The sequence below is a fragment of the Mesocricetus auratus genome, unplaced genomic scaffold, assembly GCF_017639785.1.
Source record: "Mesocricetus auratus isolate SY011 unplaced genomic scaffold, BCM_Maur_2.0 Super-Scaffold_100014, whole genome shotgun sequence".
NCBI lineage: Eukaryota > Metazoa > Chordata > Mammalia > Rodentia > Cricetidae > Mesocricetus > Mesocricetus auratus.
The window spans coordinates 65,581,306-65,653,394 of NW_024429197.1; positions in this window are offsets into that span (position 1 = coordinate 65,581,306).

Consider the following 72,089-nt stretch of genomic DNA (forward strand, 5'->3'; position numbering starts at 1 on the left):
AGTGTGAACCTAAATACGTCCCCTTACCCCTTAATAATCAAAACAACAAGCATACAGAATAAGCAAAGAATATTAAGAGCAGCAAACAAAAGAGGCCAGGTAACATACAAAGACAAACATATCAGAATTACACTTGATTTCTCCATAGAAACTGTGAAAGCCAGAATGGTCCTGGGTAGATATTCTACCAACATTAAGAGACCACAGATGCCAGCCCAGGCTACTATACCCATCTTTCAATTACTTTGGATGGAGAAAACATGTTCCATGACAAAACCAGATTTTAACAATACATAACCAGTAATATAGCCCTACAGAAAGTTCTAGAAGGAAAACTCCAAACCTAGGAAGTTAACTACAACCAGAAAAACATAGGCAATAGATAATCCCATTTTATGAATAGCCAAAAGAAAAGGGGGATCCACACCCAATAGCACCACCAGCAACAAATACCAAACAAAGAAGAATTAATAACCAATGGTCATTAATATCCCCCAATATTAATGGTCTTAACTCACATATAAAAAATACACAGGCTAACAGAATGTATATGAAGACAGAATCGATCCTTCTGCTTCATAAAAGAAACACACGTCAACTTCAAAGGCAAGACCTCAGAGTTAAGGGTTTGCAAAATATTTCCCAGTCAAAGGGACCCAAGAAACAAGCAGGTGTGGCAATCCTAATTTGTAACTAATTAGACTTCAAACTAAATCAATCAAAAGAGATGAATAAGGTCATTTCATATTAATCAAAGGAAAAAAATCCATCAAGATGAAATCTAAACTTTGAACATCTATACCAAAAATACAAAGGCATCCACATTCCTAGAAGAAATATTGCTAAAACTCAAATCACACATAAAACTTCACACACTTATAGTATGAGATTTCAACAAACACCCCACTCTCACCACTAGATGGGAAAACTAGACAAAAACTTAACAAAGCAACAAAGGAACTAACAGAAATTCTGACTGAATTGGATTTAACGGATATCTATAGAACATTCCATTCAACACAAAAGAATATATTTTCTTCTCAATGCCTCATGGAACCTTCTGTAAAATTGACCAACTCGGAAATATAGCAAATCTCAACACATACAAAAATTGGAATAACACTGTGCCTTATCAGACCACCAAGGTTTAAAATTAGAGTTCAAAATCAACACAAACTCATGGAAACTGAACAATGTGCAATTGCATCTTTCCTGGGTCAAGAAAGAAATAAAGAAAGAGATTAAAGACTTCCAAGAATTCAATGAGAATGAAGATACAGCATACACAAATTATGGGAAACTTTGAAAGTAATGCTAATAGGAAAGTTCATTGAACTAAGTGTCCATAGGAAGAAACTGCAGAATAGACACTAGAGAATTAATAGCACAACTGAAAGCTCTAGAATATAAGGAAGCAAACTCACCCCAGAGGAGTAGATGCCAGGAAATAATCAAATTTAGGGCTGAAATCAATAAAGTAGAAATAAAGAAAACAATACAAAGAGTCAATGAGACTCAAACAAAGAGTTGGTTCTTTGAGAAAATCAATAAAAAAACCAAACATTTACCCAAATTAACAAACAGGCAGAGGGAGAACATGCAAATTATGTAAATCAGAAATGAAAAGGGGGCAAACAACAAGGAACACTGAGGTAACCCAGATTATCTTAAAGTCATACTTTGAACCTGTACTCCACAAAATTTGAAAATGTAAAAGAAATGGACAACTTTCTGGATAGATATCACTTACCAAGTTTAAATCTATAACAGGTAAGCAATTTAAACAGAACTATAACCCTTAATGAAATAGAAGCAATAATCAAAAGTCTCTCAACCAAAAAAAGCCCAAAGCCAGATCGTTTCAGTACAGATTTCTACCAGAAATTCAAAGAACAGCTATTACCAATACTCCGCAAAGTGTTCCACACAATAGAAATAGAAGGGTCATTGCCAAACTCATTTTGCAAAGCTACAATTACCTTGAAACCCAAGCCACACAAAGACACAACTAAGAAAGAAAACTGCAAACCAATATCCCTCATGAACAATGATGCAAAAATACTCAGTATAATACTGACAAATTTAATCCATGAACACATCAGAAAAATCATCAACCATGACCAAGTAGGCTTCATCCAAAATATGCAGGGCTTGCTCAACATACAAAAGTCCATCAATGTAATTCACCATATATACAAACTGCAAAAGAAAAATCACATGATCATCTCACCAGATACTGAAAAAGCCTTTGACAAAATCCAAAACCTGTTCATCATAAAGGTCATAGAGAGATCACGGATAAAGGAATGTACCTAAACATACTAAAAGCAATAGATAGTAAACCAACAGCCAACATCAAACTAAAAGGAGAGAAATTCAACTCAATTCCTCTAAAATCAGGAACAAGACAACACTGTTCATTCTCTGTGTATCTCTTCAATAGTGTACTTGAAGTTCCAGGTAGAGCAGTAAGACAACAAAAGGAGACCAAAGGGATACAAACTGGAAATGAAGAAGTTAAAGTTACACTATTAGCAGATGATATGATAGTTTATGTAAGTGACATGAAAAATTCTACCAAGGAACTCCTACATCTGATAAACATCTTCAGCAAAGCAGAAATACACAAGATTAACTAAAAATATCAGTACCCCTACTATATAGAGAAAATAAATGGGCTTAGGAAAAAAATCAGGGAAACATCACCATTTACAATAGCCTAAACAACATAAAGTATCATGGGGTAATGCTAACCAAACAAGTGAAAGACTTGTATCGCAAGAACTTTAAGTGTTTAAATAAAGAAATTATGGAAGATACCAGAAAATAGAAAGATCTCCCATGGTCTTAGATAAGTAGAATCAACATATTGAAAATGGCAATCTTGCCAGAAGCAATCTACAGATTCAATGTAATCCCCATCAAAATTCTTCACAGACCTTGAAAGAGTAATACTCAATTTTATATGGAAAAACAAAAGACCCAGGATAGCCAAGAGAACCCTGTACAGTAAAGGAACTTTCAGGGGTATCACCATTCCTGAGTTCAAGTTCTATTATAGAAAACAGCTTGGTATTGGCACAAAAATAGACAGGGAGACCAATGCAATAGAACTGAAAACCCTGATATCAACCCACACACCTACAAACACCTGGTTTATGACAAGCAAAAATTATACAATGCAAAAAAATATTTTCAAAAATGGTGCTGGCATAACTGGAAGATGGCATGTAGAAGACTGCAGATAGATCCTTGTCTATCACCATGCACAAAACTTAAATCCAAATGGATCAAAGACCTCAACACAAATCTAGCCACACTGAACCTGTTAGAAGAGAAATTGGGAGATACCGTTGAATGAATTGCTTCCTGAACATAACACTGGTAGTACAGACAATGAAATTGACACTTAATAAATAGAACCTCCTGTAACTAAGATGTTTCTTTAAGGGAAAGGATATAATCAACTAGACAAAATGACAGCCCACAGAATAGAAAAGATCTTTACCAATCCCACATCAGAGGGCTGATTTTCAAAATATACAAAGAAATCAAGAAGCTAGTCCTCAAAACACTAAATAATCCAAATAAAAAGTAAGGTACAGAACTAAATAGAGGATTCTCAATAGACAAATCTAAAATGGCTGAAAAACACTGAAGAAAGTGCTCAACATCCTTAACCATCAGGAAAATGCAAATCAAAACAACTCTGAGATAGCATCTTACTCCTGTCAGAATGACTAAAATCAAAAACACCAATGACAGTTTATGCTGGAAAGAATGAGAAAGGTGAACACTCCTCCACTTCTAGTGGTGGTGCAAACTCATACAAGCACTTTGGAAATCAGTATGTCAGTATCTCAGGAAAATGGGTATCAGTCTAACTCAAGATTCAGCAATTCCCCTCTTAGGTATATATCCAAAAGGCGCACATTCATACAATAAGGATATCTTTTCAACTATGTTCATAGCAGCATTACTTGTAATAGGCAAAACCTGGAAACAACCTAAGTGCCCCACAACTGAAGAATGGATAAAGAAAATGTGGTACATCTACATATTGGAGTACTGCTTATCAGAAAAAACAATGGAATCCTGAAATTCACATCAAATGGATGGAACTAGAAGAATTTATCCTGAGTGAGGTAACCCAATCACAAAAAGCAAACATGACATGTAGCCACTCATATATGGATATTAGATGTAGAACAAAGGACTATCAGCTTACAATCCACACTGCCAGAAAAACAAGGAAACAAGGAGGACCCTAAAACAGACATGCATTCTCCCCTGCAGAAGGGGAAAGGGACAAGATCTCCTGAGCAAATTAGGAGCATGGGTGAAAGCAAGAGAGAGTTAGGAAAAAGAGAAGAGAGACGAGGAGGGGAGAGCAGGACAAGACAGAGCCAGAGTGGGAAGATTGAGTTGGGGAGAGAGAGCCATTATAGGTTAAAGAGAAATCTGGCAGTACGGAAATGTTCTGAGATCTAAAAGGACGAACAGAACTAAGAATGTAAGAAATGATGGAGAAACTACTTTTAATGCTCTTCCCCTATGATGAGATTGATAACTACATTATATGCCATCCTAGAGCCTTCATTCAGTAGATGATGGGAGCAGAAGCAGACACCCACAGATAAACACTGAGCTGTATTTCTGGAATCCAATTGCAGAGAGGGAGTAATGAGCAAAGTGGTCAAGACCATGCTGGAGAAACCCACAGAAACAGGTGACCTGAACAAGTGGGAGCTCATGAACCCCAGACTGATAGCTGGAAAACCAGCTTAGGACTGACCCAGAGCCCTGAACATGGGTGTTTGTTAGGACTCTTAAGCAGTCTATGGGGCTTCTGGTAGTGGATCACTATTTTTCCCTAATATATGAGTGAACTTTAGGAGCCCATTCTACAAAAAGAGATATTCTATCAGCCTAGATACACAGGGTAGGGCCTAGGCACTGCTTCAAATGATGTGACATACTTTGAAGATCCCCCATGGAAGGCCTCACCCTCCATGGGGATCAGAAAGGGGATCAGATAGTTGGTCAGTGGGTGGCAGGGAAGGAGGGGAGGGAGAGAGTCCTGGGATTGGCATGTAAAACAAGATTGTTTCTAATTCAAATAAAAAAATGATGATGTGAAAATGCAAATATCCTATGTGGGAAGAGAATGGTGTTTCTATTTATTATAGATATCAAGCAAGGCCGTACAAGGCCAACTTTGACTAGTAAATAGCATTAGATCTCATGTGGCCTAAGACCAAAGACTCAGAGAGGATTCTGTTTACTTCTTCTGACTTTCTTAGTTTTGCACTCTTAAGATATCTTAAAGAAATATAAAAGTTATTTGGTGATTAGGGAATGGTCAACTTTTTAAGAAGAAGTCCCCTCATGTCAGATCATAACAGCTACAGAGAAAAAGTTGGGTAAAAGCAGGTTTAAAATATCATGCTAAGATCCTGAAGTGGTCATGTTTCTAGTTCACTCCACATCACTGAGTACATTGTTTCACACACAGTTCCTGAATGACCAGATCAGATCTCAGAGGCTTGGGCAGTTTTTAAAAATGTTATTGCAATATGAAATGGAAAATCACCTCATGCAAGGAGGCTGGATATATGCTAATAATAAAAAGAAAAGTGAATAACCAACAATATATTTGATGTTGTAATATCAGGGAGCCTTTGTCTAAAAAGAGTTGAGATATAGACTGTGATCAATCTTAAAGAAATTTAAAAATAATTTCATTTTTTGTCTTTTTTACTTTTAAATTTAAATTAGAAACAAGGTTGCTTCACATGCCAATCCCATCCTCTGTCCCTCTTCCCTCTTCCCATGCCCTCCCACCAACCCCTCATCCCCCTCTCCCAATCACCACTCCTTTCCCCAGGGAGGGTGAGGCCCTCCATGGGGGGTATCCATAGTCTGTAATTTCACCCAGGGCAGGGCCTAGGCCCTCCCCCAGGAGTTCAGGGTGAGAGAGCATCTCTCATTGTGGGATGAGCATCCAAAGTCCATTTGTATGCCAGGGATAAATACTGATCTACTACCCAAGGCCCCATATGTTGTCTAGGCCTCCTCACTGACACCCACATCCAAGGGGTCTGGATCAGTCTCATGCTGGATTCTCAGCCATCAGTCTGGTGTTCAAGTCAGGTCAGCTATTTCTGTGGGTTAAACAAGCCCAGTCTTGACCCCTATGCTCATCAGTCCTCCCTTTCTGTCACTGGGTTCCTTTAGTTCAGCTCAGTGTTTAGCTATGGGTGTTTGCCTTTGCTTCCATCAGTCATTGGTTGAAGGTTCTGTTTCCCAAACTCTCTGGCAGTGGGAATGTAGGCTGGCACTCCTCTGATCCATTTGATTTTATAAGCAAAAAAGAAAAGGTGCTCAAGACAGGAAATACAGGCTTTACATTAAAATTTCACTAGCAGAACACCACATTTAAAGTCCTGTCTTTGTTTCATGATTTATATTCATACACTATTCACAAGGGAATACAAAATGCAGACAGGAATTTCAGTTATTTGGTTCACAGTAATGTCATGCCAAAGTTGTATCCATCCTTACTTTGTAAGAAATCTTAGCAAATGGAAAAGGATCATGCAACCTGGAAAGAAGCCAGACACCTCCACTTTCAAGTAGAAAATTATAAGTTTAGGTTTTGCACCAAACTTCTGTATGTGAGGATGGATTCCTGAAGGGATGAATTCTGGCTGCCTTAGAAGGTGGAACAGCCGCCATATATCTCAGAGTGACTGGTAACACTCCATTCAGGTTTCCCTCTGAAAGAATTATAGAATTTGACTTGTACACATAAAGGTCATGGGACCTTAGTGAATCAATGGAGAAATTTATGTTAAAATTAAGTATAGTATCAGATTAGCACATAGCAAGATTATTATCCTCAAAAATAATATCAATAGGTAACAAGTCAAATTGCTTCCCCTGAAGTGGTATGCTAAACCTAACTGGCAGCACGTGTAAAGTCATTTGCAACATTTCATTAAACTATTATTGAGTTAATGTGTGGTCACTGTCATGGAACATAATACAATATGGCAGTTGTTCTTGTAAAAAGAGGAAGCTATAGTTTGTGGACAGACACACAAGACAACCACATGTACAATAGAGGCAAAGAACAACAGCTATGACTATAGACCAAGAAAAGCCTACAGGACCACAGCCATTGAGACACTCAGGTAGAGAGAGAGATTCTTCCCTGTGTATCTCAGAGGGAACATGCCCCTAACACATCACTTCATCCTTCTAGTCCCCAGAATAGGAGACAAAGATGCCAAGGAGATATATCTTAACCCCACAGTCCATCCCCAAAACCTACTGTTTCCTCCATCTATTCCACAATGGGAAAGAACTTGAACATACCCCAGGCCTGCTACCAAAGGGCAGGAACAAAAATCTCGGAGAACAAAGATGTTCTCAATCTAAAACTATCATATGTAACTAGCTTAAAGTAACATCTAACCAATGTGCTGGCAAAATTTATGCTCTCAGTTTTAGTTACTTAGAAACTCAAGAAAATCATTGCTTGTCTTAATAAAATGTAGAGCATTCCATCTCTTTAATGAGTGCAGCGAGAAAAGAAGCTCGGCTTCATGGCAGATGCATTAAAAGTCCTGAACAATGAGGCCTAGTTTAGAGTTCAGTAGTTGGAGCAAGGCCAGAGTAAGAGTTTGAAGAAAGTGACAGAGGCCAGGGCAGAGCTGCTTGTTAAGTGTCGACTGGAAGCAGGCACTGAACTGTCTGCACATCAAAGTCACAGCTCTTTCCTGGACCTTGGAGGCTTTGTGCTGGTCTTGCACATTTCTGTTTCCTAGGAGCATCCACTATGGGAGAAAGCTTTATTCTGTGTGTAGAATAGAAGTACAACACAGCTGCTAGTATGATTATCATCTTCACTGAACTCTGAGACCTCTCTTATTCACCATGATTCAAATATTCCCCTCCCTGGCTGCCAAGGGCTAGCTGTAATAGAGCATTCATTAATTGCTCATGGACAAGCTTGATAGAGTATCTCACAATTCACTTTGCTTTGATAGGTGACTACACATTTAGCTGCGGTTTCCTTTGGTTTAGAAGCAACACCAAACAACTGAATGTGATGAAACGGCTGGGAAACCTTACTGTGTTTTCTTGAAAACCATCCATCAAGTTCTTTATTATATATAAGAAATTATAAGGTAATGTGTGCTGTGCTCTGTGTGCTGTGTGTGCTGCATGTGCTGTGCGTGCTGTGTGTGTTGCACTGTGTGAGCTCTGGGTGCTGTGTTGTGTGTGCTGTGTGTGATGTGCTGTGAGTTGTGTATGCTGTATGTTCTGCATGTGCTGTGTTCTGCACTGTGTGAGCTGAGGGTGGTGTGTGAGTTGCACTGTGGGAGCTGTGAATTCTGTGTGTGCTGTACGGTGTGAGCTGTGGGTGCAGTATGAGCTGTGCTGTGTGAAATGTGTATACTGTGTGTGTGTTGTGTTTTCTGTGCTCTGTGAGCTGTGTGTGCTGTGCTGTGCTGTGCAGTAGGAGCTGTGCTATGGCTATGTAACAAATATTTCCTACTGCCTGCTAACTAATATTACTGAAAGAAATAATGTCACCATAATTTAGGAATATCCAGAGGAGATTTAAAAGAAAAAGAGGCTGGTTCATCCCACCCAGGCATCAAACGGCACTGCTACAGGCTTCAACGCTCTGTATCTTCATAAACACTGCCACAGGCTGCATCATCTCTCAAAGGGAATTCTTGTTTGCTTCTCCTAATGGAAAATCACCATTCTATGGTTGATCATATCACAAACACTAATTCAGCTACACCAAAATCCACATAAAATCAGGGCATCTCAATTGTACAACCACACAAACAAGGCAAAAGTGAGTATTAGTTAACTTGTCTAAAATCACATGTGTAAAATATGACTGATGTTGATCTAAAATTAAAGATTCTGACTCCTATCCCAGGGTCTTTCCTACTTTAGAGTACATGTGATGTATAGAATAAATTTCCCCAGTAATATCTATAGAACTGGGAATCTAAGGGAATGAAAATTTTACAATATACAATATGTCAGAAAGGATTGTCTTTTGATATCCAATACATGTGCCAAATGAGCAATGTTTTTTTTCAAAGCCACTTTCATCATTACCTGGCAAAAAGAACATTTAAAAGAAGAAAACTTTCTCTGAAAGATGTTCCAAGTAACATAAACAAATGTAGTCACTTCTCTCCTGGGAAAGAACTAATCAGACTCATGTTGCCTCCACGGAAATCCCCTAATCCTGAGGCTACAGATATTCTCACAATCCAGGCTCACATATTGATTTAAGTGCAAATACAAACTGATATTTTCAAATAGATTCATGAAATAGCAAAGTCTTTGCAATGTCTTTTTGTTTTGTTGTTTTTTTTTTTTGAGACAGGGTTTCTGTGCATTGTTTTGGAGGCTGTCCTGGAACTAGCTCTGTAGACTAGGCTGGCCTCGAACTCACAGAGATCCACCTGCCTCTGCCTCCCGAGTGCTGGGATTAAAGGCGTGCGCCACCAACGCCCGGCACTGCAATGTCTTTTTAATACTCAAGCGTTTTCATTCTTGAATATGGAATAAAAAATGTCATGTAACATACTATAGTATTCTACAATTTCAAGAAAGTGATAATAAGCTGTAAATATAACTAAATAAATTGTGCATAGTGCACCTTATTTTGATGAACATTGTATAAAATATTGTCATTACCATCACCACCCCCACTTCTGCATGTATATTTCATATTTTGTTCATCCCTTCAACTTTTAATGGATGGCTTCTACTTTCTGGCTATTATGAATCATGCTGATAATGCTGCTGTACAAATATTTACAGCACCTTTAGTTCTGTTGTTAAATGGGTAGAAGTAACATCACTGAATACTAAGCTCTTGTGAAACTCTCAGACTCCTTAACACAGTGGCTATGCTATTTCACATTTCCCACAAGCAGTGCCTGATCTTTCCAACTCCCCATGTCTTCATGTGTGCTGTGATGATTTTTGCTGATTGTCATTTTCACAGACTCTGGAACCATCTAGATGACTCACTGCAAGGTACAGTTGTGAGGGAAGATTTAATATAGATAAAGATAGCCCCTAGACAGGCCTATTAGTGTTTATCTTGATTAGTATAATTGAGGAAGGAAGAGCCACCAATGTCTTTACCCAGGTTTGGGTCCTGGGTAAATGGGATGAAAAAGGAAAAGCTAGATAAGTCTGAACACTCATCTCTCTCTGTTTTCTGCAGATGGAAAAGACCAGCTGCCACAAGCTCCTGCTGACATGCCTGCCCTGCCATGATGGACTTGACCTCAGTCTGTAACCAGAATAAACCCTTCTACTCTTAAGCTGCCTTTGCCAGAGTATTGCAGCGATAGGGAAGTAACTAATATGGTCTTCACAACGGCAGGAAGAGCTGAGCCATTATGGTCATTGATGATTTGGGGGTTTTGTTTCTGTTTTTGTTTGCTTTTGAGATGAGATGTTGGTGCAAATTGTAGGCCAACTTTAAACACTCTAAATATCTCAGGCTGGCCCTCTGTGGAGCCTCCTGAGTGTTATACAACAGGGCTACCATTGCATGCACATCACTGCTAACCTTTCATTAGGCTATTCAAATTTTAACATTAAATTGCAAATTCCCTTATATATTCCTTTGGATCAAACATGAGACTGATATTAGGTAGGTTCTCCTATCATTACTTCATTAATACATCAAGCAAAACTTGTGTGCTCAAACAGAATTGTCCATGTGAGACATGTGAGACATGTCCATGTGAGAGTCAGCCAATACACTGACTCTCTGACACTACTGGGGTAGTATTTGTGCTAGGTGTTATTAGAATGAGGGAGGCTACCACTCCTGCTTTGCCTTTTTTGCAGATTGTACATTCATATGCGTGTGAGTTTTAATTTTTTGAAATTTGTTTCTTTTAAAGCCATTCTCAAACCCCAGAATTGCTTGAAAATTCAAAATAATTTCTATTGGTGAGGTTAGAAGCCACTACTTGATGATTAATGAATGAAGGGCTCACAAGCCAGTTAAAGATGGTGGTGAGGGGGAGTCAGGAGGGTGAGACCTGAGATGTTGACAAAAAAGGGTGATTTGTTGCCAAGATTGAAAGAGATGAGGTCACTTCATGAATGGCTTCTGTTAACTAGGAAAAGCATAGGGCACCTAGGCACATGATAGGCTGAGTTTTAAAACCATTGGTTAACTGATTTGCTATTCTGCATTTTTTTTGTTTTAAAAGATGCTTGCAGAGGGGCAACAAATGAGTTACTGTTTGACTAAACTCCCCACTGCATTTTATTGTCTTTGGGAACCTGGGAGGTTGGGGAATGGGCACGCAGCACACTTATACTTCCTCGGACCCAGCTCAGCCTTCCCTGGTTGGGTAAGACACTGCAATGAAGATCTCTGAAAGGGCAATTTTAGAAAAACATAGGATAGTGGGAATGCTGCAGCAAAACCTCCAGGCACAGACTGGATAGGGGAGAGCACAAAGGGGCAGATGCTATAAGAGGATAAATAGTGCCCTTCCATTTCCTTATCACAGAGCATGACAAAGCAGCACTGGGTTCCTATTCAGGTCAAGCACCCTGGACTGCACAGATGACTGCTAACAGAGTCAGCAGGGGGTGGGGGAGTGGATTAGCAGCCTGTGCATTGGAGATTGATGTTGATCCTCTTTGCTGCCAAGTGAAATGCCAATAATGCTTGTGTAGCATTTTGGGAGGCAATGGGAATATTGATTCCTGAGTGATAATAAAGAATGGAGCCACACTCTTAGGTATAAAAATATTGGCAACTGTTACAAAGAATTGACTCAAGGGGCCTGAGTGCCGGCCTATCTTAATACAAATAATTCAACTTTCAGAACGATTTCAGGAGCAGTCAGGCATGGCTTTCAGGCAAGGATTGTGCTAACACTGCACCTGCAGCTTTGCTGTCCTCATGGTATATTGGGTTGTTGGACTAAGCAGTACTAGAGCTAGTGTATTCCTGAGATTTGCTGATAATGAAAAAATATTATTAAAATTTAAAAAATGGAAAGGGAAGGAACAAAGAAAGATTATAAAATATCCACTGATCCATTTTTAAAGTTCCAGATTCAGTCTGTATTTTTTGATATTGTTAAAGATGAAACCAGAGGAACGCTGTACCTTAGATGTGTGTCTTCTGAGGAGAACATTTTATGCTATAAGTGTGAGACAGACAAACTGAAATGGAATGCTTGGAAACATACATAGCTATTACATTTATCAAGTTCTTGATGATATGCTGATATAATGCTCAAGAGTCATTCAGAGAAGGGATACCATAGGAATACTCATATTCATTCATTCCTAAGTAGAATAGCTCTCAGAAGAAACAAAATAAGCCATCTTCATGGGGGCACCAATGTATCTTTACATTTACTAAGGTTAAAAATAATTTAGCCTCATATGAGCTCAGCCTAATCTAGGAACCATCAAACTACTTAAATTAATGTCATTATTAAAGTGCAGAAATAACTGTGGATTGATATAATCATATATATGTATGCATATATATGCGTGTATAGATGTATATGATTCACAGCTGTATGTACAAATTTTATATTAATTTATAGCAAAGGAAGAATACATATGGCTATCATTAGTAGAATAAGGAAGTTTTATGGTTCAGAACAGGCCTGGTGAGTAGTTTAAGAGTAGAACATTGCGAATCCAGGGAAGCAGCTATTCCGGCAGCAGCATCAGGTAAACAGGCCAGCTTCCCGGCCTCTGTTCCAGTGCCTGCAGATCACCTGGGAACTGCACAGAGCTTCCAATCCCAACGGGAGCCAAGCACACCAGACTCCAGGTCTTCTCTCCCACCAATGAGACCAGGAAACCAGAGGAGTCAGGGAGACCAGGGGAGCAGCTGTTCAGGTGGCAGTACCAGGTAAACAGGCCAGCTTCTGGACCTGTGCTCCAGTGCCTGGTGTTTGCCCGGGAACTGCACAGTGTTTCCAATCCCTGCGGGAGCCAAGCACCCCAGACTCCAGGTCTTCTCTCCCACCAATGAGACCAAGAAACCAGAGGAGCAAGGGAGACCAGGGGAGCAGCTGTTCTGGCAAAAGGATCAGGTACAACAGGATCCAGCATAGGGTCCAGGGGACCAGGTAGGAGGCTAAGCGCCCCAGATTCCTGTTCTTCTTCTCCATCCCATGGGACCAGAACGAGGACAAGGAATAGAAGAACCACCAGATTATTGGTGGGATCGTCTGGGAACTGCACAGAGCTCCCAATCCCGACGGGAGCCAAGCACCCCAGACTACAGATCTTCACTCCCACCAATGAGACCAGGAAACCAGAGGAGGCAGGGAGACCAGGGGAGTAGCTGTTCCAGATCAGGTACAACAGGACCGAGCATAGGGTCCAGGGGACCAGGTAGGAGGCTAAGCGCCCCAGATTCCTGTTCTTCTCCACCCATGGGACCAGCATTTGGACAAGGAATAGAAGAACCACCAGATTATTTGACTTGCTAGCACCCACCAAAAGGGAACTCTGGTCCCCAGACCAGTAAGGGGCTCTTTCTGCACCCACTAGAAGAAGAGATGCGAAAGAGACAATACAAAAAATACACTCAGCAACAGAAAAACAAATATGACACCACCAGATTCTAGAGACTCCTCACCCACCAGTGAGATTCCAACATTCCAATGCGAACAAAGCAGAAGAGAACGACCTTAAAAGCACTTTCATGAAAATGATAGAGGCCCTAAAAGAGGATATAGGAAAATCCCTCAAAGAAATGGAAGAAAAAACAAACCAAAAAAGGCAAGAATTGGAAGAAAAAACAAACAAAAAAGGCAGGAAATGGAAGAAGAAATGAAGCAAAAAATGCATGAAATGGAAGAAAAAACAAAGCAAACAATGCAAGAATTGGAAGAAGAAACATACCAAAAAAGGCAGCAGGAAATGGAAGAAGAAACAAAGCAAAAAATGCAAGATATGGTAGAAAAAACAAAGCAAAAAATGAAAAAAATGGAAGAAGAAACAAACCAAAAAGGCAGGAAATGGAAGAAGAAACAAAGCACAAAATGCGAGAAATGGAACAAAAAGCAAACCAAAAAAATGCAAGAAATGGAAGAAAGAACAAACCAAAAAATTCATAAAAGGCAACAAACAGACGAAAAGATAAACAGAAAATTGTAAGAAGCAATGCAAACACTGCAAGGGTTGAAAACTGAAATAGAGACATTAAAAAAACACAATCTGAAGAAAGGCAGAAAATAGAAAAGCTAGACAAACAGTAAGGCACTACCAATACAAGCATTACCAAGAGAATAGAAGAGATGGAAGAGAGAATCTCAAGTGTTGAAAATACACTAGGAGAAATGGATTTATCAACCAAAGAAAACCTTAAATCCAACAAATCCTTAACACAAAACATCCAGGAAATATGGGACACCATGAAAAGACCAAACCAAAGAATAATAGGTATAGAAGAAGGAGAAGAAATCCACCTCAAAGGGCAGAAGGCATATTCAACAAAATCATAGAAGAAAACTTTCCCAACTTTAAGAAAGACATGCCAATGAAGGTACAAGAAGCCTGCAGAACACCAAATAGAGTGGACCACAAAAAAAAAAATCCCCTCGCCACATAATATTCAAGACGACAAACATACAGAATAAAGAAAGAATATTAAGAGCAGCTAAGAAAAAAGGTCAAGTAACAAATAAAGGCAGACCTATCAGAATTACACCTGATTTCTCCATGGAAATTCTGAAAGCCAGAAGGTCCTGGATAGATATTCTACCTACACTAAGAGACCATGGATGCCAGCCCCGACTATTATACCCGGCAAAGCTCTCAATCAGTATAGACAGAGAAAACAAGATATTCCATGACAAAACAAGATTCAAGCAATATGTGTCCACTAACCCAGCCCTACAGAAAATTTTGGAAGAAAAACTCCAACCCAAGGAAGCTAACTATAACCAGAAAAGCATAAGCATTAGAGAATCCCTCTCTACCAACAGCCAAAAGAACAAAGGGGTGAAATTCCACACATAATTCCACCAACAACAACCATTGCAAATTGAAGAAGGATGAGCAATCAATGGTCATTAATATCCCTCAACATTAATGGCCTTAACTCACCCATAAAAAGACACAGGCTAGCAGAATGGATTCGAAGACAGAAGCCATCCTTCTACTGCATACAAGAAACACACCTCACCCTCAAAGACAGACATTACCTGAGAGTTAAAGGTTGGGAAAAAATTTTCAATCAAATGGACCCAAGAAACAAGCAGGGGTAACAATCCTAGTATCAAACAAACTAGACTTTAAAATAAAATCACTCAAAAGAGATGAAGGAGGTCATTACATACTCATCACAGGTGTAACCCACCCAGATGAAGTGTCTATCCTGAACATCTATGCCACAAATACAAAGGCATCCACATTCGTAAAAGGAACATTATTAGAAGTTAAATCACATATAAAGCCCCACACATTTATAGTGGGAGATTTCAACACACCACTCTCACCACTAGACAGGAATACCAGACAGAAACTCAACAAAGAATCAAAGTGTCTAATAGAAGTAATGAACCAACTGGGATTAAGAGACATCTATAGAACATTTCATCCACATAAAAAAGAATATACCTTCTTCTCACCACCACATGGAACCTTCTCAAAAATCGACCACATACTTGGCAACATATCAAACCTCAGCAACTACAAAAACATTGGAATAACTCCATGCATCTTATCAGACCACCATGCTTTAAAATTAGAATTCAACAACAACACAAATTGCAGAAAACCTACAAACTTATGGAAATTGAATAATGCTCAACTGCACCATCCCTGGGTCAAAGAAGAAGTAAAAAAAGAAATTAAAGACTTCCTTGAAATCAATGAGAATGAAGACACAACATACCCAAACCTATGGGACACTTTGAAAGCAGTGCTATGGGGGAAGTTCATAGCACTAAGCGCCCACATGAATTAACTGGAGAACGGTTATACTAGAGAATTAACAGCACAGCTGAAAGCTCTAGAACACAAAGAAGCAAACTCCCCCAGGAGGATTAGACGCCAGGAAATAATCAAGGTGAGGGCTGAAAACAATAAAGTAGAAACTAGGAAAACAATACAAAGAATCAATGCAACGAAGAGTTGGTTCTTTGAGAAAATCAACATGATAGACAAACCTTTGTCCAAACTTACCAAACAGCAGAGAGTGAACATGCAAATTAACAAAATCAGAAATGAAAAGGGGGACACAACAACAGACTCTGAGGAAATCCAGAGAATCATCAGGTCATACTTTGAAAACCTGTACTCCACAAAATTCAAAAATTAAAATGAAATGGACGATTTCCTGAATAGCTATCACTTGCCAAAACTAAATCAAGAACAGATAAGCTATTTAAAAAGACCTATAACCACTATGGAAATAGAAGCTGTCATTAAACGTCTCCCAACCAAAAAAAGTCCAGGTCCAGATGGCCTCAGTGCAGAATTCTACCAGAAATTCAAAGAACACCTTATACCAATTCTTCTCAAAGTATTCCACACAATAAAAGCAGAAGGGTCTTTGCCAAACTCTTTCTATGAGGCTTCAATAACCTTGATCCCCATGCCACACAAAGATACAACTAAGAAAGAGAACTTCAGACCAATATCCCTCATGAACATTGATGCAAAAATACTCAATAAAATACTGGCAAATTGGATCCAAGAACACATCAAAACAATCATTCACCACGATCAAGTAGGTTTCATCCCAGGGCTGCAGGGATGGTTCAACATACGAAAATCCATCAACGTAATCCACCATATAAACAAGCTGAAAAACAAAAATCACATGATCATCTCACTAGATGCTGAAAAAGCCTTTCACAGAATCCAACACCCCTTCATGATAAAGGTCTTGGAGAGATCTCGGATAACAGGGACATACTTAAACATAATAAAAGCTATATACAGTTAACCAACAGACAGCATCGAACTAAATGGACAGAAACTCAACGCAATTCCTCTAAAATCCTAAAATCAGGAACAAAACAAGGCTGTCCACTCTCTCCATACCTTTTCAACATGGTACTTGAAGTTCTAGCCATTGCTATATGACAACAAAGGGGTTCAAGGGGATACAAATTGGGAAGGAAGAGGTCAAACTTTCACTGTTTGCAGATGATATGATAGTTTACATGAATGACCCAAAGAACTCTACAAGGGAACTCTTATGGCTGATTAACACCTTCAGCAATGTGGCAGGCTACAAGATCAACTCAAGAAAATCAGTAGCCCTACTATATACAGATGATAAAAGGGATGAGAAAGAAATCAGAGAAATATCACCCTTTACAATTAGCACAAACAACATAAAATACCTTGGGGTAACGCTAACCAAACAAGTGAAAGACCTGTATTGCAAGGACTTTGAGTCTCTAAAGAAAGAAATTAAAGAAGCTCTCAGAAAATGGAAAGACCTCCCTTGATCTTGGATAGGTAGGATCAATGTAGTAAAAATGGCATTCCTGCCAAAAGCAATCTACAGATTCATTGCAATCCCCATAAAATCCCAGCACAATTCTTCACAGACCTTGAAAGAACAATAATCAATTTTGTATGGAAAAACAAAAGACCCAGGATAGCCAAAACAACCCTGTTCAACAAGGCAACATCCAGAGGCATCACCATCCCTGACCTCAAGCTCTATTATAGAGCTATAGTCCTGAAAACAGCTTGGTATTGGCACAAAAATAGACAGGTAGACCAATGGAATCGAATTGAAAACCGGGATATTAACCCACACACGTATGAACAGCTGATCTTTGACAAAGAAGCTAAAAATATACAATGGAATAAAGAAAGCATCTTCAACAAATGGTGCTGGCATGTAGAAGACTGCAGATCAATCCATGTTTATTTCCATGCACAAAACTTAAGTCCAAATGGATCAAAGACCTCAACATAAATCCTGCCACACTGAACCTCTTAGAAGAGAAAGTGGGTGGTATCTTTGAACGAATTCGTACAGGAGACAGCTTCCTGAACATACCACCAGTAGCATAGACAGTGAATTCAACAATTAATAAATGGGACCTCCTGAAACTGAGAAGCTCTGTAAGGCAAAGACACAGTAAGCAAGACAAAAAGGCAGCCCACAGAATGGCGTTTTTCATTTTAGCCATTCTGACAGGAGTAAGATGGTATCTCAGAGTTGTTTTGATTTGCATTTCCCTGATGGATAAGGATGTTGAGCACTTTCTTAAGTGTCTCTTGGCCATTTTAGCCTCCTCTATTGAGAATTCTCTGTTTAGTTCTGTACCCCACCTTTTGATTGGATCCTTTGGTGTTTTGGAGATTTGCTTTTTGAGTTCTTTGTATATTTTGGAGATTAGCCCTCTGTCAGATGTGGGGTCAGTGAATATCTTTTCCCATTCTGTGGACTGCCTTTCTGTCTTGTTGACTGTGTCCTTTGCCTTACAGAAGCTTTTTAGTTTCATGAGGTCCCATTTGTTAATTGTCAATCTCAGTGTCTATGCCACTGGTGTTACATTCAAGAAGTGGTCTCCTGTACCAACTCATTGAAGAGTATCTCCCACTTTCTCTTCTAAAATTTTCAGTGTGGCTGGATTTATGTTGAGATCTTTGATCCATTTGGACTTAAGTTTTTACAAGGCAATAAACATGGATCTATCTGCAGTCTTCTGCATACCAGTACTCAGTTGTGCCAGCACCATTTGTTGAAGATGCTTTCTTTTTTCCATTGTTTAGTTTCCTGAGCAGTGGATCAGTGTTTATCCCTCGAATACTAACAGACATCATGTGTTCATAACACAGAGAGGGTTGCTCTCTCTGCCTGGACTCCTAGGGAAGTGCCTGGACCCTACCCTGAAAGAAATGATAGACTCTAGATATCCCCTATGCAGAAGGAATTGGCAATAGGGTGGGAGGATGGGGGAGATGGTGGGGGTGTGGGAGGAGGGGAGGGAGAGGGAACTGGGATTGACATGTAAAACAAGCTATTTAAAATTGAAATAAAAAACACACACAAAAAAGAAATTCCTAAAATTAATAAAAGACTGAAAAAAGAATACAAAGAAATTGTAGGAATGGAGCATACATTCACATCCACTCAGTCTCATCCACTTAATGTCTGAACAATGAGAAGATGATCTACCTTGTGGACATAAGAAAAGCTCATCGGCATGGTCTATAGATAAGGGGAAGACTAATCATCATGTCTCTAGAAATAAAGGAGTTCATCCCCTCAAACTTTAGACAAGGACTCCTCACTCAGTATGTCTCTGGACCAAAGAGACTCCCCTCATCTTTAGACAAACAGAACCCAGCCAATTCAGTCTCTAGATGATTGATGGTTGTCAACACAGCCTCGGTTGATAGAAAAGAATCTATACACACAATCTCTACTCCAGTGGTTCTCAACCTGTGTATTAGAACCCCTTTGCATATCAACAAACATTTTCTCAAGGGTGGCATAACAGATATCCTGCATATCAGATTTTATATTACAATTCACAAGTGTAGCAAAATTGCAGTTATGAATTTACAACTAAAATAATTTTATGGTTTGAGTTACCAGAACATAAGGAACTATATTAAAGGGTGGCATCATTAGGAAGGCTAAAAACCACTTCTCTAGTCAAATAAGAGCTTGTTTACTCTCTTTCTTGATCAAGGGTACCCAGTAGAGCAAGTCTTTAGACAAAAGAGAACATGCCAACCTGATTTAACTCAAGAAAGAGAGGATCTTTAGTAGCATCAGTAGTAGGATTTTTATAACGATGAGGTCAAAGCTTTCCAAATCAAGTTGTTTTCATGATCAAGTTGATATCTCAGTATCTGAAGGTAGTCTGAAGGGAAATGTGAATGTATAAATACCACTTTAGAGGAAACTGAAATTTTTCCCTTTGGATACATTAGCAGTGTGAACTAGGATAATGACAATGGGATTAGAAATGATCAAAGGAGGAAAGGGATGATTTAATGGCAAAATTGATTTGTATGTTGCAGTAATTCTATGTAAAAGGACATTAAACCAGAAGAATTGATTTTATTAAATAACTCTTTCAAGAACTATGCAGATTGTACCTTCAAAGCAGGAAGAGTTGATTCAGAGGATGAAGAGGTAATAAGAAGAGTTTTCATGTTATGACTTTAAAATTCCTGAGAGAGATGTAGGCAAAGATGGATAAGAATTTCAAAACATCTTGTTTGTTTTAATTTTCATCTCATTTAACAAAATTTAAACCATAACAATTCCTCCCCTCTAACAGAGCTAAAGAAAAAGGAAAAAAACAGGATTGCTATCTATATCTTAAATGGAACAAGAAAAATCCCCAGGGGTTAATCAAAACTCAAAGCCTATTTTCATCTTGGGACTGGGATTTTAATTTACAATACTCATCTGTCCTATAAAACATGAGCTGTGACACTTTGACTAGAGCTTTTAGAATGGGTCTCATTCTGAGAAAAATGAGACCTGATATTCTCTGTGGAAACCTTACTTTTCAGAGTTTATGAGACTGCAGAATTGTGTCTCCACCTGAAGACCAGTAATCAATAAAAACCAGTAACTGTCATGCAAGTTCCTTAAGGAAACATCTTCTCATGAGAAACACAAATCAGTGAAGACATGTGACCTTTGCTTTTCTGGGTCTGGGTTACCACACTAAGTATATTTTTCCATCCCTATGCATTAACTCACCAATTTTATAATTTCATCTTTTATCTTTTCTTATACCTAAATAAAATTGCATTGCATATTGTGCTGGCTAAATATATGTCTACTTGACACCAGCTAGAGTCATTCCAGAAGAGGTATTCTGATTTAGAAAATGTCCTTCATTAAATAGGCTTGTAGGCAAATCCATAGTTGATGCTTGATTAACTCATTGTGGGCCGTGCTATCTCTGGACTGTTAGTCCTCTGTATAAGAAGGAAGGTTGAAAAAGACTAATAAGTTCTTACACAGCATTCTTCTATTGCTTCTCCATCAACTCCTTCCTGCATGTTCTCTTTGGTTTCTTGCCCATACTTACATGAGTGATGGATTGTGATGAAATACATGCAAGCTAAAATGAACTCTTTCCTTCCCATGTTACTTTTGGTCATGGTATTTTATCACAGCATTAGAAATACTAAGACACTGAACTGAACTCCTGGAACCTAGTGACAGAGATGGAGGAGTGATGAGCAAAGGGGTCAAGACCATGATGATGAAACCCACAAAGACAGCTGACCAGATAAGGGGGAGCTCTTGAATCTCAGACTGATGGATGAGAGGCCAACAGGGGACTGATCCAGACTCCAGGAATGTAGTGCCAGGGAGAAGGCCAGAGAAATCACTGGAGCCTTGGGTAGTAGATCAGTGTTTACCATGGTTTATGAATGAGCATTGGGAGCCCATTCAAAATAGAGGGATGCTCTCTCAGCCTGGACACTTGGGGAAGGGCCTATGTCCTGCCATGGATGAAATGACAGACTTTAGAGATCCCCCCAAGGAGGGCCTCACCCTCCCTGGGGAATGATGTGGGGATTGGTTGGGGGGGCTGGGGAGCTGGCAGAGGGACAAGAGAGGAGAGGTAGGAGAGGGAGCTGGGACTGACATGTGAAACATTCACATTTCTAATTTAAATAAAAACATATATTGAGAAAAAAGAAATCCTAAGACATAGATACCACATTTTTATTATTCATTCATCTGTTGATGGACATCTAGATATTTCCATGTACTCCTAGCTATTATGAATGGAGAAGCTATAAACAAACATTCAAGATCAGGTGTCTCTGGAATAGAAAATAGAGTTCTTTGGGAATATATCAAGAAGTGGTATAGCTGGGTCATATTCTAGATCTACTTCTAGTTTTCTAAGGAATCACCTCATTTATTACAATTGTTGAACAAATTTGTACTCCCAGCAACAATATATGGTTATTCCTTGTTCACCAAATCTTGACTATCATTTATTTTCTTTTGCCTTCTGTCTGGAAATTAGCTATTCTCACTGGGGCAAGATGAAATAAATCTCAAAATAGTATTAATTTGCCTTCTCTGACAACTAATATTGATCTATATTTTCTAAAACATTTCTTAGTGACTTGTGTTTAAGCTGAGATTTCTGGTAATTTCCACATCTCACTTTTTATTTGGTTTGCTTTCTTGTTTTATTATTATAATTATTTACTACCTTGTGTATTCTAGATGCAATTACTCTGTCAGATGGATAGATGGCAATATTCTTTTCCCATTCTGTATGCTGTCTCTTCAGTCAATTCAGTTTTTTTTCTGCAATACAGAAGCGTTTTAATTCCATGTAGTCAGACATATTGATTATCGGTCTTGTTTCTAGGGTAATCAGAGTCCCATCAGAAAGTCCTTACCAGAGGCTATATCCTATATCCTATATTCTATATTCCCCATGTTTCTTATAGAAGCTTCAGAGTTTCATATCTAAAACTGAAATCTGTGATTAATCTGTAATTGATTTGTATGCAGATTGAGAGACAATTGAGTTTCGTTCTTCCATATGCAGACATCCAATTTTCTTAACACAATTTGTTAGAGATTTTCTCTTTTCTCCAATGTATGTTTTGGCCTCCTTGTCAAAGATCATGTTACTGTATGTGTGCATTTATATCTGGGTTCTTGCTTATATTGTGTTGATCAACCTGTATGGCTTCGTGCCAGTACCATGCTGGTTTCACTCTTATGATTCTATATTATAGCATGAAATAAGATAAGACACCCCTTTCGTGATAATCTGGATAATTTTGGCTATCCAGAGACTTTTGTGCTTCCACATGATTTTTTTCCATGAAGAATGTCACTGGGATTTTGTTGGAGGCTACTTTGAATCTGTAGGTTGCTTTTGGTTTGATGGTCATTTTTATTATAGTAGTCATACCAATCAATGCACATGTAATGATCATCTTCTGGTGTCTTCTTTAATTAATTTATTTTCTTCATTGTTTTCAAATTTTTATTGTATAGTACCACATCCATGTAGGGATCCATGGACTTGGCTGACTGGGGCATTGAGGAAATGAAAAAAAAACAGATAAGTAAATTAACACACATTAAAGAGCAGATCAGATAAACTGGATTATCTGATAGAAAAACTACAGAACTCCAGAATTCAGGATGCTTATTATATACAGTTGAACAGAGAGATGGTTTATTGCATACCACTGAACAAGGAGATGGGGTTGTTACAATAGGTAAACAAGGGAACCAGGTATATGGTATACAGGTGACTCAAGGAGCTAGGTTTAGCTAATCTCAGGCAGACCAGTAATTGCATGAGAGCAGTATTCAGGTTGTATATGTCTAAGGGTATAAAGCTACAGTGGATATATTTTCTACACACACTGGTAACATTCACACTCTGAATGGCAAGGAAGGCTTTTCCATCCATCTGAGGCTCACTACAGAGAGGAAAACTGCCATTTTCCCATGGGTCTGAGGCTGAGATCTTTGACATGACTGTGCTATGAATGCAACATGCATTCACTCAGAACATCATTCACTTGGGACATTTTCTTCTCCCCAAAGTATAAGTCTCCCACTCCCACTGTTTATTTTTAATGTTATTGTGAACAAAATTGCTTCCTGAATTTCTTTTTTTGTTCTGTCTTCAGTGTAGTAAGTGTACTGATTTGAGAATGTAAATTTTGTAAGTACCACTTTGTACAAAGTATTCACTGGCTCTGGGAGTTTCTTAAGGAATCCTGTGGGTCACTTGTGCAAAAAACCATGTCATTTGCAAATAGGGATACTTGAAATTATTTCCCTAATTGTATCCCTGTTATATTCATCTCTTTTAGTATTGCTCTAGCTAATAATTCATGCACTATATTGAATAGGAGTGATAGCATTGTCTCTTATCTGATTTTAGTATACTGATAAAATTTTGTACTTAGTAGAATATAGAATACTTCAAGTATTTCTATATTTAGTATGATGGTGGCTATCAGTTTAGCATAAATAGTCTATTATGTTGAGAAATGCTCTCTTCATTTCTAGTCTCTCCAGGACTTTTATCATGAATGTAATTATATTTTGCCAAAACCCCTTTTATGAATCAACTGAAATTATCTCTTTTTGTCCATTTGTGTTGGGAATTCTATCAATTTATTTAGGTTTGTTGAACCATCCCTGAATCTCTGGGATTAAGCTACCTTGATCATGGTGAATGTTCTTTTGAATGTGATCTTGATTGACTACAATTTGCAAGTAATGTATTGAAACTATTTTTGTTAGGGAGATTGCCCTACAATCTGTTTCTATTGTACTTTTATATGGTTTGGTTATCCATATATTTGTATACATTGACTAGGTGTAAATTTCCTTAATTTTATGTTTTCCAGAATAATTTGAGCATATTTTTTTGTTAATTCTCTGAATATCTTGTAGAATTCTGCACCAAATCCATCAGGTCCCAAGTATTTATTTCTTGCAAAATGAATTTTTGAGACAGATTTCTCTGTATATCCTGACTGCCCTAGAACTCACTCAGAAGGCCCAGTATTCCTTGAACTCAGAAATCCTCCTGCTTTTGTGTCCTGCATGCTGGGGTTAAAGGCATGTGCCATCACAGCTTGTCTTAGTTGAGAAATTTTTAATTGCTGCTTTTATCCTATTTGTTATTACAAATTTCTGGAATTTATTTCATCTTGGTTTAAGTTTGGTAGTTCATGTGCATCTACAAATTCATCTCTCTTTTGTTTTAGATTTTCCAATTATTTGAACATAAAATTTTAAAGTATGTTCTCATGATTCTCTGAATTTCATGTATCTGTTGTAATTCTTGGGTTTCATGTAACTATTTTAATGCCTCCCTTTTCATTTCTAATTTAGTAATTTGGGTATTTTCTCTTTTATTTGGGTAGTTTAATTTCATAATTTGAAAGTTTTTTAATGAATTAATATTATGGAATATTTGTTTAACTGGGCAAAATGTGTTAAATTTATTCATGCTGAATCTGTTTAATTATGTAAAGATTTGTTGTTTTGCCTACCTAAGGCATCTGTCCTAGTGAAAAACTCAACAGCCACTAGGTAGGCAGTAGAGGAATATAAAGGGTGGGTGGGCAGAGAGAATAATAGGAGTTTAAAGGAAAAAAAGAGAAGAGAAGGGAAGAGAAGGGAAGGGAAGGGAAAGGGAGGGCAGGAAAGAGAAAAGAAGAGAAGAGAAGAGAAGAGAAGAGAAGAGAAGAGAAGAGAGAGTAAGGGGGGGAAAGAGGGAGATGGGAGATGCCAGCCATGTAACTATCAGCCAACCAGACTCAGAGTAGGACATACAGATTGAAAGAAAGGTTAAAAAAGCCTGAATGTAAAGCATAATTGAAGAGAAATAGGTTAATTTAAGTTATAAGAGTTAGTGGGACAAGCGTCAGATAAGGCTGAGCATTCATAACTAATAATAAGTCTCCATGTCGTGGTTTGGGAGCTTGCAGTCAAAGTAAGCCTCTTGTAAACCAACTCTGTTTCAGTGATCTCTTTTTCATTCATTAATTTCTCCCCTAATCTATTTGTTTCTATTCACCATTTCTTTGAAGACTGGTTTGGTCTTGATTTTCTAATGTCACTGAAGATGCCATTGATCAAAAGAACGAACCTCTGTAAATATTAAGAAATAAAGCATGACTAATGAATAATGAATAAATTAGAGATTTTGGAAAGTACATGGTTCACAATAATCATTCAAGTTTTGTTTATCATATTATTAAAGTCATAGTTCAATCTACAAGCAAATTATACCAATAATATTCAATGGATGGTATAAAATTCTAGTGAAGTCCTGGGTGGTGGTGGCACACACCTTTAATGCCAGCACTCATGAGGTAGAAGCAGGTGGATCTCTGAGAGTTCAGGCCAGCCTGGTCTACAGAGCAAATTGCAGGACAGCCAGGAGTGTTAAACAAAGAATCCCTGTCTCAAAAATTAAAAAAAATATATCTATCATAATATGTATAATACCAGAATAACTCAAGAACACATGAAAAATAGGGAAATACTAAATAAGCCAAAAAAATTGAATGGGATGTAATGAATATCTACCAACAATAGCAGATCTATCGAAGGTTTTAAGGCTTTTGATTTGGTATTTGTTTTATTTTCTTTGTGCTGATAGTTCAAGACAATACCCCCAAGCACTTCCCAGCTCAGTGCAGTGCTGGGCTGTATATTAAAATTGACTGCATACAAAAAATTGTATTTTCTATTGGTGTTGATGCCCACTCCACAAGAGGAAGCTCATGCTATGTACTGGAAGCCTGGCTAAGAATCCATAATGGGCAACCCAGTCCCAAAAAGATAAACATGGTATGTACTCACTCATATATGGATTTTGGACATAGAACAAAGGAGTACCAGCCTACAGTCAACACCACCAGAGAAGTTAGGAAACCAGGAGGACCCAAAAAGAGACATACATTGTCCCCCAGAGAAAGGGAAAGGCACAAGCTCTCCTGAGTGAATTGAGAGCATGGGGGAAGGAAGAAGGAGTTAGGAGAAAGAGAAGGGGAGGAGAGGAGGACATGAGAGAGCAGGAATATTGAGTCAGAGGAAGAATAGGTGAGAGCAAGAAAAGAGACACCATAATAGGTTTAAAAAGACAACTGGCACTAGGGAAATGTCCGGAGATCTACAAGGTTGACTCCAACTAACAATCTAAGCAATAGGTGATAGGCTACCTTAAATGCCCTTCTCTGATAATGAGATTGATGACTACCTTATATGACATCCTAGAGCCTTCATTGATCTCTAGGAAAGGGTGCACATTGAGAGTAGCTCTGGAGAAAATTCTCTGGTGAGACACAGCTGATAAAGTGTCAAATTGCTGCCTGTTATCCAGGTATCTGTAGTCAGTTCTGCAAGCAGCACATTCATCCTATAGAATGGGCTTTCCATGTGCAGTGGTAGGTGTAGTGATTCAAGAGATTACAAAAGTGCAACAAACTACTGTACTAATTCTGGAATTTTAAGTTATGAATGATTTTCATACTAAACATACAAGTTTAAAAATGGAGAGAAGCAACAAAACACCAAATGTACAAATCATTAGTACTATTTTCAAAGCAGTGTTTGGTGGAAAGTTGGAAGAGACAATTAGAATATTTGTTATACAAGATGAGGTAATAAAGAGGCAAGCAAGGATTCTGGAAACCTGAGGAGTCAGGGACACCACAGAACATGGCCCACAGGATCGACTGACTGGGACTCGTGGGGGCTTGCAGAGATCAGGGAGGCTGCAGGGGTTTGTTCTAGATCCTCTACATATACAGTATGGCAGACTACATTGGTGTTCTTGCGGTACTCTAAGCAGTGGGAGCTGTCTCTCTTACTCTTCTGCCTGCTTGTAGTACCCTATTCCTCTGACTGTGATGTCTTGTCCAGACTTGATGTGATGATATGCGCTCAGTCTTATTGTAGCTTGTTATGCCACATTTGGCCAATGTCCCAGGATATGTAATAATGGTTCATCTTTACCCAGACTTAACTCAAACTGGGTGTGACTTTGATTTTAGCCTCTGTAGGACACCCCCTCCCCCACAGCACCATCACAATGGACTTCTAGTATTTTGGTCCATCAACACAGAACTTTGAATAATGTTTTGGGGAATCAATAGACCCTTTTACTGAAAAAAGGTGATAGTGAACATAAGATTACAACATTCATTGAATATATAGGCTACTTCACCCTCCAAAAACTTCTCCCTATAGCAACCTATTTGATGTATAACTGAAATATCAATTGGATGCAAAATTCGGTGAGGCTGGAACTTGTCCTCAAATGTAGTGCATACTCTAATTCAACCCTGATAAGATATGTCACTATTGTAGTCCTTTGGACTGGTGTGTTTAGCAGTATCTATGGGTCTACTTAGTAGGCACTTATAGTGACTTCCTTCTACCTTTAACAAGAGAAGTGACTCTGGATATTGCCATAGGTCCCTTAAGGGGATGAATTGCTTGCTCTAAGAAGGAACAGCTCTAAATAAATAACTGATAACTGCAGCAAAACTCCAGAAGTCAATTACTATTTACTCTATGATTGACTCAGTGAACTCATGTTTTCTATCTGTAGTTTAGGGGTCTATGCTTAGACATTTTAGCTGCAAGAGAAAGAACACACCTACTAGAAAATACAGTTTTAATTTATAACTATCATCCGGCCACGCCAGTATTATTGTGTCAGAAGAAAAGAAGGTAAGTAAACGAATGCCATGATTCTGGTGGGATAATCAGTAATAACACCAGACAGTTAGGCCTTATACAATTGATTATATGGTTAACGGGACTCTAAAGGTGGAGTCACAGCTATGGTCATTGTCCTTGTTCCAAGTTTCTTTACTGCCTCAGAATGTTTAGCTTTATAAGTCTTCCCTCCTAGCCTCTTGCTATGAACTGAAAAATGTGTTTCCTTAAAATTCATATGATGAGTCCCTGACCCCCCAGTGTGGTAATATTTGGAAAGGGGATAATTTGCAGACAAGTTAAAATGAAGGTGGTGCTCAGATGCTGGGGCTAGTACCAAGAGTAATAAAAGAGACACTGGGAAAGCTTCTCCTCTTCAATCCTCTCTTCCATATGAGGACAGAACACAGAGGCACCTCCTGCAGGGTAGGAAGAGAGTATTCACTGTGCTACCATGCCAACTTGAACTTGCAGCCTATAGAATCCTGTGAATACACATGTTTACCATCCATGTTTGTAGTGTTTTGATGAATTTTAATAATTTTCTTTATTTTTTTCTTTTCACAACTATCTTCTGTGCTAGGCTAATGAGCTCCTCCAGATTTGTTCATGTCTCTTGCCTATGTGTATACTTTAGTCATCGTATGCTTGATTGGGTGTGAATATTTTGTCAAAGTTTATGGAACTTGCACCACTGTCTGTATCTTTGAAGACAGCTGAGCAATCTTATTCTGTGCTCAAAAGGATGACCTCTCATCATCTGCCAAGATAGCCATGAGATTCTTTCTATCCCTGAATTCTATGAGTTTTGCCATCTTAAATCTTCATGCGGCTCCAAGTTGATTCTTTCCATTTGGAACTTTCTCTAGCTAGTTTTATGTCCATCTTTCCCTTCAGCTGAAGCTAGGCGATTGTATCCTTCTGTCATGAACTTGAATATTCAGTTTTTCTGTGCCTTTTCATAATGTGTCTGTCACCTGCATTTGGTTGTTGCGTTCCTCATCCCTAATATTCACCTTTTCTTGTTCTGTTTTTATGATGTACTGTAAACATATACATATTTATTTGTGTGTATGTGTTAGCTGTAATTCTATTATGGATTTTTTCATTTTTAGTGGTGGGTAGGTACATAATAAGGGCGAAAGTGTGGGGAGAATGAGGGGAGGAGAGGGGAGGGAGGGGAAACTGCAGTCAAGATGTAATATATGAGAGCAAAATAAGTTAAAAAGAAAGAAAAATTATATCCAGTAATAAAACTGTAAAATCCACACAGTCTTGGTTCCAAATGGCTGTTGATCCTGATTGATTTTTGCGTGTGATTTTCTTTTTATTTGCAAGTTTTTATGATGTTTTAAAAAATACTCTTGAGTATGCTCTTGCTTTTTTTCATGTTACAAGTCGAATATTGACATTCATTATACATTTTGGATACATGTTTAGCCTAACTGATGTGAAATGCTTTTCAAGAAATAGTGCTAAGTAATACAATGTGCAAAAGTTTATGCATCATCACATAGTGTGCTAATCATGTGTAGAAATCATAGGTGCAATTGCTTACCTTCTAAATAGAAGCAGAACATATCTTTACCAGAAATTAGTCGCAAAGGAAAAAGAAAATCTAAGAAATAACTTGCTTCCTTCTAATATAAACGTTTTAATATTCCCCAGAGTAAAAAAAGAGTTATAGCAGCAAGAGTGGAAGGAATTATAAATCTGAATACAAACAGCAATTCAAATATATTATATCTAGATAAGAAGACTAGATTTCAAATACCAAAATTTTCATGACACACTAAATTAATCACCACAACTAGAAATATTAAGTACAAACAAAATAAAAGATAGAATGGGAACTTGCAGAGATGAGCACACAGGTACAGGGCTGAGTTGAGAAATTAAACTAAAGGGGGATTGTCACTGTATTCTGAGAAATGCCAAGGAAAAGACACTGATAACATTTGTTGCAAGGACTTGGGCTTCTTTGTGATTATCTTTGAGCATGGCTTAAATCAATGAGAAACAGAATTTTCCTTTAAAAGGCTAAAACGTAGCTGGACTAATAGAAAATGAGATTGATGAGAAAGATCTATCAGTGATCTGTGAGGACAGAGTTGGGGAAGATGTCCCAGTGGGTAAAATAATCAGAACCTGAGTTCAGTTTCTTAGCAGCCTCATAAAAAGCTGGTTTCAGCAGCCATATCCACTTGAAATCAGAGCACTGGAGAACAGAGCTAACAGGTTTCTTAAGCCTCTGGACAGCCAGTTCAGGATGACTAGGGAGCTCCAAGTTGGATAATAGTCTCCGTCTCAAAAATTAAAGAGAAGCATGATACATAAAGGCAGCTAATGTTGACTTATGACCTCCACATGCTCATAGGCATGCACAGTGGCATACATATGCATTTTAAAAACTATGGGTTTTTTGTTTTAAATTTTCACTGATAGAAAACCTAAGGTTAGCATAAAGGGTCATATGATAGAGATTAAGAGAGTACAGAACAGAAAGAAGAGGATTAATGTCAAGAAATAGAAAATTAACTATTTTAGAATTCAGGCAACAAGCTTGTAGTTTTGAATAAAGAGGAAAAAACACCATTCTCCAAAGAAAAAGAAATATTCTTGGCCTTAAATTGGGAGGTAAAAATATGTGAACTATGTTACTTGAGTAAATTACTTGAGTCTAAAATGATCAATAGAATTTTCATGGAAGGGCTGAGAAAAGGTACGGTCAAAGGTATGAGTACTTTCAATATACACAGAATACTAATGCACCATGAATTGTAAAAGAGCAGAAAGAGGAAAACGGGAGAATGTGAACAATGCTGCATAATTAGAAGGCTACAAGAGACAGACCCTGGATAACAGGAGAGCTTGTCCCTGGAGAAGACTGATTCTGCCTCTCTTATCAGCCATTAATCACCTATAGTTCTTCATCTAGAGGTGTGTTCTTGTGAAATTTCACAAAAAAGCAAGTTTTAACTGGAAATTCCTCTAATTCTTTCCAAGGAAGCCTTTAATCTTGGTTTATTTCATCTTAAAGCTTTGAAGTCCTTGCTACAGTTTGAAAACTTTCCTGGCTTTTCTAATGCTCTCTGCAAATTGCCAAAGATCTACAGTGAAAATGTAAAAACAGAGATGTTCCACTGTGCTTATGTGATTTGCTCAGTCATTCTGCCTCTTGTCACCTCAGGGTGGGTAGCAATCCTTTCTTCACTTTGTGCTGCTAGCACTGAATTTCTCTCACATGGTAAATAAAGAGCAGCTGAAGGCTACTGCTGTCATTCTCTGAACCCTGTAATCTCATAATTTCTTCATGGCCTTCTACACACCAGGGGTCATTGGACAGTCCTCTGCACTGCAGAACTTATGTGTGTGACTTTTCCCTGGGGCTTTCAAAACCACAGCTGAGTCTTGTTTCAGATACCTGCTGGTAAAAGTCAAAGAAAGACACAGAGAGAACATCATTTATAAAACGTCTTTAGAGAATGACTGGATGGGCAAGATAGCCACAAGACTTTTATCTTTAAAGTAAAACTGTCTCTGAAAGTTTAATATACCTTGGCCTCCAACACACAAAGGCTTGTAAGTAAACATGGTTTAACGCCGACCTTCCCCACCCTGCTCAGCTCCTCATCCCAGTGGCCAAGTGGGAAAGAGGTCTGGGCTCAAGCTGTGTAAATCAATGGAGAGGAGTGTGAGGGGGAAAGTGAGGAGCAGTGGGAAAAGAGGCTAACCATGCCCTCATGCCCATTGCCCTTCAATCGCCATCCTCCCTGGTGAATTCTTCCTCCGTATTCCTTCGTTAATGCCCTACAGACAACCGTGTTGTCTATGCTGTCTGATTCTGTTATTCAAACTCCCTTTCTATGTTGTCAGCCTCTCTTTTCAGTTTTGATTAGACCTTTTCCCTTTCCTGTGTTTCCTATTTTTTAATTATTTTCCCCCCATGGGTTTACCTGTGGCCTCATATTTACCTTTCTATTTATGTCTTTAATATTCCTAATCATCAACCATTTCCATGTATTTAGTGCGTTATCACCCACGATTTTGACTTACAAATATTTCTGATCTCAACCAGACAGTAGCTGTTTTTTCTGTAATTACTTGGAATTTCCCCTGAACATCACCATGGCTAGTTGAAGCAAGTAAACTTTCAGTGTAATATTTACTTATGACTTCTGAATTTACTTGTTATTAAAAATTCATTTGTTAAGCCAGGCATTTGTGACGCATGCTTTAATCCCAGCACTCGGGAGGCAGAGGCAGGTGGATCTCTGTGAGTTCAAGTCCAGCCTGGTCTACAGAGTGAGTTCCAGGACAACCTCCAAAACAATACAGAGAAACTCTGTCTCAAAAAACCAAAAAAAAATGTCCATTCGTCACGAAGAATAAGTGTGCTTCCAAAATCTTTATTTTTCACTTCAACCAGATTTCTTTAAATCATATTTTACTTGCTCAAATTCAGATTAAATAAAACATATGAGTATCTTTTCATGGAATCATTTTTTTCCTGTAATTCCAGACAGTATGTCTTCTTGTAATATGACGATTCGAGGTAATTTTGCTGTCAAAAACAGCATCGGGTACACTGCCCCTGTACTGCCTCCCTTTAGTTGTGTTACATCTGTGACTGGTTCCTCTGCCATCACTGTCGTGACAGGCAGTAGAGAAAATAACACAAATAAAAATGATGTTGCTCTATATAAAGCAGCCACCTTTGTGACATCTGAATCCCAGAGGGTTAAGGGAGTCAGAGAGCCTTGCAGTTTTCACAGGCACCTCTGGTGAGGGGTTTAATGAAATCTAAACATATTTGTTTGTCCTTACAGGGTAAAGCTCCCAGGCAACAAAACACACCAGACTGTCATCATAATGTCACATGTCAAGCTATCCCAGCTGTTAAGTGGGTCTTGAGTTGTATGTATGAATCTGTCACTGCATTGGAGGTGTTGCTCATGGGGCTATGATCTTGTGAGTGATTTTTCTTTTCCTCTCCTACCACCATGGAACCCTCATACATCTTTACCCATGGATGACAACAAAAGTGTGGCAGATTATTTCTCAAAATATAAAACACCTTTTCAAATATCCAAAATTAAGTTGGATAAGATAATGTTATATAGTCATTGAATTAAAAACATTACCCCATATTTCTATATAGGGATGAAAGAACTAAAATCAAAACAGGAAGAGGAACTGATACCAAGGAAAGAAATGCCCACTTACCATAACACAAATATAAAACTAAACCACATTGATGCAGGAAGTAACTAATATGGTGCCAGGGTCTATGTAACTTGGAAAAACGGGAGAAATGAATGCTAGCAATGAAAATTCAATATTAAAAGCAAAACACATTGCAAATAATTTGGTTGTGTGAATAAAATATATCTGACCCCTCATCAGTTTCCAGGCTGCCTGCAAAAGTTTCACTCTCAGACTCTGCTGACACACCACGACATTAACAAGTCAAATCTGTTGCCTGCCAGAGCCTGCCTGGCTCAACTCATCAGTCTCTCCTGGATGTTCTATCCTCTGCTGGAGGAAACACTTTCTACAAATGATTTACAAGTGACTGAATGTTGTGTTGCATATGTTGTGTATCTGTGACTATGTTACTTGATTTTCCTAAAAAAAATGAGTTAATAAAACATCCAGGAAATATGGGACACCATGAAAAGACCAAACCTAAGAATGATAGGTATAGAAGAAGGAGAAGAAATCCACCTCAAAGGGGCAGAAGGCATATTCAACAAAATCATAGAAGAAAACTTTCCCAACCTTAAGAAAGACATGCCAATGAGGGTACAAGAAGATTACAGAACACCAAATAGAGTGGACCACAAAATAAAATCCCCTCGCCACATAATAATCAAGACCCCAAACACACAGAATAAAGAAAGAATATTAAGAGCAGCTAAGGAAAAAGGTCAAGTAACATATAAAGGCAGACCTATCAGAATTACACCTGATTTTTCCATGGAAACTCTGAAAGCCAGAAGGTCCTGGATAGATATTCTACCTACACTAAGAGACCATGGATGCCAGCCCAGACTACTATACCCGGCAAAGCTCTCAATCACTATAGACGGAGAAAAAAAAGATATTCCATGACAAAACTAGATTCAAACAATATGTGTCCACTAACCCAGCCCTACAGAAAATTTTGGAAGGAAAACTCCAACCCAAGGAAGCTAACTGCAACCAGAAAATCATATGCATTAGAGAATCCCTCTCTACCAACAGCCATGGACAAAGGGGTGAAATTCCACACATAATTCCACCAACAACAACCATCGCAAATCAAAGAAGGATGAGCAATCAATGGTCATTAATATCCCTCAATATTAATGGCCTTAACTCACCCATATAAAAACACAGACAAGCAGAATGGATTCGAAGACAGAACCATTCCTTCTGCTGCATACAAGAAACACCCCTGACCCTCTAAGACAGACATTACCAGAGAGTTAAAGGTTGGGAAAAAATTTTTCAATCAAATGGACCCAAGAAACAAGCAGGGGTAGCAATCCTAATATCTAACAAACTAGACTTTAAAATAAAATCAATCAAAAGAGATGAAGGAGGTCATTACATACTCATCACAGGTGAAACCCACCAAGCTGAAGTGTCTATCCTGAACATCTATGCCCCAAATACAAAGGCATCCACATTCGTTAAAGAAACATTATTAGAACTTAAATCTCATCTAAAGCCCCACACAGTTATAGTGGGAGATTTCAACACACCACTCTCACCACTAGACAGGAATACCAGACAGAAACTCAACAAAGAACAAAGGGTCTAATAGAAGTAATGACCCAACTGGGATTAACAGATATCTATAGAACATTTCATCCACGTAAAAAAGAATATACCTTCTTCTCACCACCACATGGAACCTTCTCAAAAATAGACCACATACTTGGCAACATATCAAACCTCAGCAACTACAAAAACATTTTAATAACTCCATGCATCTTATCAGACCACCATGCTTTAAAATTAGAATTCAACAACAACACAAATTGCAGAAAACCTACAAACTCAAGGAAATTGAATAATGCTCAACTGCACCATCCCTGGGTCAAAGAGGAAATAAAAAAAGAAATTAAAGACTTCTTCGAATTCAATGAGAATGAAGACACAACATACCCAAACCTATGGGACACTTTGAAAGCAGTGCTACGGGGGAAGTTCATAGGACTAAGTGCTCACATGAAGAAACAGGAGAACAGTTATACTAGAGAATTAACATCACAGCTGAAAGCTCTAGAACACAAAGAAGCAAACTCCCCCAGGAGGAGTAGATGCCAGGAAATAATCAAATTGAGGCTGAAATCAATAAAGTAGAAACCAGGAAAACAATACAAAGAATCAATGCAACGAAGAGTTGGTTCTTTGAGAAAATCAACAAGATAGACAAACCTTTGTCCAAACTTACCAAACAGCAGAGAGTGAACACGCAAAATAACCAAATCACAAATGAAAAGGGGGACATAACAACAGACTCTGAGGAAATCCAGAGAATCATTAGGTCATACTTTGAAAACCTGTACTCCACAAAATTCGAAAATTTAAAGGAAATGGATGACTTCCTGGACAGCTATAATTTGCCAAAACTAAATTAAGAACAGATAAGCAATTTAAATAGACCTATAACCCCTATGGAAATAGAAGCTGTCATCAAAAGTCTCCCAACAAAATAAAGTCCAGGTCCAGATGGCCTCAGTGCAGAATTCTACCAGAAATTCAAAGAACAGCTTATACCAATTCTTCTCAAAGTATTCCACACGATAGAAACAGAAGGGTCTTTTCCAAATTCTTTCTATGAGGCTTCATCCCAGGCCTGCAGGGATGGTTCAACATATGAAAATCCATCTACGTAATCCACCATATAAACAAGCTGAAAAACAAAAATCACATGATCATCTCACTAGATGCTGAAAAAGCCTTTGACAAAATCCAACACCCCTTCATGGTAAAGGTCTTGGAGAGATCTGGGATAACAGGGACATACTTATACATAATAAAAGGTATATACAGTAAACCAACAGCCAACATCAAACTAAATGGACAGAAACTCAACGCAATTCCTCTAAAATCAGGAACAAAACAAGGCTGTCCACTCTCTCCATACCTTTTCACCATGGTACTTGAAGTTCTAGCTATTGCCATACGACAACAAATGGGGATCAAGGGGATACAAATTGGGAAGGAAGAGGTCAAACTTTCACTGTTTGCAGACGATATGATAGTTTACATCAATGACCCAAATTACTCTACCAGGGAACTTTTACAGCTGATTAACACCTTCAGCAAAGTGGCAGGCTACAAGATCAACTCAAGAAAATCAGTAGGCATACTATATACAGATGATAAAAGGGTTGAAAGAGAAATCAGAGAAACATCAACCTTTACAATTGCCACAAACAACATAAAATACCTTGGGGTAATGCTAACCAAGCAAGTGAAAGACCTGTATCATAAGAACTTTGAATCTTTAAAGAAAGAAATTAAAGAAGCCCTCAGAAAATGGAAAGATCTCCCATGCTCTTGGATAGGTGGGATCAATGTAGTAAAAATGGCAATACTGGCAAAAGCAATCTACAGATTCAATGCAATCCCCATTAAAATCCCAGCACAATTCGTCACAGACCTTGAAAGAACAATAATCAATTTTGTATGGAAAAACAAAAGACCCAGGATAGCCAAAACAACCCTGTTCAACAAGGCAACGTCTGGAGCACCACCATCCCTGACCTCAAGCTCTATTATAGAGCTATAGTCCTGAAAGCAGCTTGGTATTGGCACAAAAATAGACAGGGAGACCAATGGGATTGAATTGAAAACACGGGTATTAACCCACACACGTACGAACATCTGATCTTTGACAAAGAAGCTAAAAATATACAATGGAATAAAGAAAGCATCTTCAACAAATGGTGCTGGCATAATTGGAGACTGGCATGTAGAAGAATGCGGATCGATCCATGTTTATCGCCATGCACAAAACTTAAGTCCAAATGGATCAAAGACCTCAACATAAATCCAGCCACACTGAACCTCTTAGAAGAGAAAGTGGGTGGTACCCTTGAACGAATTGGTACAGGAGACAGCTTCCTGAACATAACACCAGTAGCACAGACAGTGAGATCAACAATTAATAAATGGGACCTACTGAAACTGAGAAGCTTCTGTAAGGCAAAGGACACAGTCAGCAAGACAAAAAGGCAGCCCACAGAATGGGAAAAAATATTCACTAATCCCACATCTGACAGAGGGTTGATCTCCAAAACTTACAAAGAACTCAAGAAGCAAGTCTCCAAAACATCAAAGGACCCTATTAAAACATGGGCTGCAGAACTAAATAGAGAGTTTTCAATAGAGGAGTCTAAAATGGCTGAGAGGCACTTGAGAAAGTGCTCAACATCCTTAGCCATCCGGGAAATGCAAATCAAAATAACTCTGAGATACCATCTCACTCAGGTCAGAATGGCTAAAACCAAAAACACCAATGACAATTTATGCTGGAGAGGATGTGGTGAAAGGGGGACACTCCTCCATTGCTGGTGGGAGTGCCAACTGGTTCAGCCACTTTGGAAATCAGTATGGAGATTCCTCAGAAAAATGGGAATAAACCTACCACAAGACCCAGCAACTCCACTCTTAGGCCTATATCCAAAAGATGCCCATTCATACAACAAAGATGTCTGTACCACTATGTTCATAGCAGCTTTATTTGTAATTGCCAGAACTTGGAAGCAACCTAGATGTCCCTCACCCGAAGAGTGGATAGAGAAAATGTGGTACATCTACACAATGGAGTACTATTCAGCAGAAAAAAATAATGGAATCATGAGATTCGCAGGCAAATGGATGACACTAGAAGAAACAATCCTGAGTGAGGTAACCCAGTCACAAAAAGAGAAACATGGCATGTACTCTCTCATATATGGATTTTAGACATAGATCTGGGGAGTGCCAGCCTACAATCCTATGGCCAGAGAGTCTGGGAAACAGAAACTTCATTTACTGGCTGATCGAAGAAGAGGCAGACTCCCTTGGTTAAGTACTGAGCTGAACTCAAGAAAGCCAGTAACAGAGAGGGAGGACCGATGATCAAAGGGATTAAGACTGGACTGGTTTAACCCCCAGAAACAGCTGGCCAGACAAAGGTTAACTCTTAAATCCCAGGCATCAGCCTGGGAATCCAGCATGGGACTGATCAAGACCCCCTGAATCTGGGTGTCAGTGAGGAGGCCTAGGGAATCTATTGAGTCTTGGGCAGCAGATCAGTACCCATCCCAAGTATACACACGGACTTTAGACTCCCATAGAACAATGTGAGGTGCACTCTCACCCTGAACTCTTGGGGAAGGGTCTAGGCCCTGCCCTATATGAAATGACAGACTATGGACACCCCCATGGAGGGCCTCACCCTCCCTGGGGGAATGAAGGGATAAGGGGGGGGGTTGGGGGGAGGGCACGGGAGGAGGGGAGGGAATGGGAGAGGGACCTGAAACTGACTTGTGAAGCAACCTCGTTTCTTATCTAAATTTAAACTGGAAAATAAAATATAAAAAAAATAAAATAAAACACATTAAATGAAAAAAAAGACTGGGTTGCAGGCAAGATTGTAGAGCATTTTTTTAATTAGTGATTTGTTATTGTATGTTATTTTAAGGAATGTTACTTTTGTTTATGCTCTGGAGCATTTGTTTAATGATGCAAAGATGTGTTTGATTAAATAAAATTCACCTGCTGTCTAAAAAAAAAAAAGATGGTACACAGCACAACTTTACGATAGTTATCTTTATCCCAGTTTCAAAGAGATATTTAATGTCTTCCCTGGCATAATGGATCAAGCACTATTATGGGCTATGCTTGACATTTTCAACTGATTCATACATATTTCTCCAGTCTCACTAGGTGTCTAAGGATGTCAAAGTGACTAAATTGTTTGATTGAGGTAGAAGGCAAAAACAGAATTTTAAGACAGATCAAAATTTTGAAGTTTTTAAAAAGTGTCTTTGCTGGAGTCTGGGGTTAAAATTTCCTTTGCGAATTTGAAAGACAGCAAGAGTCTGAAAGAGCCCTACTGGTCAAGGCCTGTGAAGTGAACTGGAAAAGGAGAGCAGCCCTCCAATCATGTTGCTTCCTTTCTGGCCCTTGTTTTCTTTTGGAGGGAGTACCACATGCCTGGATGTTGCTGTTGCTTGTCTTTGTTTTTGTTTTATTGTTTCTTTTTGTTTGTTTGTTTTAAAAGCAGGCAAATTAGTAGAAGTAACTTCCTCTGTGTACAGTCTTTTTCAATACTGTGAGAGAAAAAGAGACAAAGACAAGAAATATCCCGTTGTTTCCAATGTTTTGAGGGGAATGACAATATCTGTGCACATCAGTCCTATACTAAAAGTGTGTGCTACAAGCCAAGCCAGAGGTAGAGCATATAACGAGTATAAGTTCATAGTTTTGCCTTTGCAACAGTCTCCAACTTCCTTTCCAAAATATCGTCAGGTGGGGCACACTCTTTCTTTCATGCTTTGTAGGAACTCCAGGAACTTCCAGTCTTGCTAATTCTTTTTGGGATCAGCGACTCTGTGATTATTGTATTTCTGGTTATATCCCCCATGACCTGGAACCTAAGGAAAAATGAAAAGTTATTTTTTCATTATTATTACTAAACCTTTATTACTTATCCCAGGGCCAGCTTCCTTTTCTACTACTAAATTTAATGTATTTTATAGTACTTACTTTAATATTATTTTGATATGATTTACGTAAAATGAACAAGGGCTAAATTTTAATAGATACATACAGCCATGCCAAACACCACACTCAAGTAATAGGATATTTTCATTACCTTCAAAAGTTCTTTCCAGTTCCTACTCTGATCCTTGACCAGGAAACTACTACTGGTTTTGCCATTATACCATAATCTGATTTTTCTAGAATTTCATATACATGTATTAAAATAAAATTATGTACCCTAATGACTATTTTTTCACTCAGTGATTTTGAGAATCCTTCATATTATCATGTAATCACAATAATTTTTCTGTATCTACTGATGAAATTTTTAACTGATTACAATATTTTCCCACATATTAAATGAACATGTATGTTGTAAATTAAGTATGATGATTTGTAATGTGTTTCTGGTTAATAAGCCTCAAGAGAGACCTCAAAACATTGATCATTGTGAAATGAACTTGAATAAAGTATCCAAATATTATATTATTTAAAAATTATCACTATAGAATAAATTCTCAATTTAAAAAAAATAGGCTGTGGTATTATTTTCATGGCACTTATTATGAATGGTAAGACATTAAAATGAAAAAAATCCAAATTAGTGAGGTATTACAAAGCAGGAAAAGACCCGGATGCTGCCTTCTTCCTTAGCCTTTATTTTGGCAGGAAAAGTGGATGAAAGGGAGGCTGAGACAGAAGCACTGACTTCCCCCTTGTTACGGCTGGCAGGATGTAAGTGGCGGAGTACAAATTAGGACAGTGCTAGAGAGTTCTTGCTGGAATCCAACAACTTGGAACCCATGGGAAGGGTAAGAGAATGGGGAAGTAAAGGATAAAGCAGAAGAGACAGATGGAAGGTCTCAGGTCTGACATTTAAGTATTATTTGTCATGTAGACAGGGACCTTAACAATAGGCAGTAGGAAAGAAAACATGATAGAAGGTATTACTCAGGTCTGACTCAAGAAAGGGAGGGAGGGAGAATCCCAAATATGAGAAACTCTGGTCTTCAGGAACTACTCAGAATCTTTACTATTTTAATTGGGAAAGTCTTTTAGATGAGCAATAGAAAGAACTTCTCACAGCCTCTCTCATGAGGCTGTGGAAGAATGATTCTGATAGTATCTGCCCAAGTGTCATAGACACAGACAAAGGGGTTAACATAATTAACTACAAATATGTCTTTGAAACAAAGGTTGCAGGATCTGAAGCAATATAGTTGAAATAAGTACATAATGGACTTGCTCATATGAGTCATTACAGATGCTTAGCTGAAATCCCCATGGATATCAGGAAATGAGACACCACAGAGAAAAGATTGCATCACTGAGGAGCTAGACACAGCAGGGTGACATTTCATATCCAGTTCACAAGGCTAGAGACTTTGTCATACCTCATAGTAGGATATGATCTTTCTAAAGTAGGTGAGCTATAAAATCTGCATTATTTTGATTGTGTTTAATTCAAGTTGATAAAGTGGGAAGGTTTTCCAGTGGGGGATAATAAAAAACCAGACAAAAGGGTTTATTTAGACCACTCAAAGGCAAATGTGACAAGTTATATGTTAAACTGGAGTACCAGAATAAAAATTGATCGAGAAGAAAATTCTATGGTAATGGAACTTCAAAAGATTTCAAAGCCTGAACAATAGTTCAGACCTGGAGCTTGTCAGAACCAAGGAGCATGGCCATGGTTTCCTGGGGTCTGAGCCAGGCTGAGCAGTACAAATGGGGTACAATTTAGATCTTGGAACAGGCATCCCAGGATAGCAACAGTATCATAGGAAGTTGAGGCCAAATGTCTCAGTGAAAATATCTGTGGGCTATGTAGCAGTAGCTGTAGTACTATGTTGCATTCATGCTTCTCTGTGAAACACTGCTCTTTCAATGAAATGATTGACAGAGGTGAGGGGATCTTGTTAATGATTCATTTTTAGAATCTTCAAAATAAGTTTGTACCTACCTGGTATGAACAATGGCAAGTCTTCACAGACTCTGCCCATCCTCTTGAAAGATATTTCATTACAACTTATCAGGCCTTGAGTATCTTACATATATGTAAAAGAATCTGAATGAAGAGTAAAGACAGGAGTTGAAGAGTTTAAATGAAGACACCTTATGTGAGTGGGGATAGCTATACTACAGAATTACAATGTGTGAAAATTTCAGTCCATTGAGTTACTTCTTTATAAGTTGCTGGTCAAAGAGGGTCCTGAGGACTCACAAACTATAAAAGCTATAATCAATGATGTTGTTTGCAAGCCAGAACTGGATATAGTAAATACTGTTGAAGATATCATGCAGGACATGGAAAATTCATTTTGTTGTCAACATAATTGGAAGCTCCTACCCTACTTGTCATGTTGAAACATGACAAGAAGTCTGCTATAGTAGAATTATCACTAATAGTTCTCCTCAACTATAGGCCCATGTGCTATATGACCAACATGTCAAACAAGATATGCCTTGTAATGTAATGGTGACACCACATGGCTACAACTAACTGCTTTGCCATTATTATTAAGACCTACTGCACAGGAGGGAACTCCCATCTGTCACTTTAAGATAGGACAAAGCCCCATAGATTTGGGGAAATAGGTCCTATTCGTTCCAGGGAGCACTACTATTATTTTTCATTAAATGGATATGTTGTATATGTATATTGTCTTCTCAACATTTTTGTTTCGACCCATAGATTATACCTGCTGTCAACCTCATGCTGTCATAAAAATAAATTCCTTTTACAATAGTGTACTGAAGAGATTCAGAGCTAGTCAAGCTTCTGAGACTGTCTATTGTTGTGGCATAGTGGCCCAATACAAAGCAATAAATGGAGGAGATAAGGACATTTTTCTCCACTCTAAAGTTTAGGGCAGATCACAGAAAATAAGAAAGAATGGAATGCCTGGACGAAGCGTCTATCTATTCCTTCTAAATTGAAACATAGAAGTAAACCTCATAAAGTAAACAGAACTTACAAGTCTCAGGAATCTTCTGAAATTGACAAGATTCACAAAACCTCTTCCTAAGGTTATTTAAACAATAACAATTACTGAATTCAGGCAAAGATCTAACGAGATGATTCATCTGAAACTTGTTTATGGATATCTATGAATGGAGCACTTGTAAGTCATTACCCAAGCTCGAGTGAAATTTGTGATGATGAAATTGCTTTTGGGTCATCCATACTCCTGTACGCAACCATTAAAGCCAACAGTGCAGTAATCAATACTGGGTGAAATCATTTCTTTGGTCTGCAATATCTAGAGTTGGTAGATGTTTAATTATATCATCCCAAGAAAAGCACAATAGAGAAGAGATGTAAAACTTGAGTCAGTATGAGGAAAATTAGGTACACTTGGTTATTTCCTGATGAGGTGCCATGGATATCTGAGACTAGGGGGCAACAGAAGTCTTCTCCGAGGGAATTACGCACAAGAGTTGCTTTTGATGTCCTGCTTACTATTCATGTTCCTGATTGGACTGTTAGTAGGTTTGTTAAGAAAAAGTTAATTAAGAAGGAATCTCAGGACTTGTATGGTTCTTTAGTAACATCACTGAGCTCCATGGGTGTGGGGCATTATCTTAACAAGGCAAAAGAGACTCTCATGAGTAATCAAGAGAAAATGAGAAAACAAACCAGGATCACCAAAATCAAATATGACTAGATCTGTACAAAGTTGGTACTTTTAAGGAAAAAATTGCCTGAAATCAAAAACCATGTTTCTAGTCTTTGGCTGGGTTTAAAGCTTAAGCAACAATGAAGAGTCCAGAATATGGCCCCAACATAGACAAAGAGTAATTCCATTGTACATAAAGTCCTGAGCTTGTGCCAGAAAGTCCATAGCTAAGTTTAGCAAATCAACTAAATAGTTTAAAAACTGGTCTTATAAGGCTGGGTGGCCCAAAGTTAGAGGATACATCTTTTACTGACCTTATAAAACAAAAACCCACAGTGGATGGGACTGTTACTGGCTCTGTCCAATGAATATGAACCCCATGTAACTTGTACTTATATTTTCCAGTGTAAAGATTAGATCATGACACTACAATTCCCCAAATTACCTTTTAAAAGGACCTATGTACTTTTTCCTGGGTTATCATTGCCATTTTGTGTGGATGATCAATCCCTATATGCTGATTATATCTGCACAATAAAGGCACTTTATGTTTGCATGTAATTTGAGTCTGATGTTTTCTTCAAAGATTTTTAGAATCTTACAACAGTTTACCAAATGGTTGAAAGAAGGAGTACAAGACAGAGCAGTGTAGGTGAGAAAGACTAAGCCTGTCCTAGTGTGGGGCAATTTATCTCCCCTGTTGTATTATACAAATTTCTCCTATCCCAGTTCCTGTTCAGAAGTCAAATGTCACTGATGGGGAGAGAAGAATGATGGCACCAGTTTGAAGCATGTAAGAACCTGAATGGCAGGCTCCTCAGTTGAGTGTAGACTTGATATCCTCAGTCTCAGAGTGGCAGCTCAAACTATCCCCTGTGGAACCCACTGAGAATTGAAGATATATGCCAGTCTGGGTGCTGACCTTATATGAAGATGTTAAAAAGCCCTTGGAGAATTAGTATGAATTATAGGATGCTAAACCAGTTTATGTCCCATATCCATAGTGCTGTACCAAAAGCTTCTCTTCTGATAAAACTAATAATACAAATGACATCTGTTGATGATTTATCAGACCTTCTTAATGCTTTTTATTTAAATCTCCATATATGCTAAATCCAAGAAAAAACTGAGGTCTTTAAAGATCTTGCACATTCCTGATTGAAAAACATTTTTCCATTAGATAAATACTGATTTGGAAAATCACCTGAAAGTACAGTAAAAAACAATAGTTCTATAGCATGAAGGGAGATATCCTGCATAAGTGGGAAAAAATAACATGGCCCACCCATGGCTGTCAGTTGACTAAGCAACTTCCCAATGAAGACACTAAGGCCTAACAAAGCATACAAACTATTGCTCCTGATGTTGGTTGCATGCCAGAACTAGATTTTAAGACACTATTGCTGATAACACTTTACCTTCTAAGTGTAGGACATGAAGAAATCATTTTAGGGCAGAATTTGAAACTCCCTCCCTTCTGGTTAGCACTTGTAGTAGTAGACAGCACCATGACTACTGCTCAGGGAGACTTGTCATTAACAGTACTGCTTAGCTATGTGCCCTAAGTACTGCACTACTAATATGTCAGGCAAAATGTACCCACTGGTGAAATAGTGGCATGACTGTCATTGCTGTAGCCAACTTCTTTCTGATCAGATGTCAGGACTGCTAAACAAGAGGAAACTCACATTTGGTTCCACAAGCCCAGACATTTCCTGGGATAATGGAAATTGTAGGTCTCAGAAGGGAATCAACTGTTATTGTTTTGTTAAGCACATGTGATATGGGTGTAAATTTGCCTTCTAAGCATCTGTGTTTACTCTCATACACTATGTGTGCTGTCAGCCACAGCATATAGGGTCATTTGTGATCAAACTTCTGAGAGTAAGAGACACAAGCTGTGTGTTACCTAATGGCCCAATGATCAACTACAGATAGAATAAAATAACTATACACTTCTGCCACTTTTCCAAGACTCAGAGAACATTACATAAGAGGGGACAGACAGAATCTGAAAGCTCTAAGTAAAGGTGTACTGGAGTGTACTTATTGCTTCCAAAGACAGACATTTCCTCCTTGAAGCAGGAGGGAGCATCATAAGTCTTAGGAAACTCAGAAAATATACATAACTCAGGTGGCTCACCAAAGTTACAAGACACATGAGTCAGAATTCATGATCCCTGAGGTTGCATAACTTGTAAATGATTACAGAAGTAGAGAAGATTCTTCAATGAAGCTGCCCGGCAAATTGTGGAAAGACTCAAGTAATGCAGCTTTCATGAGCCATCAATATTTAGAAGTGAGCTTTGTGGTGATGTAATTGCTTTGAAGTCACTAAGCACATACTTGTGTCACTCTGCCTTCAGGTAGGTGAGCCAATTCAAGACACCTATTCACCTGGCTAGATGTGGGTAGAACTTTTGTCTGTCCTCAGTGCCCTTTTTGATACATGTATGTTTTCTTAGTCTAACAGTCTGAAATTGCACCAACATTCTCACTTTTTAAAGTAAATGCCACATCCATGCATTTTCTAGAGGAATTTTAATAAAAACTATTAATAAATATCTACAATATCTCTTGTGAAAATTAATTTTATTTAATCCTGGGACAGTGCTTTGCTGCAGCAAGTCTGATCAAGACAATTCAAGGAAAGTTTTATTTGAATTCATGTTTGGAAAGTACAGTCCAAACTTGAGAGAGGTCAGTACTGAGAGAAACTTCATCTGTGGAATCAGGAATGTGAAACACATCAATCCACAGTCAGGAAACAAAGAGACAGATAAACACATCATCTTATCTAACTTTCTCCCTTTTCTTCTTTTACCCAATGTGGAATCCCCAACCCAGGAGACAATGTCATTCACATTCAGGTTAGATTTTACATCCTTTGAAACTCTCTGGAATCACCTCAGAGATATCCCCAGAGGTATGTCTCCTGCAAGGTTTTAAATACTAATAGAGTAACAAATATTTTTTGTAAGGCTTTTCCTGGGTAGTTGAGGTCAAATATCTTTTTAAACCCAGAAAGGGCACGAAAGAGAGATCAAAGAAATATTTCTACCCTCATTTAGCTTTGTGAACAGGTGAATTCATTGCCTTCGTTGAGTTCATCGGGAATGTGGAGTTACACAAGCATGTGTGTGATGACTCTAAGGCAGTTATGTCATCACAAAGCTCATTTGCAAATGGTGATGGCTCATGAAAGCAGCGTCACTTGGGTCCTTCCATATCTTTTGGGTAGCTTGATTGAAGAGTCTTCTCTACCCCCCTGGAATTAATAGTTATGTAACCTCAGAGATCTTGAATGTTGACTTCTGAATCTTGTAATTTTAGTGACCCACCTGAGTTATGTATGTTTACAGAGCTTCTTAAGACTTGTGAGCCTCCCTCTTCCTCCCAGGAGGCAATGTTTGTGTCTGAGGAAATATGGACACTCCATTCAGCCTTTATCTCTAGGTCTTACATTGTCTGCCCTGTTGCTGAGCCTTGGAAAGAGTGATAGAAGGGCCTTTCTATTTTATTAATGCATGGTACATTTTCTTATTCTGTCTTCAGTGTTCTTGTTTCAGGAACATAAAATCATGCCCAAACTCCATGTGATTGTACCTGAAGTAGTGGGTTGAATAGTAACCTACATGAAATGGCAGTCAGATGCTAGAATTTTCCTGGAATAACTCAATTCCATAAGACAAAGAGAATCAGAATCACATTTATTATTTATTATACTCAATCTACTAATTCTTTACTGTTTGTGTGAGAGTCTAGAGAGCTTTTCTTTTGTAAACCACTGGTAAGTACATTAATCAGAGGAGGTTCAATATCTTTAATTACTTATGATGGCTTGCTCTCTATAATCTGTGATGTAGAAAAGAAGATAATTTCCTGTAAATTATTTCAGCAGGAATATAAGCTGTTAAGTTACGAAGGGTCAGGGAGATTTAGTACTTTGCTGCTAAAGGCAAGATGATCATAGATAGCAAAATAAGAAGGTACAATGGAGTGGCAATCAACAGCACTGCAGGTATTTTTGGTGGTAGTTGATTGATCACATTTTCTCTAGGAAAGGAAGAGAAAGATTTTTATTCTGTTTCTTAAAGAAAATATTGCTTATTTTATGGAGCAGAAAACTATGACTGCATTGATCATAAAACTGTCCTAAAATGTGATAGGAACTTAGACTTTCTTCTACTTTACAGATTTGGCCAACTTTATAGATCCAGAATCTGAGAAGAAAAATTGTTTCCTCTGATAGAGGCTGCTTGCTGGAAACCAGCTTCAAAGTATTTCTCTGGATGGACTTGGAAAAGTATTGATCAGAATAATTATTCAATAAGGAAAGAAGTCCTTGCAAAATTCATTAGTCTATTTTTTCTTTCTATAACAGATGTTCTGATAGAATGAAAGCCCATACAAAAGAAGCCAGAATCAGCATGAGCTTGGAGACAGAACAGTAAAATTATTTAGCATCATTTGTTTTGAACTAGTGACAAACACAGGCTACTTTTAAATTTTTAATTGGAATATGATTGCATTACTTTTCTTCACATTTCTACCCTCCAAGATCTCCCATGTCACCCCTCACTACTTTTCAAATTGACAACCTCTGTTTCTTTCATAGATGAGAATCTTTTATCACCACTCTACCTGAGCACCACAATCCCTAACTGCATTCTAAAATTTAGCCTTTCCCCAGAAGATAAGTTCTCACCCTGTATCAAAGAAATGTCTCTTTGCAAAAAGATGGAGAGCATTACAGCAAGACACAACTGGTTATTATTCAGAGATCAACTTATCATTTGGAGTCCAGGTCCAGTGGATGTACATACAGCACAGGCCACTTTTTTATTTATTTTTAAGTTTAAGTTTAGATTAGAAACAAGGTTGCTTCACAAGTCAGTTCCAGGTCCCTCTCCCTTTCCCTCCCCTCCTCCCATGCCCTCCCCCAACCCCCACAATATCCCCTCATTTCCCCAGGGAGGGTGAGGCCCTCCCTGGGGGTGTCCACAGGCTGTCATTTCATCCAGGGCAGGGCCCAGACCCTCCCCCAAGAGTTCAGGGTGAGAGTGCATCTCTCATTGTTGGATGGGAGTCCAAAGTCCATGTGTATACTCAGGATGAATACTGATCTACTAACCAAGGCCTCCTCACTGACACCCCCATTCAGGGGGTCTTAATCAGTCCCATGCTGGATTACCAGGCATTAGCCTGGGATTCAAGAGTTAACCCTGGTCAGGTCAGCTGTTTCTGGGGGTTAAACCAGCCCAGTCTTAATCCTTTTGGTCATCAGTCCTCCCTCTCTCTCACTGGCTTTCTTGAGTTCAGCTCAGTGCTTAGCCCTGGGAGTCTGCCTCCTCTTCCATCAGCCACTGAATGAAGGTTCTGTTTCACAGACTCTCTGGCCATGGGATTGTAGGCTGGCACTCAGGATGGTTTCTCCTAGTGTCATCCATTTGCCTGCAAATCTCAAGATTCCATTGTTTTTTTCTGCTGAATAGTACTCCATTGTGTAAATGTACCACATTTTCTCTATCCACTCTTCGGTTGAGGGGCATCTAGGTTGCTTCCAAGTTCTGGCTATTACAAATAATGCTGCTATGAACATAGTGGAACAGACATCCTTGTTGTATGAATGGGCATCTTTTGGATATATCAACACAGGCCACTTTATTCCATGTTCTAGAATTTGAAAACCTTGGTACCAAAATTTAGATAGAAGTGGACCCCTATTTATATTACTTAATGACAGCTGGGAATGATTGTAAAAGCCTATGTTCAGAGAACTCAGGGAAGAAAAGCAGGAAGTTATAAGAAAAACACTGCTTCTGAAATAAAGGCAAATCAAATATTATCAAATGACATATTTACATAATTTGCATCTTCTATCCTCAACTCTGTACCCAGATAGAAATATTAATTTCTGAAGGGAGATTACTTCTGCTTGGGAACATATTTAGTCCTTGTAATTGGGAGTTATATTGACCTACCTGTGCCACTGAACTAATAGGTAGAGTCAGTGACTGGTTCTGGGTTGGTGACTAATTTTCGTAAATGAGAGTAATTAGGATGTTCCTATGTACCAGTGATTCCCAACCTGTGGGTGGCGACCCTTTGGAGTTGTATATCAGATATTTACATTATGATTTATAAAAGTAGCAAAACTGTAGTTATGGTATAGCAATGAAACAATTTTATGGTTAAGGGTCACCACAACATTAAATAACAACATTAACAGGAAGGTTGAGAAACACTGCTATATATCACTAGGTAGGTGAGAGCACTGAGCTTGAATCTCAAACACACTAGTGCATTAGCTAGCTCCTCTTAGTAATTTATATGTAACAGTGTCAATGAAAACAATATGGATTCAGTAACAACAAAAGGCTAATCATCTAGGTATCAAAGAATGAAGGTTTGGAATTCCCCACCAGTTAAGAATTCTTTAGGGCCAGGGAAACACTGTGTTTGATAAAGAAACGAAAAGTATCCATTATGTAGCACAAGTAGACATTGCTCTATGAGGTAATGCATTGGGAATTCTATTACTCAGAATTTATGCCAAAAAAGGATCTATGTCTCCACATGAGACCATCCATATGCATTGGCATTGATATTATTTTCAGTAGCCACAAATTGTCAACAATACAATTATGCATCTCCAGGCAGGAATAGCACATTTTATAAAGTATGTAATAGATTACTACAGAACACTAAACCAGAATGGGTTAATGGCATACAACATTGATGTGTATTATAATAAGTCAGCTAAATAAAGCCAGAAAAATAACCTGTGATTCCTTGGATATAGAATTCTAGAAAATGTAAGGTATTTTACATTGATACATCAGTGCTTACTTGGGACTGAGGTAGAAGGCAAGGTACAGGAGAGAATTGCCATGAGGCTTTAAGGGAGTGATGGTGTCTTTCATATATTCATATGTCAAAATAACACCAAATTGTGTACATTTTTCTTCACATGTCACTAAAGCTGTTAAAATTGCACCAATCTATCTGCTCTCTGGATGTAGATCCAGCCTCTCAGAGTGCTTCTGCTACAGTTTCCTTGGAGTTATTACTCCAGAACAGCTTCAAAGCTGCTAAATGAGATGGTACAGCCTCAGAGACTATCCTATCCAGTACTTGACCATTATCCTAATTTTCTTAATGTTCTCCAAAGATGTCCGCACTCCTTGACATCAGGAAGTAGTCTAGGGAATACAATATTCATATTCCCAAGAGATAGGATGGATGGTTTTTGGTCATTTTGTGGGCTATGGATATTTGCCATTGTTTAGAGGTTGGTTATAAATCGTTATCAGTCATTGCCAAAAAAATTAACTAAGAAGATTAGATTAGCTCTTTCTGAAATGAAAAATGGGAGATATAGAAATGTAACCAGACGATTCCTTTGCTGACTCCTGCTACCCATCCTGGCAACTACTTCCAAATTACCACACAGAGGCTTAATATTAGTTAGAAATTTGTGGGCAATAGCTCAGGCTTATTACTAACTAACTCTTACATTTTTCAACTAACATATATTCCTTATTTATGCTCTGCCATGTGGCAGTACCTTTATCAGCATGGTAGTTTCATTTCCTGCTCCCTCTGCATCTATCTGGCAACTCCTCTGACTCTGCCCTTCTTCCTCTTAGAATTCTGTCTGTGTCAGGCATGCAATCTTGCCCAAGCTCTTCCTGCCCAGGTCTTGGCCAGTCAGTGAGAGTAATGCATAGTCACAGTGTACAGAAGAATTGTCGTATATTGATATAAATTTAAGGTTATTTTTGCTAGAACATATTGTACATACACTTCTACTCTTGTTTAAGGTATTGTACATACGCAATTCATTTAACAATGTAATATGAATTTCTTGTCCTTTAATGTTATTATTATAAACTCTTTAAGCTAAAAAAACAAGTATTGGTTAGTAGTTACCTATCAATCAAACTGAAGTCAAGTTAGTTATGTTTTAAAAGTCAGAGATATATTTTAGATAGTCAGGTGGTCTTCAAACACTTCAGAGATCTACAGAATATAGCATTTAAGATGTTTTAATAATATAAGGCTTTCCACCACAATGAGACACATCTGCCCTGACAGTACCAATCTACTTCACAACGATTGTGGGCATCAAAGATTACCCACATGGAGTTTTCTTTCTTTGTGCTTTCTCTTATAGGTGAGAGAATATGGTAAATGCATTTTAAACATGTTAAAGGCATTTACTGCCTATTTGATCCTGCTTTGTGGCTTTTCTGTCTGCACGAGCAAAATCTTAAAGAGCCTCACAGCGTAGCTCATGGTGGGCTGGCAGCCAGCTGTGACACCTTGGTTCCCCGAGAGCCTAGCCTAATGGAAGAGGTACCAGTGGGAACTATATTTACTCCTCCAGCTCAGGAAAGTTTCTGAGTCCACACTGCTGTATGTGTTTCTACCTAGTCTCATACCATTGAGTAATACTGCCTGCTGCTCATAAACTCTATGAAAGTGCTAGGTAACAGGACATCATAAACGAATCATACCTCAGTATGCCACTAACATAGAGCCTACCTGAGAGACCATGGTCACCAAGAAGCTGTGGATGACTCTGAGTTCCAAACTTTATTTATTTTTAAGGTTCAACAGGCCTCATATGGATATACATGGTCTTATATTGGGTACCATATGAAGTATTTATCTAACCATTCTTTACCAATAAAACCTCAGGAGTCATATGTTGGATTAAGAACCAAAATGATCAGAGAAGTGGTAGAGAAGCAACCAATAACTTCCCCTATTTCTGGTTCCTTCGTCCAAAACCCACCCTATTACTACCTGTGTCTGTCTGTCCTCAGTTCTCCAAAGCTTCTATGGCTAATGTTGATCTACTAGTATCTAGCTCTGCCTTCTGATTCTAAACAAACTTTATTTTCAATTTGTGGAGCATGAGAATGAAATCAAAATATCATATAACAATGTACTTCTTCCAACTCCCCCTCATACATAAATCAATGTAAAAATAAGTTTTAAAATGCATTTACCATACTCTTGCCTGTAACTCTTTGATGTGTGTGAACAATGGTAGGTACCAAGAGGAAATGGGAAAAAGAGTGGTGTTTACATTTCCTGAAATCAGGCAACATCTTGGGAGTTGGCTCCCTTCATTTTGTTTCCAAGGAGACCCATTGTTTGCCTTAGTGCTCTTCAGGGGGCAATCCCTACAGTAGTGCTGGTCACAGCCATGCATCCACATCTCCTTTGACACCAGAAAACAGCTTTGCTCTTCATATCTGTGCTTCCTTGATGAGAGTTTAGTTTCTTATCTTCTGTATCACTTATGTAAATAATGCCTGTTATAGATTTTCCGTATTTGAAAACTAATTCCTTGTGTTTGAAATACCAACTGAAAGAAACAGAAAGCTGAGTAAACAGGAAAAAAACACACAGGTCATTTCAATTCCAACTGGGGTTGTTATCTCAAGTGAGTAAACTTGTTAATTCTCTTGATGTGGTTTTCAGTTGACACTCCTTTGAGTCAAACCAGCCAGCTTTGCAAACTTTCTGTGATCCCCTCCATCAGTCCACAATGCAGTCACCAGAATCACCTTTCTCCTCTTTGCTGAATGCTTCTTCCTTCACCATGGCATAGCCACATCTGGAAAGCCCTGTCTTTGATTTCCAGCTTAGTTTAGTTTCTCAAGATTGTTCAAGTACCTCTTGTAATGTGACCCTTTACTCAAACTCTCCATTGGCCACTCTGTGATTTGTATCTTGACTTTGTTCTGTCAAGTTATTTGCATATGTAAGAGTTTCCAGATAAGGAGCCACTCATCTCCCTCTCCTGACACACAGAAAACACCTTCAAATATTTAATGAACAAATTAGGGGGTGGGGTTGATGCTAGTGAGTGATGGTTGTATTTGGCAACCCTTAAAGATCACCCCATCATCTTTTTAGTAGCAAAGTAAAGCCTCCAGTCATTGAATGTAAGTTGACACTGGAAATATTAAATGGCAGCTCATGGCCACAATCTCCCTCCTGTACACAGAGGCAGAACTCATTTGGAAGACATTTGTGCTTTGGTGGGCCCTCTAACTGAATAAGACGCATGCCTGAGTCGGCCAGCAGCTTGCTTGTTTTCCAGCCCATAGGATATTGGCCATAATCCCAATGAACAAATGTTGATAAGACTAAAGAAGGCTGTGAAACTACGGTAAACAATACCCCATAACATGTTTGAATAAGGCATATTTAATATCTTTGGAATGCATGTCAGCAATTCTAGATTAGTGACAATTGCAATTGTCTTTGAGAGACTGAAAGTACTCTCTTAGCAAAAGTGCTCAATCATGTGTGTCCCTTCGACAGCAGAGACATAACCAGAGTGATAGTCACCAGCAAGTTTTTCTCCTCTTTTCAAACTTAATGGAACTGAGAGTTTTGCTGAAGTAGTAGGTAAGAATGCTTTTTCTGATCATAGAAGATGAAGGGCTTGACTCCCACTCTGTTAGAGAGGGACTTGAACTCCTGACTCCTGTGTGATCAGGGAAGGCTGCACAGGAGAAAACTTGTAATCCCCTGGGTTCATTAGTTAAGGAGATATCAAAATTTAGTTTACTGCCTTAGATGGGGGAATTCCACTACATCTGCCTCTATTCTCCAGTAGGGGGCAGGGTGGAGTCTAGAGAGACTTAACCCTTGATCTTCCTTCCCTGTGCAGCTTGAGACATGGATAAAAAGTAGTGGAGGGAAGACCCAGAGTGCCCTACCTGGCCTCTGATTATTATTCTTATTGCTGAACCAATAGAAAAGTATGTTTTAATTTGCAGGAGGGAGAATGGATTGTCATCCCACATAACATTTCCAGTGTCTAAAAAGATCCAGTTGTGCCTGAGGCAAAGGGCATTAAAAAGAGGAGGCTACTGTCACTTGCCTATAGCCTAGAAGAAGAGTGCCTCTGTGAAGAGAAGCCAGAGCACCCAGGGCTACCTTTTCAATCTAGCAACAGAGAACATCAGGGACTTCTGCTATTTAAGGGAGGAAACCTTGATGACTCAGAATAGAGGAAGACAAAACAAGATATTTCACTAGCTTCTACCAACTGATGTCTGCTGTCTCCTGCATGAACTTTGTCCCCTCTTGATGAGCTATGCATCCTCAATGGTGTGCAGCTATCCAGGCTTTGGGGAAATTGTAGGGACTTTATTATACAGGGCTTGCCCAGCATTTTTGAAGAGGTCAGTCTTTCAGGAGACATTTTCCGTTTTAGATAAGGCTAAGAGCAAAGCTTTCTAGTTTATTTGCATTAATTTCTGATACTATTATACAAAGTATCACAAATTTGTTGCTGTGTAACAGTATTGAATGTATTGCCTTGAAAATTAGATTATTAGAAGTTCAGAATGGGTCTCACTGAATGATCCACATTGTTGGCAGGGATGGCTACGCTCCTTCAAGAAGGACCGGAGAATTGACTTGCTTATCTTTTCTGATTTCTAGGGTCTGTCTACATACTTTGGTTTGTAACCCAGAAACTGCCTTAACTTTGCTTCCATTACTTCATTACCTCTGAACAAAGGATTCCTTCCTTTCTCTTATAGAGACTTTTTCTAGTATCTTCCCTATCTCACAATGATTAACTTAATCATGACTCCAAAGTTACACCATCATTGGATATATGTGAGCTGACACAGTCATAGGTGTGGGGACAAGGCTTTCAGCTAGTACTTTATATAGAGATCTCATCCACTAAAGTTCATGGGGCTTAGCAGTACCGAGGAGATGTTATTTTTGAGGAGATGTTATTTTTAAGTCTTATTTCATTTAACTGAGAGAGTCCTGATTCTATTTCTGCTCTTTTAGTTCTGAGTATATCTATTCTTCTATTGATAATACTTATTAGTAAATGAGACTAAATAATTTCAGTTTTCAGAATTCAGAATCTGCAACGTTATTTCCAAACTTAAAACTACTTTTGAGTGTATGATAATGAGGCAAAAAAAGCTTCAAATTTTGTCTATTTTCAAATGAATGACTCCAGGAAAAATTGACAAAATGATAGATGAGGAGCAATGAGATGAAGATGGACACAGATAACTTAGTGTGATGTAGTTTCATGTGTATTTTGAGCCAGGGATGTGTGTGAAAGATTCATGTAATTCTTTTAAGACAAGTAGACTGACAGTTCAATAATTTATTCCAATTTCCTTTATTTACTTGGTCTATTTGGTAATAGTTTTCATTTATTACCATATACTTTCTCCTCTCTTTCAGACACTGAATGGGGATACTTTTTATCCCTTTCAAATTTAGGAATAACCATACTGCTGGCTTTGGTCAGTAAAATGTAGAGGACCCCATTAATACATAGATGGAGCTTTCTCAGGTTGCATTACCTAAGGAATATGAAAATGAAGATTAATTTCCTGACATACTTTGTACTTGGATGTCTGTGAGAAATAATGGTTCTTGGGTACCTGTCCCGCGCTACCGTCTCGCCAGCAAGAACGATGCGGCACACTTAGGATCCTTCTGCAGAACAGCTTTAATGCGTCTTGAGAGGGAGAGCATAAGCTTACAGAGCAGAGACCCTGGGGAGCGAAAAGCCCAACCCTTATATAGCTCAGCAGTCCCCGCCTTGGACGTGTCATCTCCTGACTGGCTCCTGCTAGTCAGCCCATATGACGCCATGAGAGAGGCAGAGAGTAAGGGATGGAAAAGTAGCAGGCACATGCGCACCAAGGTTGTTTACTCCAACCGACAACGGGTGTCGGCACCATCTTGTAATGGAGAATGTGGGGGCGGCTCCCCACATCTCCCCCTTTTTGTTTTAATAGCAAACAGGCTCTCCCAGGACATTAGAGGGTAGAGACAGTGGTTGAACTTCCCAAAGAACAAAATTAGTGAGACGTGTATGAAACCTATCCCTAGATTCATCAAAATCCGGGATGCTTCCGACCTGTCCTCTGCCTTTTTCTGGGAAAAGGGAAAAAATACAGCAGGTAACCCTTATGCAGGACAACATGTCTCTCAGAGGAAAATATCTCTCTGTGCGATGCCTTTGCTCAACACCCCTCTTGGGAGGCCAGACTAAACACTCTACCCTGTGCAATGAACCTAAGTTCCGGGTGTGCAGGAGCTGTTCAGTCAGCAGCCTATTGCTTAAGCATAGTCAACCAGATATCGGTTGATGCCCCTTGCTCGAGCGCAGCCAGTGCTTGTGCTATGACCACCTTATCTCTTTTGTTTTGGGTTCTGAGCTTGCAGACCAGCCAGAGAATAAACACTATTCCGCAGCATAGGACTGCTCCAAACAATCCCACCCCCACCCATTCTTTGAAATATGAAACAGCTGAAGAAATCCACGAAGACAATCCCTCCATGAAGGACAGGTCAAGGCAGGTAGAATTAATCTGATCAATGGTGACCCTCAATTAGCGAAGCGTCTGCTCAAATTCATAGGTCCAATTCATTGCAATTAGTGCCATCAATGTCAAGTTGTTCCTCTTTGTCACGGAATATGTCTTGCCATCCTTTTGCTCCATAACGGTTCTGGTGAGTCGTTCTGGGACCCAAAAGGGATTTTCTTCATTCTGTGGAAAAACACAAACAGCTCCCCTGGATCTTATTAGAATAGGATCCGGGCCTTTCCATTCATTAGTTAGCACATCTTTCCACTTTACAAATTCTTTGGGTCTTTGCGGATCCGAGCAATGCCTTGTTGCTGCATTTTGACCCTTATCATCCAGATTTTAAAAATTCATAGTAAACAATGCCATGGCAATAGCCACTCTTGGTGTTGGGGGCAACTCCTTCATAATTCCCCCTTTTTGTTTTATTAGGTAAGACTTAAGTGTGCGATGTGCTCACTCCACGATGCCTTGTCCCTGAGGATTGTAGGGCAGGCCTGTAGTATGTGTGACTTGCATTTGTGCAAGCTTCCAGTTCCTGAAAAGGGTAAAATCCTTCTCCCCTTTTTTGTTTATCTTCTAATGTCCCTCTTGGGGACTGTAAGGGCTCCCCCTTATCCTTAGATTTATGGGGGTTATCTTTCTTAGTTACAACCGGTTCCTTTTTACGTGCACCTAACCTCTCACTACGCTTGGTTTCTGACATGCTATAATTTATTCCATGAAGCAATAGTCAAGGACCCAGAGCAGGCAAACCAAGGAGCTACCCGGTCTACCTCTTTAAAAATAAAACAAAAGTAAGGACCGCGTGCAGCTCTTTTATCTACAAGAGACTAAAGCACACAGTCAGGCACTGCCGCTTATTTACATGGGACTTAACGTGCCTAACAATTGTAACGATGTAACAATTGTAACAGAGGCTCCAATCCAAAGTCCCAGAATAACATACCTCTCCGAGCGTAGTTACCTGCAGTTCTGAATCCTCCTTGAATCCAAGGGGTCTCCGATGGTGCTGACGATGATGAGGTCTCGAGTTCGGGGGTTTCGGCACCAGATGTCCCGCGCTACCATCTCGCCAGCAAGAATGATGCGGCACACTTAGGATCCTTCTGCAGAACAGCTTTAATGCGTCTTGAGAGGGAGAGCATAAGCTTACAGAGCAGAGACTCCAGGGAGCGAAAAGCCCAACCCTTATATAGCTCAGCAGTCCCCGCCTTGGACGTGTCATCTCGTGACTGGCTCCTGCTCGTCAGCCCATATGACGCCATGAGAGAGGCAGAGAGTAAGGGATGGAAAAGTAGCAGGCACGTGCGCACCAAGGTTGTTTACTCCAACCAACAACGGGTGTCGGCACCATCTTGTAAGGGAGAATGTGGGGGCGGCTCCCCACAGGTACCATTCCTAATATTTTGGAATTTACTTTATTACAGCCTGATTCAATCAGCTTGAGACAAAGTAGAATCCTTGACCTGATTCCTGCATAACCTTAAGTACATGAAGTAACACTTATGGAAGTTCTTAGTAACCCATGGAGTGGTGTGTGGAGAAGTTGATTCTATTACTATATAGACAGCTGACAATTTGAAATAGGGGAACAGAATGATCTTGGGATTTTGAGTCAGGTTATCTGGGTCCCAGTATTAGCATCACTTTTATTACCCCTCATATATGGTAAATTAAATCCATAAAGTATCATTTCTTTAAAGAAGTATTCCCACCTGTAAAAAATTATTCATTATATGTGGAGGGTCCTTGCTGTTTAATTGTCATGGCCTTGAAGAATCAACTAAAATTTTTCTTAGAAAAAGTGCTTACGGTTGATAGGAGACAAAATTATTCACCGCCTCCTTTTCTTCCTTCTATTAAGTTCTTTGAATAAAATATGTTAGACTAAATAAAGTACTTCACGACTGAGTTGTGACTAAAGGACTGCTGCTTCAATTACTCAGTGTGAGGGGTGCCAGCGAAGAGAAAAAAGAGGTTTAAAACCAAGTCCTCCTTAGAGCCTTTGGCTGGTAAAGATTAAGCAAGTGTATATGACAGATACTGGAATCATTCCTTTGAGCCAGTGGATTCCTGATGGTAGATCATGGAAGAGGTCAGTGGGCATCCTGCTTCTCAGGAAGCTGTAAAGACAAGTGGTGGGTGGCAGTTGAGTTCCAGAGCTTCAGAATGAATAAAAGGAGGGGAAACCTGAATATTGAAGGCAGGCAGGCTTCTTGATCTGAATATTTGCCGAGGGCCACCCTGAGTGACCCTACCAGCAAACAGACACAGAAGGCTTCCACCTCCCTGGTCTCCAGTCTCCGGGTCCCGTGTTGTTCAGCAGCCCCCTTGGGGCACTGGCCTGCTCACCTGTCAAGACCTCCCTCCCATGGCAACTGCAAAGGATTTGCAGCCAGTGGCAGCTCTCAGCCTTTCTCAGCAAGGATAGCATTTTTCACTCCTGTCTCTCTTGGTAGCTTTCTTTCTTTCCATAAATTGTCTTAGGAAGCTGAGTAGAGAGTATAGATTAGGAGTCAGGTTATCAAATAGCCATCAACCTCGTTGCCAATCAATTACTTTTGATGTCCTCACACTGAAAACATTTTAAAAGGCTTGCATGCTGATTTTATGTGATGGTAATTTGCCTAATATTCGGAATGGTTTTAATGGTAAATCCTATGTGAAACACATTGGAAATTTAGTACTGAGCTTTTTGCCACTGACTCTGATCAAATAAAAAAAAGTATAAACCTCAAATTATACACTTAGTTTGATTAAGGTTAGTACAAAGTCAAACTTTAGCAGTATCTACAGTTCTGAAGGGAAGGGGAGACTCCCAGGTCCCAGAAGCTCACTGTCTGAACCCCATCTGAGCTCCACAGTCTGCATGAGGTTCAAAGGTGTCAATGTGGATGGATCATATTTTGTGATGCTTTCAATATCTGTGAAGCCACTGTGTAAGGTGTTATGTGCACTCAGGAAAATGTTGCGTAAATCCTGACACATGGGGCTCTGCCCTGAACACTAATTTCATCTAATTCAGTTGTGTCAAGCCTCTTCTGTTTTTATGAACATAATAAAGATTATCACAGACTCTATGACATCTTTACAATAGCAGAAAACTTCCATCACCACCCCTATGGCCCTGCTTGAACAAACCACACAGCAAAAAAAGTCATTCAAGTTGTAAATGCTTGGCAAAGTCTTGGAAATTTCTCCCCATTGAGAGCCAAATGCCAAACAGAATGGTATATGCTTAAGAATAATGTGCTGTGAGTATCCTCAGTCAAGTGAGTGGTACAATAGAGGAGGAAGGAAAGAAGAAAGAGGAGGAAGATGAGGAGGCAGAGGAGTTTTTTTAAGTTAGGGCATCTTTGGTTCCGTCGGATGATTATCTCCCTCAAATTATGGAAATACTGGACTTATTGCCCTCTTGGTTACACAATCAAGGTATCAGAATCCAGGACCTGGAAAGGTAACATGGAACAGTGCAGTGGGGAATTTAGAGAGAACATGGTCTAGGATTAAGAAATGTTTGATGGGAAACTATATGCAGTTTGTCACTACATGCTGTGATCTCCTACCCCATACCAGGCTCAATTTACATGCGACCAGGTCAGAAGCATCTTTCACAGAAACCAGCTCATTTTTTTTATCTCCTTTGCCAAATGCTGGGGCAGAATATGTATCTCATGCCAGAATATCTTCCTTGGATTCATTTGTCATTCATAAATCTGACCGTGTCTCATCTGTTACAAAGGACTGTTCTTGATAAGCCCCCAAAACTTATGTAGGTCCCTTATTTGCTCTTGTTCCCACAAGGATCTGAATTCAAACTATTATTTCCCATAGTTCATTGAATTACCTGACAATGCATGGATTACTTCCTGGAATAGACAGTTTACTAACAGAAGTTTCACTATTCATTTCAATGCCTACCAATTGCCTAAAAAGGAAAATTGAAATAGATGCTAAGTGAGCCCTCTGAAGGTAGGTATTTAGACTGGGTTGAGATAGCAAGGAGCTGTCTTTAGAAGAGTAGGAAGGCTTTTTTTATGCTAAATTTTACCAGAGGAAACTAATTTTGCTTCCTTTCTCCTCAATGCATATTTTATGGTAAATTGTCTCTCTGTCTTTGTGGAATTGTGGCACTAAGTATGCTATACCAGTCTGAAGACCAATCTAATGTTGGTTCAGGGAACACCCAGTGAGCTCTGGTCAGAGCTTATCCCTCTTTGACTACTCTCAATTTCTTTTCCACTCTCTTGCTTTTATTTATGTGAGGGTCCTGTTTATTTCTGCTTTGTAGAGTGTGGCATAGTAAGAATGGTTCTTTGCTGGAGCTCTTCTACAGTGGGGATGAATTTTCACAGGAATAATCGCATGGGTTCAGCCTCTGCCACTACAGACTCCAAGGTCTTCCTTTCTGCTACTATTAAAGTAGCAGAATATTAAATACTTCCAAGACTCTATAATGGGATGGAACTCAACCTAAAGGAAGTAATAGGTGTTGAGAAAATTTGCAAAGTGAACAGATATATAAATATTTGGTGTGTTGTGTTAGCTCAGCTGCTCTTTACCTTTCACTATCTAATTGTGTAATTGACCCCCTGCTACTCACTCAGCATTGTTTCTGACCACAAGTCCTTGAAACAATTAAGTCTGCATGTCAGATTTGTCTTCAAGGAGTTCTACGGCCTGCCACTGTGGCATTAATGGACAGAACTAGATAGGTGGAAACATAATTTGATGAATGTGCTATAATTGGTCTTTGGTGTGACATAGTAATAGGAAAATTCATATAATTGGCAATGTAAAGGCCCCTACTGATAGCAGCTGCTTTAAATTTAATGGAGCTGAGATTGGTAATAGTCTTTTCTTCACAGGGGTCTTTTCTTTGGCAGCCACATCAGAAAGCCACATGTCCCAGTATCCAGCCTTCCCTTTATCCCTTTGCTGTGCCTCAAGCCCTGCCTTGCTGAGGCAGAAGATTATAAAGAACAGGGCCATTTTCACTTTTTCAGCATGACTTAATTACCTGGTAGAGCCATCAGTGTGTGATATGTGGCATTCCCTCCCTGCGGGACATTTTCTACAGTGTGGTATTACAAGAAAGAGTTCTGGGCCTGAACCAGGAATATGCCATTTATTAGCTGCAAATTTTTGACAAGCTACTTAACCTCTGAGCTGTGTTCTTTAGTTGCAACATGAAGAGTAAAACCTACATATTGTAAAGTGGATGATACATGGCCAGGGTGTGTTTATTAAATACCAACCTCTGATTTCCTTCCCATACCAGGAAGTGGTATCGGGCTTTTCAAATTAGCCAAGTCTTTAACTTCCCAATGCATCCTCGTTTTCTCTTTTGCCACCATTATCAATTTCCTCTTGGCTGGAAAGAGTTATTTTTCTTCCTGAAGCTATCAAGAAAAGTCAGAATATCTGGTCAACTGCTGCCAATGAAACCACCACATCTCATGAATTCATTGTTATTTAAAAAATTATGACATATAGAAAGACACAAACATGTCCTTCTATATTTCTGACATAGTGCACCCATTGTGGTGACCACAGCAACTCTGCTTTATGGTGGCTGATGATTGCATCAGACTTGGAGGACTGAACTTAAACAACTTCTGAAGGCCTATTCCATGGCAGCTCTCTCCTTTTTGGCTTCATGATACTCATTTCCTTTTCCAACCTTTCCAGAGTCATCTCACTTTTGTAGGCTTTGTCATAACCTCAGATGGACACATTTGTGTCTTTTCTATAGAAGAATTTAATAAATAGCAATAAATTAATAAACCATCTTGATTTCATTGAGGTCTACCAATTAGATTTCCCTTGAGTGCTCATTTTAATTGAAGTTCCTAGCATACAAGCAAAAACAAAAAGATGGCATGCGTACATCAAACTTTCTATGGGACTGAATGGCTAAGTAGAACTTCAGTGATGGTGGAGAGCAGGAATGTTGCAGGTTTCTCAGCCATACTATGTTGGGGCACTTTATCCCCTCAATAAACACTTATCCCCAACATCCTTATGATTCTTAGGTGAACCATTTTGGAATGTTCCAAAAGATGCCTAGCTTCCAACAACTTCAAAGCTAAGAATATCATTGTGTGGCACCTGAAGCCTATAGCAGAGATTTTCTAGCTTTCCTGTAACCCTTCTACCTGCTATTTTCACCACCGTATTTAAAAGTGTCTTGATTTACAATATTTGTTGTTTTGTTACTGCAAAAACAACATGAGATTATTGCCATGTAAGAATGTAAAATTTGGACTCCCATCCAACAGTGTGAGATGCACTCTCACCCTGAACTCTTGGGGGAGGGTCTACGCCCTGCCCTGGATGAAATGACAGAATATGGACACCCCCATGGAGGGCCTCACCCTCCCTGGCTCCCTGGGGAGATAAGGGTATATTGGGGGGATTGGGGGAGAGCACGGGAGGAGGGGAGGGAAAGGGAGAGGGACCTGGAACTGACTTGTGAAGCAACCTTGTTTCTAATCTAAATTTAAACTTAATAATAATAATAATAATAATAATAATAATAAGAAGAAGAAGAAGAAGAAGAAGAAGAAGAAAAGAATGTAAAATTTTGGGTAACTTGAATATCTGTTCCCGAATGAACTGTTTGCTACCCCATTTGCAAGACCTGGCATTTTTACACTGGTGTTGATCATTAGCACTAATCATCTTGGTTCTTTTAGCTCAGTCTTAATTACTAATATTAACACTCAGATTAGACATTATGTTTCACATTTGTGTGTGTGTTTGTGTGTGTGTGTGTCTGTGTGTCTGTGCAAGAAGGGCTATATATCAGCTAAATATCAGAAAGACCTTACTGTACTGAAGGTAAAGGCAAAGTTAGTAAGTTAGTAAGGAAAGCAACTCACTCTAGGAACTGGAGATTAACAAAGAAGCCCAGTTAGAGATCTACTGGATACAGGTGGATGGACCTGAGCTGCAGTGCTGGAGGCAATCCTCAGAACTGTAGGTTAGAGTCAATTCACCTTCAAATTGAAGAGCAGTATCAGAGTCTGGATAGATGGAGAGACAGATATATGGAGGGATGTCAGTTTGATTGGGCCATATCAAGTGGTGGGCACTATACTGAAATGACGCTCCAGAAACAGTAAGACATTTTCTGGAATTCTTACCTGAGGGTTAAATAACAAGTCAGTGGAGTGGTAACTGTCAAAGTCATGGATGCCCTGTTTTTAAATGCAGATTCACTGGCAGCGTTGTTTCCTTGTTGGTCTTGTGAGCTTGATAGACTCTTGGGCCTACTTTTATGATACTGTTTTATTATAGCCAAGAGCCCATGTATTCCCATTCTGTTTCAATGAGGGCATATGCAGTGCCTTTTGAATTTCATGGATAAGTTATTTATCAATCTGTGACTCATTGAAATGTTACCCAGGTGTCTATGTCCATTTGCACTCGAAATGGAGCCACCGTCTTCTTTTCAAAATGGAGTCACCAGGGACAAGGCACAGGATGAAAGTCAATTTCACACAACTTAAATCAGGACAGTAATTAGTGTAGAGCCCAGCATCTAACAATGGATGTGTTACTTGCCACTGCTGCCAGGAAATTATTATCTATATCACAAGATGTACCCAGCACTGTAAACTGTCTCTTATCCATCTATATATTACAGCCTTTTTGATCCAGCACCCTCAGGATCCATGCCCAGATACACACTTCTGTCTCTTGTCAGTTAAGGTCCTGAAACAATTCTGGAATATCATTATCTTACTCCTTATAAGTTCAGTCCTTCTGCAGACTGGATGCTTCGAGTTTCACAATCACCTAGGAGGTAAGGAAAAGACACATTTTCTTGTTTACCCTTTAACTTGAGATCTTAAATGTAATCATAATATTGTAGGGTCAGATCTTTTGGCCTAGTGGGTTTAAAGTAAATGAGGACATACAGTTCACAGTTTTTTTTAATGAAGACACTGTTATTTCTAGTACTACCGACCCTCTCTTTCCTTTTCAGAGCTCTAGACTGCCACAAGAAGTTTGTGTCAGTCCCAGATTTTCTCATACACTGACACTGTCACTTTTCTACCTCTCTCTCATCATAAGCTGCTTCTTCTGCCTGGTTTCCAGAGGTGAGAATCGTTTTTTTAAAGCTTCCACGAAGTCTCCTGACACAGTTTACTTTAAATCATTAAGAAGTCTGATATGGACATTTTCTTTCACCAGATCAATGGTATTCAGCAACTGCCACTCAATGGCATAGCCTCTGCAGTCTCTGGTGTCTCTCGAAAGATTGAGAAATTTCATTTTCTCTCTGAATCACAGTGGTGAGCGCTTTGGTTGCATCAATACCCCAAAAGCCTCACCACTAGTCACTCTCTGATAACCAAAGTGAGAAACTGATTCTCAGGTTTACTTCTGAAGCAAACAGATATCTGTTGAGCTCCTGAAAGGAAGACTCTCTGATGTATATTTTCTTCAAATTATTCACTAGGTAAAGGCCAAGCTTCCCTGGAGAAGAGAATCTATCAGAAGAAGCCTGGAATTACAGCTGTCTGTAAGTGAGTGTGATCTCAGCTGAAGACTAGATTTATTAGAAATGATGTTATGTGTTTCGAGGATAATTGCTGTGCAGCCTTTTTTTTTTTGAAGTGGAGGACCAGTCTTCCTTTCTTGGTATCAAAAATTATTAGATTGTTCGGGTCATGTTTAGGCAGCCATGTTGTTAAGACCTCATGGATGTAGCTTCTAATATTTGTTGAAGACATTCTTACCAAAGAACCTGCTCCTCATACAACTTTTCTGCCCACTCTTCTGCCACCACCCCTGAGCCTTAGGTGCAGACATTGTGTTGTGGTTGCATATGTAACACTTGGTATTGGGGTCCACAACTCTACACTTTTATGGTTTTCTGTAATAGCTTCTGTTTTCTTTGTTGTTGTTTGTTTGTTTGTTTGCTTTGTTTTGTTTTTGAGGTAGAGGAGAAGAATAAGGAGAAGTAGTTTCCTTGAAGATGAGGATGACACATATCTGCTGTTTTAAGGAGAAATACTTAGAATGTAGTTACAGGTTATGCTGTTCTAGCAAAGTGGTGGTTTTACACTCTTGTGGTGGTTTAAATAAGAATGGCTCCTGTAATCTCATATATTTGAATGCTTAGTCACCAGGGAGTGGAGCTATTTGAAAAAATTAGAAGGATTAGGAATTGTGATCTTATTGGAATAGGTATGAACTTGTTGGAGGAAGTGTGTCATTGGGGGTGATTCACTGAACTTTGTGGTTTCAAAAGCTGAAGCCAGGCCCAATGTCAATCTCTAGGTCTGAAGATCTGGAAGTAGCTTAGCCACTGCTCCAACTCCGTGTGTGTGTGTGTGTGTGTGTGTGTGTGTGTGTGTGTGTGTGTGTGTGCTGCCATTCTTTCTGCCATGCTGATAATGGAGTAAACTTCTGAAAATGTAAGAAAGTCCTTAATTATATGCTTTCTCTTATGAGTTCCCTTGGTCATGGTGTCTCTTCACAGAAAGAGAACAGTAATTAAGACAGTTTGTCTCCAAGAGGCATGATTTTATTATCTTTGTGTTGTTAGTTATATTTCTAGAAACAGGTATGATTTTTCTCTTGTTGAGTGAGTCTAAAGTCCAATTAGAGAGCAAAGAGGAGATGTTTGTCCACACAGAGTTGGGAGGGAAGAAGTAGAAAGGAGAAATGGCACAATGACAGCATAATGTTTTTAACTTAAAAGCTAGGAGCTGAACTTGGTTAGGTGACTAAGTTCTCATTTGGCAAAGGAGAGGGTAGATAAAGGACAATTGTGAGTTAGTATTAGCATCCAACTCTGAGATCACCTGGGAATGGTGACACTATCAGAAGGGAAGGGTTTGCTTAGATGTTAACACTGTCATACCTCTGACCAGAAATAAGTCCTGACACTGCAGTTCCAACCAAATTTTGTGAGGCAATTGCATTAGTTAAAGAGCAATGACTGAGTGGAAGAAATGGATACTTTTGTTCATGTTTTTTAGATTTCTTTATTATCTTTTCTTTCCCACATTCTTCTTCTCCTTCCATTTTCTAATCATCCCAGTTCTACATTTGGTCAGTCAATCAGTTTACAGGTTTTTGTTGGTTTGTATAGAGAAACAACTAAATGGTCTGGTTTTCTAATCACACATTTAGTTTCCCACAGTTGGCTTTCTGATTGATGATGTCTACACTAACAAACAGTTCTTTTTAAACATTTAGACACTGAAGGATCAGGCAGTAGCCTCAGTTTTTTGTGAGCAGACCCAGAATCCCAAAGCCACTTAGGTAGCAAGCACAACTAGTCTTTCCATTCTGTTGTAACACAAAAAAGTCGTTTATTATGTTGACTAAATTGCTTCTCATTTGGAAACACATAGGAAAGAGTTAAAGAATTTATTGACAGTTGAGCAGGAAGGAAACAGTGAAGTGTGGATGTGAGTCTAGACTGTAAGTCGAGCAGGAAGGAAACAGTGAAGTGTGGATGTGAGTCTAGACTGTAAGTCTCAAATTTTCATGTTCTTCTACTAGTTTAAATTTGGGTCTTGAAAGTTGTATCTAAAATAGAACTGTTCACCCTGATATCATACTAAAAAATACCATATATTGAGATCATGGTGGAGGAGAAAATTAACATGAACAGCTTAAACTCAAACATAGTAGAAATGGAGAATAAGTTCCAGGGCAGCCTGACAGATTTCCATTTTGGAGAAAATTTTCCATTACCACAGCATCATCTTCTCTATAATAAGACTACTGCATTGTTTTTTGCTGGATTATTTGTTGTTACTTTCATCTTGTTTATTGAGATACTCAATATCTCACTCTATCCTCAAACTTCTGATCTTTCTGATCCTTTTGCCTTAGCCTTCCCTGGCTATACCACCATGCCTGGAACTCCACAAATAATTTTTAATAAGCTTTTGGTACCTGGTATACCTTGCACAAACTGACTGTGGTGGATAGGAAAGTTATTTGGGGGAAGTGAATTAATTTTTTGGGCAAGAGTTGGTGGTGAGGTTAATTAAATAATCTTCAAAGAGCAGCTTGAAAATAACACAAGGACCACCACAGAGTAAGACAGTGAGATATCCTTTATGGAAAAGCACTTTTGCTCTAGTAAGAGTGACTTTGTGTGAAATTTGTTGACATGTCCTTCCTCCTGGGTGGATGAGGTAGTTATATAGGTTGGGGATAAGTTCTGGGAGGTAACCTTGAGTCACTATTCAATGTCTCTCAAGCAAATAAAGCCATTCCTGGCTGATAAAAGTTTAATCCTGAACAGAGACTTGGGTGGCCATGCTTCAATCTATAGCTATGTGGTATCAGGTTCTAGAACTTGGCTACAGATAAGGTTTTCTAGTTTAGGATTCTGAAAAAAAATGTGAAATTTTCCTAATTGAAATGTGTTCCAGTTTTCAGGGTCTTATTAATACCTCCTCCACTTTTTCCTTACAGAGTAACATGAGAACTTGTGTGGGTCTTATTACTTCCTTAGGTGAAACTGCTTCAAGCATAGTAAGGTTGACACAGTAACTCTACCAATACTTTACTACTCTGGTTCTGTTGGAACTTAGGAGTAGTTTTGAGACAAGCTCCACAGTTCTGCATGATGCAGGAGGTTAAAGAAAAATGTGTTTCTGAAAGTCGGGTTGAAAGCCTCACAGAAATACCATATGGAGATTGCCCTATTGGGTCAAAATGCAGAGATCAAATACCCAATGTGCACAGATGGCTTTCGATGGTCCCAGAAATATAAAAACTAGGACAATTATGACCTGTATGACATGTAGTTCCTGGTTATAAAATACTTGTCTCTCTTAAATTGCTAGTACAGTTGATGATTTTTTAGGAATTTTGCTTTTCCAGATTTCTTAGCAAAAATGCACCATTCTTCACTTCCCATGTGAAAGTACATGGGAAGTCAAGGGTAGGCCATTTTAAAGAACAACTTCTACAAGTAAATTTAACATTTCCTATATCTCTGAAAGTTTGGCGGATGGCTATTTAATCAACCAGTTATAAGTAGCCTTTGGAAAGAAAGAAAGAAGAAAATGGAGGAAAGAGTTGTATTACAGAAGTGGAGATTGGGTCTTTGGAAGTTCCAATGAGGCAGAAGGAAGGAAGGAAGCCACCAGGAAACTCAGTTAGATACGTCCATTCACAAGTGCCAGTTGTCCTAGGATGTTCTGGATGTCTGTCTGCCTATTGTAGCTCCAGGTACTGGGCTGAACTGAGTCAGGTTGAAGGCTGGGAGAAATTTGTTTTTATAACTTTTGTTATTTGACTGTTTCCTTACATGTACCTACTGGGCATTTAAGACTGTGTAATGGGCCAAAATTAACCTCTTGTTTACTGTGGTCATTTGAGATTCCTCAAGAGCTACTTTGCAGAACTTGGAGCCTCATGGCTCCTTTAATTTTATTTATTTATTTATTTATTTATTTTTTTTGTTAATTGTGTTATCTGCAGAGATGGCCTATACTGATCTGATAGCTTCCTTTACTTGGAAGCATTAATAGTATTTTATCTGCAATGATCTTACTATTTGTAGAAAGTACACTGGCTAGAAAACAATCTACGGGGTCCTCAAGAGGACAGGTGACTCATTGGAGCCACATGACTCTTTTTAAAGTGTCTCATTATCAACTGGGACCTGGCTTATCAGGGAGCAAGGACCAAATATTGACTGTGTTAGTAGTCTCTTTAATTTCTTTGGCTTTAGCCTTCTAGAGTAGTTTGAACATCTGGAATATAAGCTAAAGTAGTCTTGATGAATGGTTAATGATTTTAAAATTATCTTTAAATTGTTTAGGTAAAGCTTGAAAAGTATATATTTTTAACTAAATTCATATTTTGTTAGGATTCAGTTCTTAAGGACTTAAAAGCCTGGCTTTTAAATACTAGCTCAAAGACTAAGTAATTATTTTGATTAAACAATACAATCATTTTTATGACCTAAATCTTATGAATGTAGCCAAGAACTGATTAACATTTTAAGAAAATTTTATAGCTACCAAGAATTAGGTCACAGTTTTACATAAGTTCATTTATTTAATCTTAGAAAATTTTAATAATCTTTAATTATGACAAATTTATTTGAATCCATACCATCTTTAACTTCTCTAAACCTTCTTTTAATGTTTTAACCTTTTCATTTTCTGCCAATCTTTTTTATTTTTATTAGGGGAAAATAGTTTACTTTAGAAAAAATAATTTCCCAAACAAAATTCTTTCTTAGCTGGAAGCTCTTTCTTTTTGTTAGAAATGTATTTCCGCCGGGCGGTGGTGGCGCAAGCCTTTAATCCCAGCACTCAGGAGGCAGAGGTAGGCAGATCTCTGTGAGTTCGAGGCCGGGCTGGACAGATAGCCTCCAAAACAATACAAAGAAACCCTGTCTCGTAAAAAACCAAAAAAAAAAAAAAGAAATGTATTTCCATGTCTATAATTTTTCATTTGTTTGTATTTGTTCCTTTCTGTCTTTTCTTTTTACAATTTTTATGTACTTTGCACTGCATGTCTTAGTTGAGAGAAATCAATAATCTGAAGTCCAAAAGCCAAAAGTGAAACATTTTATAGAGATGTATATAAAGAAATAAGATAGTTAATATCATAGAAAATAAATCAGAGTAGGAGTTAGAGTAGGGTCCCTCTTACATTGTGAGGAGAAACTGTGGTACTTTAAGGGATGCAACATGCTTTAATTTTTGGTCTGAGAATCATATTTGTTCAACTTCTTTATAATATTTCATAATGTTGAAGAGAGAACTATAGAGGGGCATATCACATGTTGCCACAGTATTTTTGTGATTCTAAATTCTCAATGTCGTATCTCTTAAAAGAAAAGGAATCCTAAACATCTGCAAGGTACTTCAGATGTGACTATTAAAAGTTTATCAACCCTTGAAAAGACCTTCTGATATGCTATCTGAAAGAGAAACTATATGCATTTTCCAAGAAGTATGTCATACTTTTTGAAAGTTCTGTAGGAATGTGGTGTCTAGAAGTGTCTTAAAGTCAAACTTTTGAATTGGGAAATCCTCTCCCTCACAAGGACTTCCAGGGAGCATCTTCAAGAGACTCGTGATATAAATTTTGAAGTGGTTATCTTTCCTCTAAAATGGACTTTCTGGCTAGAATCAATGGTTAAGGGAAGGGAAACCTCACAGAAACTCCAGATAAAAATTTCAAAGTCAATCATTAAAACAAAAAGTATTTTAAATTGTTTCGTTTTTGAGATTTTAATAGAGTTACACATTTTCTTCTTCCTTTCTTCCCTTCAAACCCACCTATCATACCACCCCTTCTCTCTTTCAAATTCATGGTCTCTTTTTTTTTCATTAATTGTTGCTACTTCTAGGGGTGTGATATCAAAAGGAGACCTAATGCTAACACCAGTGATTATAGTAAAAAGAATCACCAATTTTATGCTACGAATCCACAGATGTAGTCAGTTTCATGAGTGCCAGACAGACAAGAAGAGAGAAATAGTGTAGGGGAAAGAAGAATATCTGTAAAAGTTGTACTCTGGGAGTTGTTATGCTAATCATTCCAACATGGAAGCAAGACTATCTTCTTGTAATACCAGAAGTGAGTCTTCAGACATCAATAAGCTCTTATGGTAGTGGCCCTGAGGACTCTAAGTCAAGAACTGGAACAGAGCCCACATGGCACACTTGAGACAGTGTTGTCTGAATCAGCTTTGAGGGACACACCAGAATTGCAAGAGGCCCTTGACTGGAGTCCTGAGTCTTCTTATAGTAGGACTGCAGTATATCTGTGAAGATTGCACTTGAAACAACATGGAAGAGGTAAGGGTGCTGCTCCTTGGACATCCATGTATATGTGTGTAGGGAGTTTCAATATGGAGTTAATTATGAAGAACTAGTCATCAACTTCATTATTGGGGAAGAACATTTAAGGTAGCCTCTCCACTATTGCTTAGATTGCCAGTTGGTGTCATCCTTGCAGATCTCTGCAAATCTCACTAGTGCCAGATCTCTCCTCAAACCTATAATGGCACCCTCTATTATAGTATCTCTCATCCTGCTCTCCTCTATTCTTCCCCCGACTCAACCT